General features: G+C 37.6%; 11 protein-coding genes across 14 annotated transcripts in view; 6 read left to right on the top strand and 5 right to left on the bottom strand.

Moving 5' to 3' along the window:
* Positions 1-4,520: 4,520 nt before the first annotated feature.
* On the bottom strand, positions 4,521-11,358 carry LOC125190757 (uncharacterized). The gene is made up of 13 exons (XM_048088146.2): positions 11,050-11,358; positions 10,900-10,966; positions 10,636-10,746; positions 9,913-10,108; positions 9,200-9,285; positions 8,819-9,014; positions 8,528-8,639; positions 7,438-7,565; positions 7,062-7,268; positions 6,870-6,979; positions 6,282-6,411; positions 5,829-5,978; positions 4,521-5,045 (listed from the first exon to the last, which is right to left on the bottom strand). Exons 1-13 carry the CDS (start codon positions 11,138-11,140, stop codon positions 4,824-4,826), a joined length of 1,806 nt encoding a protein of 601 aa, XP_047944103.1. The 5' UTR covers positions 11,141-11,358; the 3' UTR covers positions 4,521-4,823.
* Positions 11,359-11,727: 369 nt separating this feature from the next.
* LOC125190756 (putative alpha-mannosidase At5g13980) lies at positions 11,728-19,791 on the bottom strand. Its single transcript, XM_048088145.2, has 29 exons — positions 19,358-19,791; positions 18,772-18,855; positions 18,593-18,681; positions 18,228-18,402; positions 17,943-18,062; positions 17,757-17,843; positions 17,606-17,677; positions 17,296-17,409; positions 16,868-16,968; positions 16,695-16,788; positions 16,450-16,617; positions 16,258-16,347; positions 15,987-16,052; positions 15,824-15,880; positions 15,516-15,729; positions 15,314-15,444; positions 15,122-15,181; positions 14,973-15,032; positions 14,818-14,889; positions 14,592-14,639; positions 14,361-14,480; positions 14,178-14,243; positions 13,624-13,736; positions 13,382-13,466; positions 12,998-13,108; positions 12,824-12,916; positions 12,683-12,730; positions 12,458-12,526; positions 11,728-12,157 (listed from the first exon to the last, which is right to left on the bottom strand). The coding sequence occupies exons 1-29, from the start codon at positions 19,553-19,555 to the stop codon at positions 11,933-11,935; spliced, it is 3,030 nt and encodes a 1,009-aa protein (XP_047944102.1). The 5' UTR covers positions 19,556-19,791; the 3' UTR covers positions 11,728-11,932.
* Positions 19,792-20,053: 262 nt separating this feature from the next.
* On the top strand, positions 20,054-21,899 carry CHLM (magnesium-protoporphyrin IX methyltransferase). The gene is made up of 2 exons (XM_048087311.2): positions 20,054-20,631; positions 21,212-21,899. The coding sequence occupies exons 1-2, from the start codon at positions 20,083-20,085 to the stop codon at positions 21,617-21,619; spliced, it is 957 nt and encodes a 318-aa protein (XP_047943268.1). The 5' UTR covers positions 20,054-20,082; the 3' UTR covers positions 21,620-21,899.
* On the bottom strand, positions 21,556-23,283 carry LOC125190112 (trihelix transcription factor ASR3-like). Its single transcript, XM_048087312.2, has 2 exons — positions 22,353-23,283; positions 21,556-22,258 (listed from the first exon to the last, which is right to left on the bottom strand). Exons 1-2 carry the CDS (start codon positions 22,969-22,971, stop codon positions 21,948-21,950), a joined length of 930 nt encoding a protein of 309 aa, XP_047943269.1. The 5' UTR covers positions 22,972-23,283; the 3' UTR covers positions 21,556-21,947.
* A 4,139-nt stretch (positions 23,284-27,422) lies between these two features.
* Positions 27,423-34,883, top strand: LOC125190542 (transcription initiation factor TFIID subunit 5-like). 2 transcript variants are annotated; one of them, XM_048087871.2, is made up of 19 exons: positions 27,423-27,635; positions 27,942-28,020; positions 28,783-28,861; positions 28,933-29,030; positions 29,111-29,167; positions 29,318-29,405; positions 29,530-29,639; positions 30,277-30,384; positions 30,501-30,637; positions 31,570-31,680; positions 31,767-31,836; positions 31,918-31,957; positions 33,132-33,290; positions 33,368-33,444; positions 33,585-33,701; positions 33,802-34,067; positions 34,171-34,266; positions 34,359-34,413; positions 34,498-34,883. In XM_048087871.2, the coding sequence occupies exons 1-19, from the start codon at positions 27,460-27,462 to the stop codon at positions 34,549-34,551; spliced, it is 1,977 nt and encodes a 658-aa protein (XP_047943828.1). In that variant the 5' UTR covers positions 27,423-27,459; the 3' UTR covers positions 34,552-34,883. The 2 variants fall into 2 exon arrangements, with proteins under 2 accessions (XP_047943828.1, XP_047943827.1); XM_048087870.2 differs by having other exon boundaries at positions 27,424-27,635; positions 34,335-34,413.
* A 4,894-nt stretch (positions 34,884-39,777) lies between these two features.
* On the top strand, positions 39,778-46,957 carry LOC125187972 (protein BONZAI 1-like). The gene is made up of 16 exons (XM_089058824.1): positions 39,778-39,988; positions 41,413-41,460; positions 42,499-42,647; positions 42,732-42,780; positions 42,981-43,037; positions 43,437-43,622; positions 43,722-43,856; positions 44,146-44,207; positions 44,284-44,386; positions 44,464-44,578; positions 45,125-45,201; positions 45,280-45,417; positions 45,497-45,661; positions 45,856-45,969; positions 46,093-46,189; positions 46,283-46,957. Exons 1-16 carry the CDS (start codon positions 39,845-39,847, stop codon positions 46,375-46,377), a joined length of 1,734 nt encoding a protein of 577 aa, XP_088914950.1. The 5' UTR covers positions 39,778-39,844; the 3' UTR covers positions 46,378-46,957.
* Positions 46,958-47,609: 652 nt separating this feature from the next.
* On the top strand, positions 47,610-50,441 carry LOC148926852 (uncharacterized). Of its 2 annotated transcripts, XM_089058827.1 has the most exons (4): positions 47,745-47,873; positions 48,400-48,476; positions 48,600-48,710; positions 49,901-50,441. In XM_089058827.1, the coding sequence occupies exons 2-4, from the start codon at positions 48,423-48,425 to the stop codon at positions 50,153-50,155; spliced, it is 420 nt and encodes a 139-aa protein (XP_088914953.1). In that variant the 5' UTR covers positions 47,745-47,873; positions 48,400-48,422; the 3' UTR covers positions 50,156-50,441. The 2 variants fall into 2 exon arrangements, with proteins under 2 accessions (XP_088914952.1, XP_088914953.1); XM_089058826.1 differs by lacking the exon at positions 48,400-48,476 and having other exon boundaries at positions 47,610-47,873.
* A 290-nt stretch (positions 50,442-50,731) lies between these two features.
* On the bottom strand, positions 50,732-53,250 carry LOC125187974 (mitochondrial import inner membrane translocase subunit PAM16 like 1-like). Its single transcript, XM_048084677.2, has 5 exons — positions 53,086-53,250; positions 52,397-52,450; positions 51,821-51,908; positions 51,315-51,445; positions 50,732-51,198 (listed from the first exon to the last, which is right to left on the bottom strand). Exons 2-5 carry the CDS (start codon positions 52,397-52,399, stop codon positions 51,073-51,075), a joined length of 348 nt encoding a protein of 115 aa, XP_047940634.1. The 5' UTR covers positions 52,400-52,450; positions 53,086-53,250; the 3' UTR covers positions 50,732-51,072.
* Positions 53,251-57,006: 3,756 nt separating this feature from the next.
* Positions 57,007-61,037, top strand: LOC125187973 (glycine--tRNA ligase, mitochondrial 1-like). The gene is made up of 9 exons (XM_048084676.2): positions 57,007-57,217; positions 57,408-57,790; positions 57,906-58,023; positions 58,616-58,810; positions 58,901-59,125; positions 59,214-59,273; positions 59,563-59,643; positions 59,783-60,188; positions 60,602-61,037. Exons 1-9 carry the CDS (start codon positions 57,050-57,052, stop codon positions 60,817-60,819), a joined length of 1,854 nt encoding a protein of 617 aa, XP_047940633.1. The 5' UTR covers positions 57,007-57,049; the 3' UTR covers positions 60,820-61,037.
* Positions 61,038-61,744: 707 nt separating this feature from the next.
* Positions 61,745-66,126, top strand: LOC125188976 (glycine--tRNA ligase, mitochondrial 1-like). Of its 2 annotated transcripts, none has more exons than XM_048086113.2 (10): positions 61,745-61,968; positions 62,378-62,533; positions 63,119-63,501; positions 63,604-63,721; positions 63,925-64,119; positions 64,200-64,424; positions 64,624-64,683; positions 64,906-64,986; positions 65,124-65,529; positions 65,632-66,126. In XM_048086113.2, the coding sequence occupies exons 3-10, from the start codon at positions 63,140-63,142 to the stop codon at positions 65,847-65,849; spliced, it is 1,665 nt and encodes a 554-aa protein (XP_047942070.1). In that variant the 5' UTR covers positions 61,745-61,968; positions 62,378-62,533; positions 63,119-63,139; the 3' UTR covers positions 65,850-66,126. The 2 variants fall into 2 exon arrangements, with proteins under 2 accessions (XP_047942070.1, XP_047942068.1); XM_048086111.2 differs by having other exon boundaries at positions 62,370-62,533.
* LOC125188978 (uncharacterized) overlaps positions 66,073-67,240 on the bottom strand; it is a 1,536-nt gene continuing 368 nt past the window's right edge. Inside the window, exons 2-6 of the mRNA XM_048086116.2 lie at positions 66,930-67,188; positions 66,811-66,847; positions 66,604-66,709; positions 66,413-66,523; positions 66,073-66,324 (exon numbers count right to left, since the gene is read on the bottom strand). Coding sequence (XP_047942073.1) covers positions 66,208-66,324; positions 66,413-66,523; positions 66,604-66,709; positions 66,811-66,847; positions 66,930-67,188 — 630 coding nt within the window. The 3' untranslated portion in view covers positions 66,073-66,207. The remainder of the gene's footprint in view (positions 66,325-66,412; positions 66,524-66,603; positions 66,710-66,810; positions 66,848-66,929; positions 67,189-67,240) is intronic.

The raw sequence follows: 67,240 nt of genomic DNA, 5'->3' as shown, positions 1-67,240 counted from the left end.
GGCTTTGGGGTGGTATGGCTGTTGCCACGCAATTTGGGGTTGAGGAACTTATGCTAGACAAGGAAAAGAAATTTAACTATACCTAGATCTAGGAAACGGAAAACAAACACGTAACACAAATTGACATCATATCATCACTATCTCAAACAAACTTCCTAGATCTAGTAACATCACTACCTAATCTAGCTAGACAGACTCGATGCATGCAGTGTGGACCATTTTCCTGAAATAGAAGTGTACTACCAAAAAGCTGCAAAATAACCAACCCTAAGCCTAACTACCTACAAAACGCAGAGCATCATCGGAATTTAACTAAAACGTGATGAAAACAGAACAACGCTAGCAACTCAATGGCAACCGATCGGACGTCAGAAAAATGCCGAGAACCCAACAAAAACTCAGATCTCTATCTCCTGGATGGAGTAAAGCAAAAACGAAAGCAGAAATTCAAAATCCATGCACAACTCAGTTCCCTTGTTCAGATCCACACTTCGGATGCTAAATCCACTCCGGATCCAAGCATCCAAGACAAACTCTGATCAAAATCATCTCCATAACTATAGGATACGCCGATTCACCATAGATCAACAGCAACAACCACAAATCAACTCATATTTCCCAGATCAAGTACACAAAACATCCAAGACAGAGAATAACAACAACCTCCGAAACAACTCCTCAAAACATAAAATCAACATAAATCAACACAGAATCAACACCATCGTGACGTAAAATAAAATTCATAGATAGAAAGCAAGTAGCAAAACGGACAATCGACTTCGAAAACGGTGAAGTTCGACAGAAATCAAAACGCGAAAGCTGAAAAGTAAACAATTGTATCTTCGCCCTCCTTGAGGACGGTGTTGCAACAGAATTTCCCGAAGATGAACCACTACGCTACCCCAGAATTCTCATTTTTCCCAAGTGTGTGAGTGTGTGTGTGTGAGAGCTGAGAGCTAAATCATGTATATCTTGTGTGTTGCATGCTCCTCCTTATATAGGCGTGGAAGTGGGTCCAGCAGGGGCTCTTTTGTGTGAATAGTCTTCTTTTCCCTCAGCTTTGGACTCTCTTCGTCTAGCCATTTTCTTCCTTGATTCTGCTCACTTTTCGTCTCCTTCCTTCGCTGGCCCACTGCCTTCAGTTCTTCCTGGACCTGGCGAATTCCTTCATACACCTAGCTTAAAAATTGTGTTAGACCCAGTAAATGGTAATTTTTCATCACATAACCGATGCATGAAATTAGCCTTATCAATAAGCTAAAATCGGTTTGGAAGAAGTAAGGAAGATAGAAGATGCCTTAGCAGACCTAGTTGTGAAACCCCGTAATATCAGTAAGGTATAATCCTTAACATTGAGTGCTAACAATCTAAAAAGGGGAACTGCCACCTGATGCTTAGGGAGAAGAATATAGAAGGGGGAATAGGAGAAGAAAAAGAAAAAAATATATATTTATCTGGAGGGATATGCTGGACGAAGTCCAGAGAAAAAAAAAAAAAAAAAAAGAGAGAAAAAAAGAAGGGAGGTTAGAAGGAGAAATTCTCATAACCCGAAGCATCGATGGCAGAAAATAACTTTGAGCGTTTAATCCTAACATCCCTGGTGAGGAATGAGTGATCGAGCGAATCCAACAATTGGTGAAGCTAAAGGCTATCTGGACAAGCTGACAAACCGACTAGGTGGAAGAAGGGTAGGGGAGGATTTGGAGAGTGTAGACTATTGGATTGACCTTAAACTTGTGGGGACGGATGCTTAAAAATCTGAACTAATTCATGCCGATGTGTTTTATTTTCTTAAGTGTTTGTTTCTTTTGTGTGTCAATAGGATGTCTAGGTCTAGGAGTTTTTAGTGTGTCGGTCAGGGAATAACCATGCATTGAAATTCGCCATATTTCTTTTTTTCTTGTCTTTATACTTGAGGACAAGTATGGTTTAAGTGTGAGCAGTTTGATAAGGCTAATTTCATGCATTGGTTATGGGGATGAATTTTGTGATTTCCTGGGTCTAACAAGGTTTTATAAGCCAGGTGTGTAGAGAAATCGTCAGCCCCAGGAAAAAGACGAAGATTGCCTGGAAGAAGAAGTTGGCGGGAAAAGTGAGCGAAGAAGGAAGAGTTACTAGACTAAGGAGCATCCAAATGGAGGGCAAAATGGGAATCACAAGAACAGTCTAGAAGCTCTACATACTATAAATAAGAGCACGCGATCAACATGAAGATATCTCTTTTTCCACTTCGGCTCTTAGCTTAGCTTTTCCATTTTTCTCTACACACACTTTGAGGGGAATCATCTTGGGGAGATCACGTTTCGGATCTAGTTGTGGTGTAACACCGTCTCCACGGAGGCGAAGATACAATCGTTATTTGCTTTCTGTTTACATTCCGTATTTCCCCGAGTCTTCGCTGTTCGAAGCTCGGTTGTGTTTTGTTATTCTCTCGTTGGATACTTCGTATTTTTCTATGGAGATTGCTATTTTGGTTTCAGTTATGATATTGTCCTTTTATTTGTTTGTTTTGGTGGATATTGTTGGCTGATCTGAGTTTGGAGTTTGAATTGTATGGAAATTTGTAGTTGGTCGGTTGAATCTAGTTGAATCTGTGAAAATCGGAGATGGAAATGGTGTTTGATTGTTGCGGATGGCTTGGATTCGGAGTGGATGAAGCATCCGACGTGTAGATCTGTTCGCATTTGCATGGTTATGATAATTTGAATTCTATTTACTTGTTTGCCTCGTCTAGTAGTCATAGATCTGTGTTAGTTTCAGTAGTTCTTTGTGTCAATCGGTTTAATTTCGTTTGCCCTGTTTCGATCTTTGTTTGCTCTATTTTTTCACCGGTTGTTTCGTGATAAAAGTTAGAGAAGATGATGTCGCTGTTAGTTAGTCCTTAGTTGGTTAATCTGCAGCTTTTTTCCGTCGTACTATGCCGTTTAAGGAAATGGTCCCCATGTTTAGCTTTTCCTATGTCTAGGCTAGCTTAGGAAGTCGTTTACCCAGTCAAGTAGTTATTTCAAATACTTTTAGTTATTATGCATGTCCCTGCCTAGATCTAGCTGTTAGAGTAGAATATTTCATTTACCAAGTCTAGGAATTAAATCTCAACCCCGAAAATTGCGTGGCAGCAACCAAAAATAGCTTCCAGGTCTTTGAGCATGTTTACTTGCACATCTGTCTCTGTGGATTCGATCCCTGCTTCCATGTACTAATCTTTTTAGCAACAACGGGTTGAGGGTTTTGAAAGGCGAAGGAAGTGATTGTGTGTCCAACGACAGATAACCCAAGGATTCTCTGAGTTCATAGACCCGGTGCCTAGTGGATTCTCTGGATCGAGAGATTTAATTTCAAACACACCTCGCTGACTTATCGCACTCTTCAACGACTTTACTATAGTGGGACAAAAAGAGTCATCTTGATTAATGCCGATCAACATACAATAAGGGCTAGTATTTTGTACTCCTACTTTATAAAATCGCGTCTTGACTAAATAGTCCGGACGAGCTGGAGAAAAGGTACTACTACTACTATTTTACAAATATTACATAAATGGTTGTTTTATGCTAAAGAGCACTAGTAATTACTTTTATACTATGTGATAGTTAAATATCAAGAAAAAATCAATAACCTCTCTTGATTTTCACTCATCACATATTTTATCTTCTTCCTCTAATATACGTAGACAATAACTATTACTTTCACTTGGGTAATTTCATACTATCAATATGCTATTACTAATCCAGCTTACGCACGTTTGTTAGCTGTACTTTTCACTAATTAGTGCATTTTGCACATTTTTCTTCATGGGTTTTGCTTATTTGATTTTCTTTGGTGCTTTACCTGCATTTACAGAATTGGACTAACCTCCAAACGTAGTGTTGGTTGGTTCAAATATAGTACAAGGACGCCCAACCAATTTGCATAGTGTTGATGAAAAATGAAAAAGGAGAATAATTGAATCATGTAATGGAATTTATTATATATTGGTTGATGGTCCACAAAGGGTAATGATAATTTATCTAACTCCCACCTAATTATATTTGCCTTTTAAGGATGAAGCATCCTTACTTGTGTGGTCACTCCACATATTTATGTGGGTAAACCTTACTCTTTTAAATGGAAAAGAGGCCTCCATTCTTTATCATTTGCATGAACTAAAAGGGTATAATGGTTAATCAATATCACAGACACACAACTATCCCATCCATCTTCATTACACGCCTTACATGTAATACCAAAGTAATATATATCTCGTGAAATCGCTCTATTTAGGTCCACCCATTTTCTCCACGCACAATAAAGGTAGGAATATTTTCCTATTTCGATCCTTGTCTCTGTTTTTTTCCAATCCTCTTCAGAATATGTTTATATATATATGTATATTAGCAGCTACATTTCGATGACCAACGCATGAAAAAATGTTTGAGTTGAATTGGGAAGTCATACTAGTTTACCAAGTGCAGACACGATATTTACCTTCTCATTATTTGTAGCATATGGTAAATTTCTTGAAACTTTCCTCATCTGGCAGCTTGTAAGAAATCAAGATTTAAGCTTCCCTAATAATCCACATAAGTTTTCCCACGCAGACAGCAGGAAAGATCCACAAGCTAATAAGAAAATGGTCTTTGTTACACATTGTATATTTTGCTAAATTTCAGCCCCAACTAAAAACTCAGTTTCTTGAATGTGTTTTCGCAAATTAGCATTACCCATACACAAGTTCTTTTACAGCCTGATAAGTCAAAATTTCCAAGTTAAAGTCGAAGTAAGAAGGGCCAAAATCTAGATTTTGTCCGCAGACCTCTATAATCCAGAGGCAATGTAAATGAAGCTCATCCCCAAAGCCTACTAAGTAAACTTTTCTTGTCTTTCTTCATCCTGTTCTCCAGTGACGGGAAGTCAATTGAGTTGTAGGCGAGATCCATGATAACTGGATTGCGCGGGACTGCTTGAAAGGCAGGCGGGAAGACTGAGATATGTGGGGTTGATTTTGTGGTCGGGTCACCAACAGCAGATTCGTAATTCTCCAGGTTCTCCATGAGCAGCTTTTCAAGCTGAAGCAAACAGAGTTAAACATAGAAAAGAGTCATCTCAAGGTGGTGATAATTATAGAAAAAAAAAAAAACAACCATCCCTAAATTGTACGACAGGTCCACTCAAACATGAGAAAACCCACTTCAGTCTGGACTCAGACCCATCCCAACCCATACTAGAGACCAGCCAAAGAAATTAATCCTTAACTTTGCTCTCATAGTTAGTTATTGTTGTAGAATCACAACACAAACATTTTATTAAATAAATTTAGACAATATGAACCTAGTATATCGATACATATTTTAGATATATATGTGAGTGGAAAGATTCTTAGGCGTGTTGGATCTATCAGGTCCTATTTCCATCCCAAGTTACTTGTGGAATTGTCACAAAATTGCAGATGAAAAACTTAAGTTAAGCTAAAGACCGAGGATCACTTTTTCAGTTTTTGTTTTGTTTTGTTTTGTTTATGGACGCAACACTGATCACGATCCAAATGTGCAATTGAATATGGAATCTCATTAAATCAGGGTTGCTGGAGATAGTAGGGTTAGGCAAATAACTAGGAGAGCTTATTACAGGAAGTAATCAAAGAAACCAATATATTATGCTATATTGAAAATTCCTAGCTGCTAAAAGTTTAGTTTTCAACTAATTGATTTAACAAATTCTATCAGATAAACATAGGCCAAAAGATACTTTAAGTACTCTGACCAACAAGCTAGCGTAAAGAAGATATACCAGAATCTCAAAATCATTAACTAGTTTCCAGATTAAAAGCCAAGGAAAGTTATGCTACATACCTTCTTATAATTTCCTGTTAATGAGATACTTGAGATCTTTTCAGAGAGATTTTCTGGAGCCTTCTCCTCCTCCATAACTCCTGTTGCATGTTCTATACAAATGTTGGATCGACAATCATTGTAAAGCATCTTCAGTTCCTTGATAGCAACCTGTAATAAATTAAATTGTGCTCAAGTCAGAAATGAAGTCCCAAAGTAGGGATTCAAATATGTGTATCTTACTAGATTCAAGAAAATTGCACTGATCACATTGCAACGAAATGTTCAAATAAATTATGGACTGTAATTGGAAAACCGATATATTATCTAAGTTGGTCATCTTATGATTAAAGAACAGTGTTTCCATTTAACTGTAAGGAGTTTAGGCTACAATGGAAGCACGGCGAGTAAAGGTAACATATTGTCAGCTGGTCGTGAAAAGGAGTATACTGAGTTAGTAGAGAATGCAAGCACCTGATCAGCATTGGCCGAACTCTGAAGCTTCTTAAGAGCATCATCAGCTAAGGAACAAGCTCTGCAGAACAAAGCATATGCTTCTACCCTCTTACCAGCCAAACTATAAGATTTTGCCAGGTAAAAGCACCTACAGGAAAGTGACGAATAGATCAGTACCCAGAGGATGCCATTCACAGACAAAGTTGAGATAAGCATATACAGCAGGTTCGTTAACCAGGGATCTCGAAGATGCTATGCAAAAAGATCTAGGTATACTATTTGTACCACATAAGAAACAAGTAAATAAGAAAAGCTAAATCTGGTGAATGAGATATGACTATTATCTCATAAGCCATAAGTACCCAACTACAAATGTGAAATGGTTTCATAAACAACAAATTTCTGAACTGCTAGAGTTGAAGAGGGTAGTATAGTATTAGAATTACAATTAAGTGGTAAATCATTTTTACTTTATGAGGAGAGGCAGAAAATTTCTAGAATTAAAATTAATTTTCTGGCCACTGAAGTGGAACTAAAGCAGCATGAAACATAAGCCGTTGGGAGAAAGAAGCAAATATGGACTCCAAAACATTACAAGGTCCAAACCTTTCTGCTCGGAAAACTAAACTTTTCAGTTCACATTCTTCACTGAGAGCCACTTCTTCTGGTTTTCGGTCTCTACCCGAACTAACCAGATCAGAAAGATCAGCAGCATTCTGTTTGAAGAAGCTGGTTAGCTTTATGAAACTTAATGTTAATATTAATATGAAGATAGTGTCAGTTTCTAGGTACTCTCACCTGTAGGAGGAGATCATATAGCCGGACAAGCTCTTCAGGTTTTGTAACCTTTTCGTTTTTGTCATCACGAACCTTACTGAGCTTATTCTTTGCAATGTGCACAAGCAACTGATTACGCTCAATTGTTCTCTCTCCTAAGACAGCCCCAATAGCTTTATCAAGGCCACTCAGGTCATCCTTAATGCTCTCAGAATTACCTGTGTTAGCCTACAGCAGAAAAATACTGTCAAACTCACCATATATACCCTAATTATGTTTCCTTCTCTTTCAGGAAAAAAATGCCTTCTGCCAATATTCCGCCTCCATAATTCATAAAACTGTTCTCATAGAAAGTACATACGGTAAACAGAAACTTCATAACTAAAGCCCAACTCACCAAGTCATTCCTTATGCAGCTCCTGGCTTCACTATAAGCAGCAAATATTTTGTCAAATATGGCTAGTTTTTTCTCTGTGGGTACTGAATCTGCTCCTGGACCATTAGTATCTTTCTCCAGTTCCTGGGCTGATCAAATAAAGTCAAGCAAGAGGGTTTGAGATTTGGGTGCAAGTTTAAGAATTCACGAGTATAATCAAAGCAGTGACAGAACCAGGTAAAATCTAACTGCCACAACTGCTGCACATTCATAAACAGAGCTATACAGCAAACGCAAATACATACAAATATGCAAGTATAAGCTGAGTTTCACAAATACAAGACTAAAACTTGCACTATGAGTATTCACCTTTTAAAACCTGTGACTACCTAAGCTCAATCACAGCAGGAAATTTTAAAAAAACCTAGGCTGATAAAATGGCTACTAAAAGATGTAAAACACATTGTGAGAGCAGTACTAGGAGCATCCAGTAACTAACTAAGTTATTGAACCCCAGGAAATATGATCATCCATAATTGCACAAAATACGATTACATGAGGGCTCACCATACCAGTCCCCAGATGCATGACTTGGTCATGTTTATATAACAGCCAAACACACAACTCACTTTAGCCTTCCTATCATGCCATTATGTATCAGGCAGGAAAAGAAAGGTTGATGCAATTTGCAATTATAGCACTAGCCCAATTTCTACAATATTAAAACTACATCATCTTTTAAGCTTTTGCAATACAACATCTACAGTTTTTTCAAAAGTCATTTTCACAGTGCATGTAGTTAAAAGAAGTAAACTGCATTGTTGTAATTACAACATTTCCAAAGTCGCGTTGTAATTGGAATTCAGGGTAAAGGTTGTGTCATTTGCTGCAACTAACCCGAAAGGGAAATCAAAACATTAAGGTCAAAGGTAACATTTCCTGGACCATGGTAGAGCTAATGTACAGTGCAGTTCACCTTCCTAAGGCATTTGCTCAAGTCCACTAAGATTTTTACACATTAACAAATCCTAACCAAGTTGGGTGTGAACTTGAGGGCAGAACCACACCTAAAACACTATGAGCCACAGTCCTTATAATAAAAGGCATGTACCTTTGAGTATGGCGACCCGAATCTTTGCATTTGATATGGGAAATCTGTGACCAAGCCAATGAAATTCAGTCAACGATGCCGCCTGTTGAGATCGAGCTTCAGCCATGACCGCCTGGTGATGATGGAAAATTAAGATAAATTATCAATAACAATCCATGGAATAGGCAATGTAGCAAGGATAGAAAACTTGATAAGGACAGAACACTCTGCTTTGAGAAGATTGGGGTGTGCTTCACTAGCAGTTATCAAATATATATTGTATGCTACCTCTACTTGATGAAATAGACTCACCTCTAATTTAGCCTTAAAAAGGTCCAGAGCAGGCCCTTCCATTTCTCCTATCTGGACTAGTTCAGAAGTTTTTATATTTGACTCCCCAACTTTGTGCAGACAATATCTTATGCTAGGCTCAAGTTCCTCAACCCGCTCCCGGCATAAAACTTGGTTCTCTAGATCTCCATACTTTCCAAGTTCCTCATAAACGGCCCTGTCAAAACGTAGTACGTTAGCCATCAACAAGTACTCCTTTTCTGGGAAAGTTTAGATTTTTTAATGAAGCATTAGAAGATGATCAACTACCAAAAAACATGCCATTAAGTTCACTTATTAGTCAAAAGAAGAGCCATTAATTTATTTTCTTTATCCAGAAAATCATTAGAGATAAAAATGTACCTGGCACTTTTGAAGCACTTAAGCGCAATGTCCCAGTGTTCATCTTGCTCAAATAACAAGCTCCCTTTCATATAAGAGGCATAAGCCTGGATGATAAAGACCAAATAAAAAAGGTTCTCCATAAGAAATGTCATATTTTTGTAAAACTCTAAGCATCCACCACAGATTAACTTTGACCACTGACCGAAAAACAAAATTATACTGTAAGAAATATTGTGAAAGGATCTGTGGTCTACACTGCTTGGAAGAGAAACATAACAAGTGATTCCTAAACTCAGGACATTACTAACTGAAGACATTTCAATAATTTTCCTGCCCTTCTTTTGTAAAAAGAGAAATTTTCGGACAAGAGCTCAAACCTGATATAATAACTATCCGACCAATTTGTCTTAAAATGTTCTTGAAACGGCTCGTGGAGCCACAAAAAAAATATACTATATCATATCCCCACAGGCTTTTTCATGTTTACAGAGAGCAATCAAAAGGAGAAAGAACTACTGGCTATATTTGCTAAAAGACCGTTTTTCAATATCAACTAATCGAAAGGATGAAACATCTTTAAAGAAAACAGTCTAACTGAAGGCTAACAAGCCAAGAGTCACAGCAGTTGTACAGGATTCGTTAATGTATCATTATAGTAGGAAAAAACAAAAAATCTGAAATTTAGTGGGAAAATATAATAATAGCATCTGAGAAAAAGATCAGATTCACACCTCAGCTTCCAGAGATGTTCTCGAGTCTCCCTTGATGGCACACAGCTCTTGAAACTGGGTAGCCCATTTTACGGCCTTCCTTAGCCTGCCAATGAGGTAGATCCTCTGACGAGCATTTGGGCCATCTGGTAAAGTTTTCTTTTCCATTGCATGGCTCCATGCTCTTTCAGCAGCATATAGAACCAAATGAAGAAACCTAGAACAAATTCAAAGAGCCTCATAAACTAAGAGAATATAGGAGAAAATTAGTTTTCATTCCATGCTTGAAGATGAACAAGAAAATGAAGGAGCACAAACTTATTTCTTTCCATGTTTATGCTACTTCCGTCCCTTGTTAAGTGATTCAGATTCTTTTTTGGGACGATCCAAGATAAGTGATAATTTCCTTTTTTGAGCAACAATCAACACTTTATGCAGACCCTCAGCTTGTTTATGATCTTAACTTCATAACTATCATCAGTAATTTACTACTACTTTTATGGGCTGCATCCTATATCATGCAAGAAAAGTATCCACTTACTTCAGAATATATATTTACATCTAATGTTGAATGGAAAGTCATGAACATACACAGCAACTGGCTGAACATCATATTTTCGAAGAGAGCTTTTCTTTTCGGCCAAAAAAACAAAGAGTATGTATCACAATCAGCTCGTTAAAGAGGATCCACCGGTCGCAAGGGGATTGTCTCATTGAGAAAGGCAAGAGGACCTTCATACGTACCTGACTTCAGTCACAGTAGATGACGATATGGCTCTCTTGGTATATTTTCCACGGCCATGGGTGAATTTCAAGGACTTGTACAATCTCCGCAAACGTGCAGTGCAGTACCGCCTGAGAATTCAAAATCAATATATCTCATGATTGATGATAACATCAATTTCAATGCAAAAATGCTCAGAACCTTCTTGCCAACCAAACAGGAGACCTCGAATAGGTACATTACACAAGTAAACTGAATTCCAAACAAACACAAGTTAGCACTACCTGTAACGAGCGTAATCACCGAATCGCAATCCGTGCTGCATTTGTGCTGATTTCAGTAGCTGCAGCACTGGGAAATTCACAGCCAAAATGAGGAAACTCATCCACACACACATAAACAAAATAAGTCAATACAGAAGGAGAGGGAAGCACCATTGATAGAGAATTTAGGGTTACTAATCTGATCCAAGGCGGATGAATTCTGATCGATTTCCATCCCTGCGACGTCGTCTCCCTTCGCCATCAATTGAATTGGAGATTCGGTGGCCGACTGACACCGATTAATGGTTTATGAGAAAAGTGGGGGCAAACGGTGGAATATTCCGGCAGAAGCTACGGTGCGGTAGCAGCAGCGGATTTGGGAAAGGGTTCAGTTTTGTAACGCCGAAGATGATGACTTGATGTCTCCTTCTACTGTTGACGGGTCGGATCGGGTCGTAATTTGCTTGGATAGAGAATTTGTAAATAGGATTATTAATTTTAAGTGCATTGCCCTTTTATTAGCAATAATGAAAATGTGAGGAAAAAAAGGTCATCCAACTCAAATTTTCAGGAATTTTTTTGAACATCATTCTTTGCTTTCAAGGTAACATTTCTTAACCAAATTCAACAGAAAGAGGGCAATCACATTTATTACTACAACATTTTTCAACAGTGGGATTTCATTTTATTTTAAGTGAAAATTGCATTAAAGTACAATTAAATCTTCAATCGATCGCCAAATTTTGTGCTTCTAACTTGTTTTTTTTTTCCTTTTTTTGAGAGAGAAGAGCTCTTTTCATCCTCAATTCTTTTGTTGTTATCACTTACATTGACTGAATTAACTTACTGTTGATCTTGACGCCTTGATATATTGCATGAAAAAAGCCATGTTACACAATTTACACTTTCAGTTATTACAACACAAGAAACTTATCCATGTTTTCTCAAGGCAACAACAATAGAGAGATGGAGACAACAAAGCAACAATTATCACATCTCACCACAAAAACAGCTGAAACTTCTCAGCCTTATGATGCATCCACGTTCACTTCATTCACCTCGTGGAGTACTGGATGATATCTGAGTCTAAGTCGAGGATGAATGTCCGTACTTCCATGGGGGCAAGCTCGACTACCAACTTCACGGGATCTACAGGGGCCCCTCTGGAATCAGAGGGGTGTCCTGTGTCAGAGCCTTCTACTTTCCAAGACAGTCTTTTCCTCTCCATTTCTGCTCTTTCTTGGTTGGCAGATAGACTCATTTCCTTGATTTTATTGATCTGATGAAAAAAAATAGATCACATCATAAAAAAGAATATTGCAAGTGAGTCATGATGATAAGGGTTATTATTATCAACTTATGGTGTGAACTCTGGGGCGTTTTAAAATGCCGTGACTTCAGAATATGCCAAAAAAAAGGCTTTCGAAAATGTTAATTGCCCGAGACATGCGCATTTCCTTTTTGTTTATTTTTGTGTGTAATTTCATAGGTCAGGCACATTTCAAGGCCATGACTTGATAATAAGTGATCCAAATAATAACAGGCAATAGTATGGAATTTATATATATGTCGCTTTCACCTTCCGATGTGGAAAAACTCGCTTCAGTTCCACAGTTGCCAAGCTAGATAAGTCCTTGTCCTCTCCAACCTGATAAGTACCACACAAGAAATAGAGCAGTATATGAAGTTATACAAAGTGATGCTATTTTTCAGAAAACTAGCTGCATTTTGCAGGAAAAAGAAATGGATCCTTAGGTGCACCAAAGTGGGAAGTAACTTAGTGCATGATTTAAGAACACAGAACCTCGTATAGATGTGCCAAACGGAGGAGAACAGCGCCGTCTTGAAGCTCCTGAGGCAACAAAAGAACAATAATTAAGTATTGCATAATACTACTTCATGTTTCGGTATATATAAAGATCAAGAATCTTCAGTTATTCATTACCTGGAGTGTTATAATTGCAACGTTGTCAGGTAGGCTGTAAGAAGGATCCATGGCTGAAAAAGTTGGTGTTGGAAAATTTGTCCACTTATCATCCTGTGTGTATACGAATGCAAAATATCAGGCACAAAAATGTCGAAGAATCTGTGACAGGGACAGCTTAGCCATGGCTTTTACCTGCTCACTGAAGGCCAGAAGGAAAGGTGAGTATATCTCCTGTCCAACCGATCGACGCCACTTGGATCCCTCTCCAAGTGGATCAAATCTGAGATAGTACTTTCCTTGGACCTGTGTTGAATATTATTGATAAACCTTTAAGCATGTAAAGTGAAAACCATGCACAATATAATCATCTTCTTTTTTCTTATTGTCCACTTCTCTTTAGAACATGTTAGATGAATTTTGTCGCACATTGAAGCAGAATAATGTTCGATGTAGTATCTGAAGTAACAACTCCAACAATTTTACATAAATGGCTGCAAACATACATATTCACATAACAAGGCATCTTGAACAAGGATATGATATTAGGATAATCTGTGCAGGCATTTTTTCACTTACAGATAATCCCGTGCATGTATCAAGAGCACAGACGGTTTCATTTAGAGCCTCATCAACACCTCTACCATCATCCTTTAGCAGTCTCCTGCAAAATGATGCCTTATGTTACTATCTTAAAATTGCATGCATTTGTGGAAAAAATAACTACTATTTCTACAAAGGAAACTAAGGAATGGTGCGGCAAAAGAAAATGAGTAACTATAGAAATAAGTCTGTATAGGGGACAGGAGAAGCAGATTAACCTGTGCAGCATTATCTCGACTTCACCATCAATAATACTTGATCCCCCAACCGACCGATCCACCAAAACTGACATCTCTGTGCTATCGTCTTTGATGTAAATTCCAAGATTGATCTGAAAGAAAAATGAAAATATACATAAGATGGCCCAAGGTGAACCAAGATTAGTCTTTAAACTTGCTTTCCGGACTGGTCCACAACTTCTGATGCGGAAATTGTGCATTCAGATTGCTTGGCTGAAATGCAAGTTTTAGCAAGATAGACGTGAAATGAACCTTACGAAATCATGAGTATTCCTACCAACATCTAACAAAACTAGGACTTTTACTAGATTGGTTCATATATCTTATACGATTCCATAAATCCTTTCTCTGAGCTTAATGGATTTCATATTATCAGGCTTTAACTGAGATTACATCATCCATTCATGAATCACAACATAACATGATAAGTGCTAGTTATCATTGTAAGAAAAAATGTAGTCCTAAAAAAAAATTACTCCACATAAACAAAGGGGAAAAAGGTGTAGAGTGTGATGGCTTTAGTCTAAACATACAGGGTAGTAATTTCCAGCAATTGGCTGGTTGACTTGAAGGTCCCAGTCAGTTCTGTAGTCTCGAATCTGAGCAGAGCCAGAAAAACTTACTATGTCAGCATAAATTTTGACATTAGCAATCAGTAAGAATGTACTTAATTTACAGGGAATATTTCTTAAATCTTCAACTGCAGAAATACATACCCGCTCCAGAAAATCGCGTCCATTTGAGTCTGTATAGAATGCTTTGTTGTTTCCTATCATGGTTTTGAGTTTTGTCACAATCTCTTTTCCCTTTCCATCGTCTATGGGTATGGGTCCAACCTAATATCGAGGAAATGTAATAGAGTCTCTAATATGAGATTTCTATACTTTTTTTCTGTTCCTAGTTAGAAATATAACCAAGTTAAACAGATTGATAGCATAAGAACTTACAGTAAATTCAACCTCAGCATGTTCCTTCTCTTTGTAAACTCTTGTAGTCTATGCATAACAGTCAATCAAAAACATAAGTTGAGCTTTTGCGTAAATATTTTTGAAAGCATCATGTGTCTATAATATATAGCTACAAATTCTTACACAACATGAGGTCCCAATTCTTCATTAAAAGTTTGTCACATGTGATCTCTAAAAGTGTCAGATATTGAATCTGTAAACATACCTGATATACCCACGAACTAAATGTCTGATGAACTTCATCATAGAGTGGGCCTCTAAGTACTGTGAGAGGAATCTACAACATGAGATGAAAAGTTACAGCTTGATCATGCAAATTTAGACAGGCAAAAGCTGTAGCGCTATACGAAATACAAATACCTTTTCTTCAGACTGTATTGTGTATGTGCCATTAGGACGAAAAATATATGCTCCAGAAGCCTTCAAGCAGTAAAGAATATGACAGATTAACCTCAAGTACTCAACGCAACAACTCTACGAGGTTACTCTTAACACCACATAAGCATTACCTGAAGTTCATCAGTACTCCCAACATAATAACTATAGGATTGCTCCAGAGACACATTGACCTTCAAAAAAATTTGCACAATTTAACATTATTCACGAGAATATATCCAGTAATAGACAACAGGAATGTTTGACCTTTAGTGTATCAGACTTGATGAAAATGACAAATATAAGGCATTGTCTTAATGTCTTACCGAGTTTCTTCCATTAATGTATTTCATAAGCTTGCCATCCTTTCCAGAGTATATAAGCCTCAAATTGCCTTGCCCGACTTCAATGCCACCAGTATCAAAGGAGTTTGGTACAAATTTTGTCGAAACAGAAGCTAGATTGCAACATGTGAGTATTAGTAATGCACTATATTTCACTGCTTTAAAAATAAGAAATAAGGCTTACATTGACCACTTGAGATCACATAAGTACTGAAACCCAAAGGTGGAGCTACTGCTGTGAAAGCAAGCCAATATTTGGCAACGGACGAAGGCGATTCACCTGTATATGCACTAGCATAGAATTTTCTCATGGATAATGAAGCATTAACTATAGGAAGAAGCTGTGACAAAATCAATTTTCCAGTAGAATCTGATACGGAGAGATTCTCGTTGATGACCTGTGTGAAGTTCATCAAGAATGAAAATGAACAAGATCTTATTAAACCATACTAATGAGTTTAGTAAAAAATATAGCAAACATGAGAAGCTTACGGGAATCCTGACAACAGATGTTCTTTTCCACCCCAGAGGGTTATAAACAAGTACTGCCTGCAGTTGGATAACAGACAGCAAGTTAAATTAGAACATAGTGAAAAGTAGCCTTGTGATTAATATTTTAATTAATCGACACACGATCAGTCAATATAATACTTACTATTTTTTTCCCAACAGAAAGATCAACTTCTGTTGCAGGACAATAACTTATATTCAGCAGTGGGCACTGAAAAAACAGTAAATAAATAAATAAACATTTCATGCATATAATTAGTTCCACAAGAAAAATATCATATCCAACTAGTAACAAAAAGTAAAACAGTGACAGAAACATAATAGAAGTCGAAATAAAGACAATATTCAGTGACTCCATGTTTTTGTTAACAACAAAACATAAGGTCTGACAGAAAGGAAAGTGCATGAGTTCTTGCCTGGTTGAAGTTTGTGACAGGACTTTTGCATTCTGAAGAAAATGGTGATTGTGTTAGACAACCAAGGGAAGTCGCTACGACATCCTTGGACTGCATGGATTCAGAGACAGAAGGTAATGATTTTACTAAAAAGAAAGTGGAGGCAAGCAACTTTACTGATGAAGGATTCATAATATCAGGGGAAAGCCTTACCTCCTCATAACCTATTGAAAGCCTTTTTGCATAGTCATCAGCCACATGCTGCTTTGCAGTACCAGAAACTGCATCATGATGTTGTACTATTGCCAAAGCATCAGCTAAGGAGTCAGTTGTAGGGCCGGATTTATTTCTTCCTCGAAAGAACTCCAACTGTCTTGCTGCCTGATAAGGTATGCAAGTTTGAGATTTCATATAGATCACAATTTAATCTGACACATACATAGGAGTTTTTGGCATACCAAATAGTAGCCACTCAGCTCTCTAATAAAGCCTTTACTGGTAGGCCTACTCGTAAAATATCCAGTCCAGTAACCATCTATACGGTCAGCATACCTGATACACCGCTTAATTTTGTTACTATAAACTGAAGTAGAACAATACATAAACCGCATATATTTAATTTTGAGCTCACGGGAAGTAGTCGTCAAGTTTAGGAGGCCATGATTCATCCAGAGCATGTTTCACATCGGTGTATATGGATGGAGACGAATATAAGGCATTGACACGGCCATCCTGCAAGAAGGCTCGGAAAATACATACTATTATTGAAAACAAAGAAACACAGATCAATTTTATTCATATAGTAATTGTTGGAAATAACAATTCATTAGCAACTTTATACTTCCATAGAAAACAATATCCGGTGGTTTATTAACCATAGAGAAAAATTATGCACTCCCACGTATGTACTAGGTTTTTAGTAGAATCGAAATCTTCATGTATACAAACGATTAAGAGTGCAAAAGGGAAGGTAAGTAAGAAGTTCAAATATGGAGATTTCTGCCAATAATCATCCACCATTGAGAAGCTTATTATAGAACATGTTCTATAGATACTAACTTGATTCACATAGTGTATGAGCTTGTCCATATTCCTGAACCATGTATGTGCGTATTGATATTTGAAATCTGTTCCCATAGTCCACATTATATGATTCGAACGAGTAACATTAGCCTGCAAACAAAACCAATTGAAGTTATGAAGTAAACAAAGATGATTTGTGAAGGAATGCACTTATTTGAATAGTTTCAAATCACAATAACTAAAAATAGAAAGGAAACCAACATGGTGCAGATAACAACATAGAAACATGCATCAACAAAAAGGCCATGATAAAGATAGTTTGGTGGCCATGAAAGTTAAACCACACCTGAAAATAGGCAGCAGCTACAAAAGCATCAACACGTTCTTGAACATTGTAATCAAATAGCTCAATGTCATCCTTCAGTCATGAAAGTTGGAAAATATCAGTATCAGCATAACCCAAAAATTCAGGCGATACATGGTCCTCAAAAAGTTACCTGTACTATAGGGGAATCGTCATTGACTTCATAATAAAATCCAGTTGGAGGCTCATAATTTCCGGCATAAAAAGCACCTGTAAATATCTGAAATGATCAAAAGAAAATTAGACAGCCAAGTAAAGTCAAAAAGTTTGAGATTTTTTATCAAATTGTTAAATAACATGATGCTGAAATTATTGCAACCTGAGAGGAAGAACCACGAGTTTTGGAACCCTGCCAGATAACCTCAAGCTTCTTCTCAGCACTCCTCTTGGCTCTATCTTGGTAATCAATTCGTGCAAAGTATAGAGCGTCGAATCCCACCTAGAAGCCCAAAAAAGAAGAATACAGCTTAGATAAGAAAATAGTACCTACTACTATATAATGTTATGACACATTACATCTGTATGACTAGGGAAAAAATTAAGAGCTGGAGAACATGTAAGTCAGAACTTCAAAAACACGAGTACATAATCTAAAATATGGTACCTCTGCTCCCAAAAGATAAGCCTGTACAGCAGAATGACCAAACGGGTCAATCTGCCAACCAATTCTAGGAGTGACATTGAAGTCCCGTTTAATGTACCAGTGGCCTAGTGTTGTCTGGTCTATCATATCAATGTAATGAGCTGCAGCTTCATCGTGCATGCACATACCACCATTTCTGCAAATGCAGATTCAAGAGGACATGAGAGGTAAAACTATGAACCAAAATTCTTATTCGCTAAAGTGATATTTCTAACACCCGAAAAAACTATTCGAAAGCAAACAAACAGCGGTACATCCTACTACCTTCACAAGATTTTATTTTGGTTATTATAAGTATTCATAAGAATGTATATAAATTAGTATACATGAACTCAAGTTGACCCGAGCTAACTAGCATCTTCACCGTCTCCTTCATTTCATCGCTCTGCCATCTCCACCACCGCTGAAAAAACGCCTATCACAACATAAAAGCATCTACCATAAGCAATGCATTTCATAAAGTTGTTAACTAAATAAATCGGTTCATACTTCATGACACTGATACCTGTTCAACATAAATGAATTTCCGGTTTTTATCAGCCAACAGCGCTGGAATCAATGAATCCAACACATTCTGCACACAGGCGACCTACACACACGCACATGCTAGTATTAAAAATGGGCCACTCACCCCTTAAAAGGCCTCATAAGGGGGAGAGTTATCCACACTTATATAGATAAGCTAGGATCATCACCAGGCCGATGTGGGACAATGATTTGAAGAATTTAACACGCTCCCTCACGTGTGGGCCGGAATGACACATCGGACTTCCATCACGTGGGTAGGCAAGAGAAGAGATAAAGAGATAAACCATCATCGACTTGGGCCCTCTGATACCATATTAGAAATGGGCCACTCACCCCTTAAAAGGCCTCATAAGGGGGAGAGTTATCCACACTTATATAGATAAGCTAGGATCATCACCAAGCCGATGTGGGACAATGATTTGAAGAATTTAACAAATCAGTTAGTCCATTTCTTCAACAAAAACTATTCAGTTGGTAACAATACACAATGCTCTGACCAAAATAAGTCAACTGACATCAGGAAACTCAAAAACCCCAATTCGTGTATAGAATAATCAAACTACCTGGATGGAGTTATTCGATCCAACATAGTATTGATCAACAGTCTTCAACCACCCAACATCGTCGTGCGTGTGAGGAACCAAATGCACGTTAATCTTCCCGGGCACAACGCCTGCCGAGGTGTTGTAAACTATGTACTTCCCCTCCACCACAAAACACACACTCAAGACCATCATCGCTAAAACCCCAAAGGCTGCCATGATCGCGGCAGCTGCAATCGGCCCAGGCAGCAGCTAAATGAGCAAATAGAGCAACCCCAGAAAAGCGGACAAGAAAGACTATTGTCCCATAATCATTGTAAGCGTTGGTAACAACGGAAAAAACGTGGGTTTTATTTAATTGCGGATAAGGCTTGCCGCTTTGACATGCCAATGGTAAATAAATTGACTTCAAAATTAGATTTTTGGAGGTGGAGCGTTGGAGTGGAGTGGTGACTGTGAATGAAGACGACTCGTGGAATCTAATCAGCATCTTCTTTATAATAGTATACTAAAAATTTAATCTTTGTTGAAATTTATGATGTTTGTCACTTATTAATTATTCTCAATTAAAACATAAAGAGTTCAATCAAAATTAGAGCCAATTCAGTTGATTAGAATTCGTTTTATGTCGATTTTGAAGCCACGTCGGCACATTCTATCCTTTCCCGGGATTACATTATCCCAACTGCCACTCGACCACCGCCTCAAACGACCACAACTACTGCTCCAAATTTTGCTTATCAAAAATGGCGTTTTCTTCCATCCTCTACTCTCCAGTCCACTTCCCCCTCCGAGAGCCTCGCTCCCACTTCCCCCGCAGCCGCCAGCTCTCAGTGGCCGCCGCCCTTCCGCCCGCCGCCGACGTCGCGGCGGTGGCTGACGCCATCGACGGCACCACCATTGCCGTAATCGGGGGCGGGTCCGTCGCGGCGCTGGCGGCGGTGCTCTCCCTGTCCGACCCCGAGAAGCGGCGGCAGATGCAGGCGGAGGAGGTGGGCGGAGGCGACAAGGAGGTGGTGAGGGAGTATTTCAACAACGACGGGTTCCAGCGGTGGCGGAGGATTTACGGCGACGGCGACGATGTCAATAAGGTGCAGAGGGATATCAGGCTCGGCCACTCCATGACTGTGGAGAATGTGATGAAGATGTTGCTGGATGAAGGGCCGTTGGCTGGCGTTACGGTGTGCGACGCTGGATGTGGGACGGGCAGCTTGTCGATTCCGCTCGCCAAGGAAGGGGCGGTCGTGGCAGCTAGTGATATCTCGGCCGCTATGGTTGCTGAGGCTGAGAAACAGGTTAGTGGCGGCTGCATTCTTGATTTTAGTCATAACAAATTTTACAATGTTTCAGTCATAGTATCTGTTTCGTATTCGCTTTTGGTTTATATGAATGAAATGATTCGTGGGAGGGGAATTTTGCATTTTGGTTGATGTTTTGGAGTGTACGGAATTCTTGGTATTGCATTTTGGTTATATGTTGGATAACTCTCTCTTTATACGGTCTATGATATGATGGGCTCAATTCTAATATGGTCATATGGTATCAGAACTAGCTTAAGTCGATCGGGGTTGTTTGGTCCACAAGTAGTAGTTGAGGGTCATTACCGGCCTACACGTGATGATTTTCGAGGATTTGGAGCCATGGCCTATTAGTGCTATTTTGCACTGAAAAGAGTGTGTTTTCATGATTGTATTAAGACCAGATGATGCATATGGTCGCGTTTTAGTTAAAATATCTGGTATTTAATCAAAAAATGTTGTTGTTACTAGACCTTTGCAATATTTCTTGACGGCCATCGTGAGAAGAGGATATGTTTGGCTGAATCTCACCTTGATAATCTGCACTTCAGTTGCTTATTCATGGACTTTGGTGCAGGCCCGAAACGAGCTTTTGAAAGGCAAAGAAGAGCTGCCCACCGGACTGGTCTTGCCAAGATTTGAAGTGAGCGACTTGGAGAGCTTGAATGGGAAGTATGACACTGTTGTCTGTTTAGATGTCTTGATACACTACCCACAAAACAAGGCGGATGCTATGATTGCTCATCTCGCCTCTTTGGCTGAGAAGCGGTTGATTCTAAGTTTTGCCCCTAAAACATTCTACTATGATCTGTTGAAGAGGGTGGGGGAGTTGTTTCCCGGACCTTCAAAGGCTACGAGAGCATATCTTCACGCTGAGGCTGATGTCGAGAGCGCGCTGCAAAAAGCTGGATGGAGGATACGGAAGAGGGGGCTAACCACTACGCAGTTCTACTTTTCCAGAATTGTCGAGGCCATCCCTGCATAGCACAGAAAGTTAAGGTTAGAGACGCCCTCGACCTATTCTATTATCTCTGGCATCCAAATCGTGTATAGAGATAGATTGTGCATCTCAATCTTGTAATGTGGTGGGGAAATTTTGCTTGCTAACTTCGAGTTGTGCTTTATGTGTAAAGGGTTGCCGTTTATAACTAACTTGAGCGATGCATATTGTCTGCACTAAGTTCTTGCCTTGTGCATCGTTTCAAATGTGTATTTACAGTTTTACTCTATTCGTGCAAAATTCTAGTAAATGTTTTCTTCTTCGACTTCTGCTCTCATACTGCATTATCAGATCCATCTAAATTGTAAGTAGTTTACAGTTTATTTGCAATTTTCTCTAGAGCAGCATTGATCTTGGTAAGTGCTTCGACTATTCTTTCATGCTGTTCCTTATTCTGTTCTCGGGCTAACTGGAAACTTGACTTCTGATCTTCGAGCTGTGCACTCAGCAGTTCATTGTTTCTCTCTAGAGCTTTGATCAGTATGCTGTCGACATCAGTTTTTACACAGTCACTCGATGACCGCTTTCTCTTCTTCGCGCCTTCTTGAAACTCCTCCTCTCTCCTGAAATCCTTGTTCTTGTTTCCTGTACCTTGGTTTGTATATGATGGCTTATATCTCATCTCTGTTGTTAACAATAGGAAAATGTGAGTTCTGTGAAAAGTTTGAGTAAATTTCTTGATTAATGCAGCATTGATTTATGGGATGTTTTAGTTTACCTGATATAGGCACTGGGGATGGAATTGTGTATGTTTTGTCATTTGCTTGAACGTTTTCCTTTCCCGGGCTTGTGACGAGCACCTCCTCTGCCTCCTCCTCCGCCTCCTCACTGTCCACCATCCCATCCTCGTCGTCTAAGCCATCACCATTGACACTGTTCTCATGGGGACTCACTGCGACCAGCGCAAGCTGATATGCAGATCCTACGAAATCCTTCCCGTCCAGCACCTCATACACTTCTCGGTCGAAGAAACCAGGAAGCTTCCTCTCCCTTCTAGAATCACTCCTCATATCCCAGAAAGACTCGTCTTCTTCTTGTGGCACGCGGGAATCCCATGTCCGTATCTTCTTGAAATCGCTGAGGAGATTGCTCCATCTCTTCCGGCATTGGATCGGCCCTCTGCTCACTCCATTTCGTCTGCAGTGAGACGCGACGTAGTCCCATTTGGCCTCAACCTGGTCTGATCCGAAAACCGAACCAGATCTTCTGCCATTCTGCCCCCTCTCCTCTGCCAGCCTCTTACCTTCTATGAGCACCAGCGTCTCCTGTCGGCTCCACCTAGGATGTCGCGGTGTTTTGTTGCTGTCAGCGGGCGATTGCTGTCCTTGCGCCGCCATTCTAGAGAGTTGGATCTCTTGTGTGCTTAGCCAGACAGATCAAATGTGTGTTTGGGTGTGGTTTAGAAGGTTTCAATTGTGTCTTTATTCTGTGATGCACTTGTGATTGAGTGTCCTAAAAAGGGCAACAGTCTTTATTACAGGATCGAATGCACATGCTTACCAAATCGCTCTCTTTCAATTTATTTTATTTATGTGATGAATCCTGTTATCTTTTAAGGCATATTGATCATTTTTGCTTGCAATTATGTCACATTCTTTAAATCTTTTGTTCTGTTGATTGACTATTTTTAACGTCACTTTCTCGATCAATATTGATTCTGTCACCTTCCTAATTGATCGGCACATTCATTGACCGGATTTGTTGATTGTGTGAATGTCTCTAATCTTTTGGTAATCTTTAGATCACATATCCAACGGTTGACCTAGTTGGCGCATGATACAAACTAAAATCAGACCTAGTTGGCGCATGGTACTAAGTACTAACTAAAATCATGCGATAATAAAACGAGTTCGATTCAATAAAAGTTTGTTTGATACGAATGTGACACGATTTCATAAACATCGATATGAGATTAATACATCGACAAATATTTTTTAGTCACGAATACGACATGATTTTACAAACATTGATGTGGTACAGACGTAAAAATGATAATAATATATAACATGATATGTATCATTATGATATAACAATACAATAAATTCAAATGCTAACTATATAAAGTGTAATAATAAAAATGCACAAATATTATTGTGTGATATAGTAATTAATACTAGTATGATTATTTAGACGAAAACACTCCGCACACGATAATAAGACCCAATGCTCTCTCGCTGATTTTATGATTGTTTGCAGTACGTCAAAAATTGTTTGCTCTAGTATATAGATACTTCATCCGTTTTAAGTAGAAACTTTTAAAATGACTTAGATTTGAATACAAAATTGGTAAAGTCAAAGAGATATAGAAAGAAAAAACGTGTAGTAGAAACGAGTCATACCTCATATAGTGAAAGAAGTTTTCAAATTGGAAAATTTCTATTTTTAGGAAAATGGATAAAAAAGAAAAGAGTTTCTATTTATAGAAAACGTTACACAGTAAAATATCTTTAATTTGCTAAAAAACAAAGTATTTTATATTTCTAAATAGTTAGTTAGTTAACTATTGCTACTACTACAAAATTCTAGTACTATAGATGTTGAAAACGACAAAATGCAATTACATTGGTAAAATTATTTTCCTTTAATTAATAAATTGCGGTACGAATAATTTATCGTGTAGCCGTGTAATATCTTAAAACATTATCAATGTTCAGATTTTGTAAGTATCACAATTAGAATTATATAACTTCATTATCCATTGAATCAAACTCGTGATACCTCCAATGATCGTAGTTGGATTACCATTATAATCATATACTCTTTTACAATTTAAAATATTTGATCACGACCAGTGGCGGATCCAGGATTGATAAACGGAGGGAGCGAAATATATATTAGTAGGTTGGTTTAGGGCGAAAATTTTCGATTTTCAGAGCGACTTCGGGGCAAACGGAGGGGGCGAACATGGTAATTTTACGTCCGGATAAGAAGAAATAAGTCGCACGGAGGAGCAACCGCCCCCTCCTGCCACCCCTAATCCGCCACTGATCACGACTATCCATTGGTTTATGGAAAACAATCTCTGTCCGCGAAATAATAATACTTACACATTTTTTTCATTTTTAACGTCTACAGCATACTCCACATAATAGTAGATGTTTTTAGTTACTAGTATTATATTCCACATTATAGTATTGTTGTAACTTGTACATAATCGCAATAACTACTCAATAAAAAAATGAATTCCCACTCTTCGTACAATAAAAGAAATTATTTTGAAATTTCATGATATTTATAAAATAATGATTTTTTTATTGAAAACGATATTAATGTATAAACTGGGGTCATTACACCTTACATACAAAATGTTTCACCAATATTTTAATTGAGTACAAAATATTTTAAGTTAACAAATATCATACAAAAAGTTGATTAGCGTTTCAAATTAGTAGTATATCACGTCTAAAAATCACTAACATCATTACTTTTTTATTCTTTTTGACTCTAAAATTAGCTACAAATATTAGCTGAAAGTTAAATGTGAATTCATTGCTTGATAAAATGCCCATATGGTATTATTTAGAGAAATAATATCATGTTTTTTAGGCATAATTTTGGAGAAAAATAAGAAAAAATAATAGTGTTAGTGATGTTAGATGGAATTTACTAATTTGTAATATTAATTAAATATTTTATATGATATTTATTAACTTAAAATATTTTGTAATCAGTGAAACATTAGTGAAATATTTTGTATGTAAATCCGTGTAAACTCATAAGAGCATCCGCAACGCGGGCTCGATTTTGGCTCGGTCTCGTCTCGACGAGACGAGCCAGCATCGAGTCAGCGTTGCGAGGCTCGTCTCGTCTCGACGAGACGAGACATCTCGTCGCGCGACGCGACACGGCGAGGCCGGCCTCGAGCTGGCGAGACAACGCGCGCGCCCACGTGGCGCGCGCTGGAGCGTTGCGTGACGCCCACTCGCCGCCCCGCGAGTGGGCGTCGTATTTATGACGTAATAATTTTTTATTTTTTTTATAAATTCGAAAAAATCGAATTTAATTAAAAAAAAAAGAAAATTTCAAACGGTCAAATGACCGTTGGGGACCAAACGGTCGAATTTTTCAAATTTTTATTTATTTTTATTTTTTTTATTCTTCTATAAATATACTCCACACTCCACACTCCATTTTACACACAAACACAACTTTCATTCCTCATTCCTCTTCCATTTTACACACAAACACTACTCTCAAATTGTTGAAAAAATGTCCGGCGATGGAAACTCCAGCGGCAGCGGCTCCGGCAGGCGGCGCTCCGTCGGGTTCGACTTGAACTCATTCGACGATTAGGCGAGCATGTACAACTGTTTGGGTACTCCCGGTTCGTCGCCGGGCACCCAAGGCTCGACCACCCCGCCGGCGTACCAAACACCACATTTTGATGTGGATGCATACTATCGTCCCTCCCCCCCCCCAGAGGTACGGGCAATCGCCGGGATTATCCCAAATTCCGGAGAATTTTTTGGCGCCTGATCGCAATTTGCCCGACTGGCCAATCGGTGGAGGCTCCGGCTTCGGCAGGATCAACCTCAGTCTCGGCGTCAATGCCGAGGAGGAAGAGGAGGAAGAGGAGGCAGCGGCTGCAGAGGTTGGTGGAGACGGCACTCGGCATGCATACAGCCAAGCCGAGACGTTGGCTTTGTATGACGCTTGGATCAACGTCTCGTACGATCCTGTCGTCGGGAATCAACAAACCCACAAGTGCTTTTGGGAAAAAGTCACCGACCTTTACAACGCCCGAAGGCCGACGACTACCGTTCGCCGCAACGTGAAGATGCTCCGCAGTCATTGGGACCGAACGGACAAAGATGTCAAAAATTTTTGCGCGATATACAGGGGAGAAGAGGCGAATTATCAGAGCGGAGCCAGTGGAGCCGACATTCTGAGAGCGGCGTTGCGGGTCTTCAAAGACGACGTCGGCAAAGATTTCAAGCTTGTCGATATTTGGTCGCAAGTCCACCACCTTGACAGGTGGGCTGGCGGTGTCGAGTCGGCCTCGGGCTCGAAACGCACGAAGCGCACGGCGCGTGGCCACTACTCGTCTAGTGATGGCGGCGAAGGCAACACCTCACGTGAGGGCACGCCAACCGATGATGTAGGGGGGTCTTCTTCCGGTGCACGACGTCGGCCGCAAGGGACCAAGGCGGCGAAGGCAGCTAGAGCCAGGGGGAGAGCGAGAGCGAGAGGGATGGGACGCGGCGGACCAAGCCAGGCGGGCTCGGGCTCGGGCTCCGGCACGGGCACGGGCTCGCACACCCTAATGTCCATGTACCTAGTCGCCACGATGGCGGACCTCTCAAAAATGAATCCTGGCCAAGTTGAAGCCCATATGGCCGGAATTGAGTATATGAGACGTCAACTTGGTATAGTTGTACCGCCGACTTCGGGGGATGATGATTCGCCGGCGGAGTAGTTTTTTTATTTTTTAGGATTTTAAATTATGTACTTTTTTTATTTTTTAGGATTTTAAATTATGTATTTTTTTCTATTTTTTAGGCTTTTTTAAGTTGTAATATTTATTTTATTTTAATGAAGTGTGTTTTTATTAATTGAATTTGTTGGAATTAAAAATAAAAAATAAAATTGAATGAATAGTTAAGAGATGGTTAAGAGATGGAGGGTTGCAGGTGCTGTCTCTTAGTTAAGAGATGAGCTGAAAAGTACAGTGGGACCCATGAATAGTTAAGAGATGAGACGGTTAAGAGACGGATAAGAGATAGCGTTGCGGATGGCCTAAGCGAAATTCTAATAGGCCTATTTTTTCAGATTGAAGTATGGGGTTTTAGGGTTGTCTACCAATAACAGATTTACAATTAACACGAATGGACCAAGAAGAGATCGATAAAGTGGTTCTCGCCTACTTGGACAAGAGGGGTTTCAAGCAAGCCGGTCTCGTTCTTCAGCAAGAGAAGCAGCAAAGCAGCAGCAAAGGCAGCAATGCATCCTCCACTGCACAGATTGATCCTGATATTGCTAAACAAATCCTCTCTTTCTCTGAGTACGAACTCATATTTGCCCGCATTCTTCAATTTCCCTTACTCTTTGTTTGGTTGAGGATACAAATTCAAATGTATTTCTCTGAGCTGGTCTTCAGCTCGAATACTAGTACGGGAGTTTAACTGAGCTGCAAACTGACGATTTTCATTTAATTAGATTCATCTCCTTCCTTAGTATTATACTAACAAGTTGTGAGTGGTGATGTTTTTTTTTTTTGGAATTTATGAAAGTAAAACTGAACAAGAGTGGGCAGCCTCGTTTAAGGGTGTTTGGTATTTGACGATTTGGTGTATATCGTGACTTTCAGAGTGGATGGTCCCGCTCAGTACCAAGAAGGTTATAGCAAGCTACGGTCATGGGCTTATAGTTCGCTGGATCAGTACCAGGTGATTAGTGCTTCTGTTCTCATGCTTCTTATTGCTTTCTGCACTAGTAGAAAGAAAATTCCTTCTGCTGCCTTGTACACATTGCCAGTGTTACTATTCAGCTGCTAATGTACCTTTATTTGCGCTCGGTCCAACTAACATTGCTTCTCTTGGTACTTAAAGGTTTTAAGCTATCTTCCTATGTCTAAAAAATAGCCTTCTCATCTATGGGTTTATTTTGTGCGATACTGATTCAGTTTGTTTTTGAGATTTGTGGTTGGTATTCCTTTTCTAATACAATAATACCGAATAAAAAGCATTGTCTTGCATGAAATTGAAGAGACAGTAAAGATGGGAAGGAAGGCATCATAGCTTCAAAGGAGTAACAATGTGCTTTTAAAATTGTTTAGAATAGGATTAAGAGTTGGGAATGATCCCGAGGCTATTCGAAGGACAAGAAGTAGATATCTCAGTTTAAGATTTTCTCATCTTGAAATTGTATCATCTGCCCTTTTGAAGATTCTCCCTTATATTGATATGCGGTTGCCTTGTTAATTTTATTGCAGATAGCTTGTATTTTTTTTTTACCCTGCAGGTTGCCATTCCCCTGTTTTGCCGACATGGTTTAAATTTCCTATTCATGACTTTTGTTGTAATAAAGCTGTTGTTTGACAACAATTTTCAATTCATGCCGTTAATAACCAAAGGGTTGCGGCATGGTTATTCTGAACCCCGTAGTTGGATTAACTTTACTCTATAACAATGCTTCCTATTGCTATGCAGCATGAGTTGGTTAGAGTTTTGTATCCAGTATTTATCCATGCATTTATGGATCTTGTGGCGAAAGGTCATATTCAAGATGGTGAGATGCATATTTTTAAGTTTCTAAAACATTATCAGTGCAATCTCTTGAAATCTTCGCTTGCTTTCCAGCTCGATCTTTTTTTAATAGCTTTCGAGGAGATCATGAAGTTATGCACATACGCGACCTTCAAAAGCTAGAAGGTGTTCTTTCTCCCTCACATCTGAAGGTCCATCACTTTCCTAGAATGATGACTCTAAGTTGATGCATTCAGGCACAACAATCTTAAAAATCTCATCTTATATGTAGGAAATGGAATTTGCACATTCTCTAAGACAGAAAAAAGTGGGCATCAAGATATGCCAAGTAATCTCTCACTATCTGTTTCGCATGCGAATTCCTTTTAGTTATACATACTATAAACTAATGGATGCTCTAGCATGAGTTATGCATATTCACATAAAAACTGTACTGGGCACATAAAAACATGCTTACCTTTTCCAATTTTCATTTCAGTACTCCTATGACCTACTTCTACAATACTTGCATAAATCTCAATCAATTACAATGCTTGGAATTGTCAATGAACACATCAACTTCCAAGGTGCAGTTCCCTCTTCTTCCTGGTTATTTATTATTTTCTTGTTGCTTTTAATCTGCTTTGACTTCCCTTTTTGTGCATATCTTCTTCACGGGGAATCACAAACTACAGTTTGGTCTGTTTGCAGTTTCTCCTGGACAACCAAACTCCATTGCTGATGATGCTGAATATGTCACATTTTTCGGAGGTGACCAGGATACTGCTAATTTGTTAAACCAGAAAGAAATTCACTGGGGGGTGAGTCAGCCGTAATCATAGGACTTTGTTTTTAGCAATTTTGCACTTTGTTCCCTAGATTTGAGTATGAAATCATATTATTCACTAAGTGAATGCTATAGATCTTTATGGTTGCGTTGTTTAGAATACTAAGAGAGAGATTTGGCTCGATACAGCTTTCATTTGGACTTATTATGCAAGCGGTGTGATGCCATGATAGCTAATTATACTTCTTTATGAATAGACAAACCTCTAATTGTTTTTGGTTTTAGCATGTATTGATGATCATGGAACAAGGAGTAGTCTGTTGAGTGTTGATTCCCACTTGATACTAATTTTATTACTCACTTCACTTAATGCTATCTTAATGCATGTAGTTATAAAATTTTAAGATGCAATCAAACTAGTGGCTTGTTCTCAAGCACCTGTTTTTAGTTGTAGCACTGCCTATATGAAGTCGGGTTTGTTCATGCAGGATCTTACTTATCAATAGTTCAAGCTGTTGCTCCGTTGTGTTGGTAGTGTAGGAATGAAAACTTTACCTTTCTCTATATGCTGGACTTTCAGTTACTTCTCATTTATTGCTTATACTAGAGCATATGTTAGCTAGAAGAGTATCTTCTTATCTTGGCATTCTTATGCTATATAAATGTGATAGTTGCTTGAAGATTCTCTGGAAGAAAGGTTGGAAAAGATTGGTGCTCCTAGTATGGATTCCGAAATGGCAGATAGTGAAGCGAGAGAAGGTGAACTGGAAGAAAATAAGGTTGTTTACTTGTATAGAGATTTTCACAGTTCTCTCAAACTGTACTACTGGCGGAAGTAACCTTCTCTTTTCCTTTTTCGTCTAGCTGACCAATATTTTCTACAATTCATTTCCAGAAAAGATCTGATGTCAAGCAAGGCACTACAACAAAAAAGTTGAAAAAGGATAAGGTTGCTAGTGCTACAGCAAAAGCTCATCGTTCAGATAGTGTTACTGCACCATGTGTAAAACCTGAGCTAGCACAGCCAGTAATGTATATCTGAAATGACCTTGTCAAGTTGTGTTTTATGATTAATTCTTATATGCATTTCCTGTTTCATGGTCGATAGTAGCTTAATCATTCTAGGGAGCATATTAATTTGGACAGTTGCTACTCCTGACCTCTCAATTTGTCCATTTAATGCCAAGTTGCTAAAACAGTGTTTATAATAGTATAAATCTGGAATTCCTTGGTTCTTTGAGATACATGAGATTATTTTTTATGGATGTATATAATGTTACTTTTGATGCGAGTACTGGTGATCTATTCTGTCTCAACTCAATTAGATTATGAGATTATGCAATGCTCCAGTGACAGGCATGTGAGATAATTCTAAAACCATGTTGCAAGGTCAACTTACAGGGTTCTATAGATATCATAATACCTGTAGTTTCTTGTTGGAGAATGTGGTATATATGATCATGTTGCTTATAGAGTTTGTTTTAGTATACCCTACTTACGAAACTGATTAGCGGCTTCGGCGATTAATCAATTTACGATGTTGAATTAAAGGGTGGGGGGTGTTAGATGATCAGCTTCCAATGTTGAGTTAAAGGATAAGGAGGATGTTGTGGTATACATGCACTGGCATATTTTAAGTGTTGTGGTTCAGGGGTTAAGGTTAGATGTTTATTGCTACAGTGGTATATATATTTGCTTTTTATTTTCTTTCCCCTCTGGAAAGAAGAGGGAAGGGGCTAGATGATTGACTGGTTTTGTTGGTTTATTGTCTGCCTGGAGTTATTTTGAACTGTTTTATAATCAACTAATTGCTTCCACTATTGAAATGATCGTGAAGTTGTGCATATTCCTATCGCTTTCTGTAAATGATTCATGTGATGGAATGATATTAACTTATTTTAACTGAATCTGCTAGCTAATTTGGGTAAATAATTTGGACTAATACTTGTTTTCTGTACATTTAGACCACTAGAGGTGGAACATTCTATTCTTGAAGATTTGAGGAACCGTGTGCAGTTGAGTAGCATGGCGTTGCCTTCCATTAGCTTATACACTTTTATCAACACTCATGACAGGTATGCTTTTCATAAAGAAATAACTATTAATTGTCTGGCAGTCTATGCATATCAGAATCATGGTGATAAATGGAACTGTTCTGCAGCTTGAATTGTGCTTCAATATCTCATGATGGGTCAATGGTAGCCGGTGGATTTTCAGACTCATCGTTGAAGGTTTCTTATTGTTCTATGTACTCTATTTTCATAATTAATTGTCTTTGCTCATTGATGTGCTAATCAAAGTTCAGTGGACAGGTTTGGGACATGGCAAAGCTTGGGCAACAGAATGTAACCTGTAAGTTGATTTTTTTTTATCTCCACCTTTAACTAAGGGTCAATTACACTTTCACACCCAAAGTATGTCTCAGTTTTTCAGAAATGGAACACACTTTAGACTTTGACGTATTAGCACAATCCATTACATGTATCGTGTTTTCAAATCTAGACCGGGTTGAATTTTCCAGTACCGTATACTAGCATTGGCAGTCTGAACTTCATGTGGAATATATTATTATATATAATATGTGGAAGGATCCTTACTATCTAGATCCAAGTCACTATTTTCTATCTTGTTCAAATATCTCAAGGGTGTCAAACTGCCAAAGCAACTATCCGGTATTGGAAAAGTTCACCCACTCTAGATGTGAATGCGGAATACATGTAATGGGTACTAATATGTTAAAGTCGAGAGTATGTTATACTCCCTCCAGCCAATAACAATGTGCTCACTGTTTATGTGCAAGAGGTTTATAATAAAAGTTGGGTGGTGTTGATTTTAAGCGAACCCGTTCCCATTTTTTATTATAGGGGTAAGTGGAGAAGGGTCCCACTTATGTATTTAAAGGATAAAGGATGTGGGCCATTCTTGGTTTTGTTGTACATAAGTGTAAAAAATAGAGTAAAAATATAAGGGGAGTTTCTAACAAAGGAATGAGCAGGCTCCTGCGCGGCGGACTAAAATGGAAAATGAGCACTCTTATGGTACTGAGGTAGTACTTTCTTAAATTAGCCAAATTGGGTTGTAAAATTCTGTCAACGCATTAAAATTCTTGTGTTTTATGTTCTAGTTTTAATATCTGATGAATTTATCGTAGGCAAGATTTTGTTTCAGTGTAGGTCCTCCTGTAGGAGGACTTCCATTCATAAAGTCAAGCTATAATTAGGTGATTAGTGTGTCTTATCCCCTGTCAAATTTCAGCCTTTTAGTTGCTTATGTTAATCTTATCCCCACTCAATCTTTATATGCAGTTTTTGTCATGCATATGGATAAGTTTGATCTGAACAGTCTTGTCATTCTGATTCTAAAGAAACTTTTGGCAAGATTCTTGATGTTATCTTGAAGTAATGTATGTGATTTTCATCATGCCCTTTTTTACCAAGTGGTTTGTATATAGGAGTCCTTTTTTTGGCGGCCAAAACATAATTTTTGTGTTTATCAATGTATGCTGATGTTGACTCTAGAATGCCAGCTCCCTCGCAGGGTGAAAATGATTTGGCTGCCAATGAGCCTAGCTCAACTGCTGGGGGAAGAAATTACACATTATTCCGAGGTCATGCGGGACCAGTGCATTCTGCCACTTTTAGTCCGTTTGGGGATTTCATTCTGTCTTCTTCATCAGATTCTACAAGTAAGTTATAGTTCACAATTATTCTTTTTTTGCTCCTCTGCTGGTTTCCTTAAGCAATCAATGGCATGTGATTGCAGTTCGACTATGGAGCTCAAAACTGAATGCAAATCTTGTCTGCTACAAGGGTCATAATTACCCTGTATGGGATGTACAGGTAGGAGTAACAGCTTATAGCTCTAATTATTATGAACCTGCTCTTTATTATTGGATAAACAGAAAAGAAGATATTCACCTTTTATATAAATTTTGCTATGTGCATGCCTGGACTAATGTATCTGTGATAATCTCATGCAGTTTAGTCCACTTGGCCACTATTTTGCTAGTGCTTCACATGATCGCACAGCAAGGATCTGGTCGATGGACAGAATACAGCCTCTAAGGATTATGGCAGGTCATTTATCTGATGTAGATGTAAGTATTTTATTTGGGTGGCTATTAATGCTTTTTCTACAAGTATGATCTTCAGTAACTTAAAGAAGTTTTATTACCTTCTTTGGTTTCCATCTTCCAGTGTGTGCAATGGCATGCAAATTGCAACTATCTCGCTACCGGATCTAGTGACAAAACAGTGCGCCTATGGGATGTCCAGAGTGGCGAGTGTGTTAGAATATTCATAGGTCACAGAAGTATGATCTTAAGTTTGGCAATGTCACCTGATGGTCGCTATATGGCATCTGGCGATGAAGATGGTACAATAATGATGTGGGATCTTGCATCCGGACGCTGCCTTGCCCCATTCGTCGGCCATGGCTCTTGCATTTGGTCACTGGCTTTCAGGTAGACTGCGCTTCTCCTGCATTTTCTACTCAAATCTTCAAGGTATTGTGTCGACTAGAAGACGGCTTTTCAGTCTTTCAATTGTGAACTACTTTCCTTTCAGCTGTGAAGGTTCGCTTCTAGCTTCCGGTTCTGCTGACTGCACTGTGAAGATATGGGATGTAGCTACAAGCTCAAGAGTGCCAAAATCAGATGAGAAGTAAGTTTAACTAGAAGATGTGTACTTTTTTCATCATTATCGTTTCATAATTGGGTCTTCATCCTCAGCGGCAAAATGGGGAACACAAGCAGACCGAGATCGCTGAAAACCTTGCTCACCAAATCTACTCCTGTCTACGCTCTGCAGGTAAACCCATCACTTCACCTTTAATCCTTCACTCCGTTTAACTGAATCACGTCTATTGCTTTTGGTGACTGCTTGCTTTAACAGTTCTCCAGAAGAAACCTTTTATTTGCTGCCGGCTCTCTCTCAAAGCAGTTGTAGATCAATTATGTGGTGCCTCGAGTTTGGAAGCTAAGCTGTGAAACGACATTTTCTCCATATTGCTTTTGCCTGAGTATCAGTTTTGATAACTGAGCTATTTCATTCGTCCAATCTTTTTTCTATATGGTGTAGAACTAGTTTTATGAGGTATATTGGTTGTATTCTTATTTCTTAGCTCGTTTTATGATATGTAGCTTTATTTTGTTGCCTGAACCTATATTTGGAGGAAGGGCTTTGTCAAATAGAAATGCTAGTGCCATATAGTTCAAGCTTCCATAAAATCTAAACTATGTAAACTAATTAAATAAGACTTCCTTATTTTTCTTCCTTCATCTTCCTCTTTCTTTCATTGCCTATTTTTATTTCTTCCTTATTTCTTTTTTTGGTACAATGTAAAATTAAAATAAGAGGAAAAAACTAATGGTAATGTCTAAGATAATTAACAGATTAAAATTGACTAAGTGGGACTATTCAATTTTAATCAAAATGATACTTTGTCTTGTTTATTACTAGTACACAAGGAGTCCAAGAAGATGGAAGCAAACACCATGGTTAACACAAAAAAGAGTAACAAATACACACCAACAAAATTAAATTATTCTTTTAAATCAAATAAGCTGATCAAATTGGTTTATAAATTATAATGCACTTACCAACTTCATCCAAAAGTAGTTGAAAGAAGATTAGGAACGACTCAATATAGCATGGAATTCATAACATTAGATGAGAAAATGTAGCTTACTCCGTGAAAACTCGTTTGAGACGCCGCATGCAAAACATGTTGAATAAGTCGTATGCCACTATATAGAGTAGGGAGGGACTACGAAGATCATCAAAAGCTAACGAAGAAGTTCCTTGCAATCTTAAAATCCTATAACACAAGCCACAATATTCAATTTAAAGATCAAAAGCTTTTTCATTTCTCTCTTTGTGGTGCTAAAGAAAAAATTCACATGCGCGCGCGCGCACACACACAATGAGAAAAACATGATGTTAATAGAAGCTACGTTCATGATTTAGTATGTATCGTCCATCAGCAAAATGCCACGAGCGAACTCCAATCCAGCGATCACCACACCACCATTTTACTTGTATCGAGAAAGTTTATAGGACTTTGAGTAAATTAATGATTTCCAACCACATCACATGCGCGTTAAATAATTTCCAGAAATTTCTTTATTGCTTTTGGTAAACGAGATATGTTAGGAAGAAAGAGTTATCATGGTAAATATTTGTCACTTTCAAGTAAAGCCCCATATTTCATTTAGTTCACACACAATATTTTCTATTTTTCTAATACATTAAACAATATTCAATTTGTTATATGGTCTCGCATATTTTTTTAATACTATTATTTTATATTTATAGGAGTATATGAAACATGAGCAGTAAACACAAATGAAGATGTCTATGTATATCCAGTCCACTAGTCAAATAAAATAAGATTCACTTCATGGTTTCATCTCTAAATCTAATTTTGGACTAAAAATCGATCCTACAAAACTTCTAGGTGGACATGATTAGCCAAAAAAGGAAATAGGCACATTCTTGATCGTGCCATATTGCCCACTACAACATTTTTATTCTTTTGCCTTAAGTGGTTGACTCCTTGACCTTGACCTTGACCTTGACTTTGATTAATAATATATTATATATACCTCTCCACCAAATTTCATACGTGTATCCATGTCATCAGTTGTAAGAGTATCCACTTTCCATGATATTACATATATACTTGTATTATTGCAAGTTGCAACATCGTATCAACATTCAAATTACCAAATATTCGATTTCGAGCCACTACCCTCCATTATAGTAGGTACACGTCTTTCCTAATAATGTTAATTATTGCTACGAAGTTTGATACATGAATTAATATGAGATTAATTCTTATTCGAGAAATTATTTGAAGAGAGTAGGAGAAAGATGTGAATAAGATAGAAAATCTCTAGTTGAGGTGCTAGAGAGGCATTACACATAGAGAGAGGGAATGAAATTAATATTAATTCTTCATTTGTTTTAATAATATTAAAAAAACTCCAGTATATTAATATTTATGAAATGTATAATACCAAAAGATTTCATATAAACTAAGAAAACAAATCAAATCACAAGATTAACACCAGAAAACCAAGCAAAATGAGGGAAACCCGACAGCATGACAGACATGGTGGAATAAAAATAAATCAATTGGAGATAAGAACTTAATGAAAGCACCAATTTGATATTAATTCTCATATTAATTCCTATCGAGAAATTATTTGAAGAAAGTAGGAGAAAAGACATGAACAAGATAGAAAATCCTTGCTCGAGGTGCTAGGGAGGCATTTCGCACAAGAGAAAGAATGAGATTAATAATTTAATTTTTCATTCTTCATTCTTCATTCTTCTTAATAATATTTAAAAACTTCACACATATTTATATGTAATACAAAAAATCTCCTAAAATTAGAAAAGCAAATAAAATTCTAACCTAAGTACATGAAGCAATCAATCATAACAAGTAAACACTAAAACATAAAATAAGCTAAATAAATATACCGAGAGGTTATCAATTTCCTTTTAATATAATGTAAAAGTCTAGGTCTCTGTCAAGTTAGACTTATTTTAACTAAAGCAAACATCGCTAATAACTTTTCATAGTTTATGATTATTTTCAGGTTAATAGTGTATAAAGTTGGTGAAAGTACAGTGGCAATGCTAAAGTAATCTCAACCAAAAGTGACCGAAAAGTGATGTCTCCTAAAGCATTTGCGATGTCACTAATTTGATCTAATTATTATTTCTCCTCTTATCACGTAAAAATTACTTAGCCGCCGGCCCTAAAATTAATTGCTTTGCGTCTAAACTAAGACAATATTTCTCGCGCTAAGATTATGGAATGGTTACAAAAAAACTTGGTGGTTCCGGTTCCGGAAAAGTAAAACTCGGAAAGAAATTTCGAGGTTATAGTGTTGAACTTAATTGATGGTGTATGTACAAAAGCGACATTTTTTTCTCGACTTTTTACCAATTTTCAGTGTTTCCTTTCTTGTTTTTGCGATTTGGGCCAAAATTAGTGGTTAAGCATTGGTTGATGTTTCGAAAACATTGGAACTGTAGAATTGATAAGTTGGATTTGATTGTGCAGCCAAGACCAGTTACGAGTAAAAAAAATGGAACACGCGGTCAGATATATTTCACATAAACCGACAATTCTAATCTACCATGCATCACTAGCTAGTTTGTGATAGGTAGACATTGTGTGATAATGAGAATGTCGCAAGATCCCTGCCTTGATGGTCGGGAAGTTTGTCATTACTTACTAGGGTCGTTTTCCGTTACGAAATCTGGGAATATTGTTGTAATATAGTACTCCAGTAAGTACTCTATTAATAGACAAAGATGTAATAAACTTACTTAGAAGGTTATAATATAAATTATTTTGGTATATAAAGACTTGGAAATTGGAATTACCGTCGTGCCACATTATTAATTTAGAGTTGCTACTTAATTTAAAGTTATACTACTCTCAAACAATATAGTGTAGCAAATAAAAAGTTAATGTATTTCTAGAGATAATATAATAAAAAGGTGTACATACGAAAGGTTTTGAAGTTAAAGTTAAAAATGATCATTTCCTTTACATCTTAAGTTTTCGTATTTTGAAGTTAAAGTTAAAAATGATCATTTCCTTTACATCTTAAGTTAACATTAGTATAATTTATACTCCATTCATGGCTGTATGCGATGACATAGCATGTGATAAATTGAACATCCATCACCTGTACACATGTTTAAGATCATTATCCTATTAATCATCAAAATAATAAAGTAAAAAGGTTTACTGGTAAAACCCCATTGTCGTGTTACAGGTAATTGCTCACATACTCATATTTTTCGATGATCCGTTTTGATTGATTTTAGCTGGGTAATCCAATTTTAAGCATAATGACTGTTGTTTGTCAGGAAATTAGTATTGTTGGTAAATGGTATAATTATAATTCACGGAAATATAATATAAATATAGTACTAGTACTTCATATTCTTCTTATTCTCATGATTATAAAGTTTGATTGCCAAATTTTGATTTCAGACAATTGGTAGTTAGCTGAAGAGAGTGGCAGATCCAGTAATTTTAATTTGGGGTACATAAATATAGAAATACACAATAAATTACGTCACTTCCACATTTATCTCTTTTCTTTAATTCTAAAATCAACTTTATTATTAGCTGAAGGGATGGAGAAAATAAACCACATCTACTGAGAATCGAACTTGAGACCCTATATTAGTATAACTACTACTCATCTGCTGCACCACGACCACTCATTGATATCTTTGTATCAATATATGCTTAAGGAGTCAATGTTTGGGGGTACATTTGTACGGTTGTACCCCCATATTCTATATTGGCTCCGCCACAGCACGTAGATGATACCCTTTTAATCTAGTATTCTTTCGTAGTCCTATTTGAATTTTAATTTGAATAATGTGTTAATGTTTATCAACGTAATACAATCATAGTATTATTTGTGAGTGTATAAATGTGCAAACGAATGTGTATTTTTTTGTTTACTCCATTTATCCGCGATTAAGAGTTCCGTTTTTCCACTTTGGTTCGTCCATAAACACAATTCCCAATTCATTTTTAATATAAATAATAATATATCTCACACTCCATTAATTCATTTCACTCACATTTCATTTAGAACTAATAATACTCTCTTTGCTACACAATAAATATTACTCCTATCTGGCAAATAATATTAATTAGATGAATGAATATGATATTTGGATTTGAAATCTTACGTTAAAACTCATAAAATATTTGCTTACAAATATTCAACATAACAAGAAAATTAATTAAGAATTAAACAGTATTTAAAATAAGAAAATTTATACTATATATATGATAAATTCTAAATTAGGCTATTGATCCTTAAAATCATATATTTTGGTCTACTTATTTTTTATATATTTAAAATTTAATCAAGAAAATTATGAACTTATTCCTTAAAATGAATTTTCCAATGAGATGTAACAAAAACTAATTTTATTGGAATGACAATCAAATTTCAACTTATTAAAAATGAAAGATTACTAATTTTGGAATGAGTACTATCATTGTATTACCGCGTGGACATTCAAAGAACAGATGGGCCCCGCCTCACAGCTGCTCTGACTCTTTTCTCTCTCTTTGGTCTCTTTATATAATTGGCAACGCCTCAGTAAAATATCTTTACGTAATTTTAGCTGCTACTAGTGTACATCTTTTTTCTATTTATCTCCCAATAATTAGGCGACGCCGGCGATGGGGAATTGCTGCTCCGACGTGGCCGGCGGCCAGACGGCGGTCGGAGGCACCAACTCTACCGATGCAGCTAACGCTTCTAACGAAGCAGTTGATGCCTTCTTCAAGTCTCGCGGCTACAATGGTCTCTACTCTCAGATCGAGGTCCGTGCCAAATGTTTGCACACTGGATATGTGTATTCAATCGGTTATGTGTTCGGCATTTGCTTGCTGAACTGTATTTTTGACTTTTTTTTTGGTGGAGTTTGCTATTTTTATTTATGTGTGTGTTTGTTTAGGTATTGATGTTGCATAGGTAATTGGAATTGGATTACTGCAATTGGAAATGTTTGCTAACTTATTTTCCGCGTTGTGATTTCTTACGAAGACAATTAGTTTGGTATTCGCGTATTAGGGAAAATTATTGGGGAGATTGAGTAATTGAACGTGTTTGTAGTTCTACCCTAATACGAGGAATGAAGTATGAATTTGTAAAAATAGCCAAAATGGATGAGTATTACCATGTATTTGGCGCTATGTTAGATTACATGATGGGGTTGTATGATTATCAGGAACTCTGGCATAGCAATTAGTACCTGAAGGTGGATTTTAGGTGTTGTTGGTAACATATGCATAATACATACCTCGACTGATCCCTATTTTCCTTGGAGGCACTGGAGAGTTTGCAATGCTCAAGTATCATAGGACATGTTTCTGCACAAATTCCTAAGATAAGTAATGCTACAAACTACTACTACAAGGTATTAGTAGAGGAAATTAGTTAGGTTAGTCCATAATGGAGGTATTAGTTTGGGGGTGAGGGATTGGCAAGACCAATAGGGAACCTGCTGGAAAAATGGTGCTTCAATATGAAATGTGTTTTATTAGGTCCACACCATACGTTGAAATATTCGGTAGTAGATATTGTAATCGGATTCCCATACGCATAAGAGTTTTAATCAAATTGGGCCCGGAAAGGCATCTGAGCTCTTCTCTAGGGCTGTCTCTCAGAATAAATCTGCATAAAGTTTGCATGTGGCTACAATGAATAAAATCTCACTATCAACTGATTAGAAAGTGATCAGGGTTTTAAATAGCCACTCTTGCAGTCTTGCTTGCTGTTAATGTATGCAAAATTGTACTCCGTAGGATGTAAACATATATTTTCCATGCACATACTGCAATCTTCTTGTGATCCGAGTACAATTAACCCACTACTTTGGATTTTACTTTCTTAAACACGCTGTCCCTAGGTTGTTCATAGACATGTGATATACTAGGATGGTTTGTAGTCTACTGTTCATCTCAAGTTATTGGTTCAAAGTTGGACTATAACAAATTAAATAGCGACAATTATAACTGCCTGTCCTTAGGTAATCTGGAACCTGGATCAGCTTCATGGCTTGTTGCCTTTTCATTTAGCAATTTTGTTAACATGTCCTGTTTACCGCTGTTGATGCACCATATGTTGCAACGCATGACTTCTTGGCTGAATCATCTTAATGACTTCTTGCCTTTTCACTTGTATTGCTGTAATATGTTTCATTGGTGATTTATCAAGCTTTTGATCAAACTTAAATATTTTGCAGCTATCTCTCTCTGCAACAGACTTACGTGATCGGGATGTGCTCTCCAAGGTTTGTTTTTTACTTTATCAGAAAAAAGAACTATCTCAGCTATATTAATTTCTTGGTTTAGAATACCATATCATTTTCTGAATGCTTCTTCTTTTCTTTTCTTGCTGGTGTGTTCACAGTCTATGCATGTCTGTTTACCTTTATAAGCTTCAATGTGTTGATTTTGATTTTAGAATTGCCATGTTTTTCTAGTATTGTAACTAAAGGACTCATTTGGTTTTATAGATGGGAATAAACAAGATAATATGAGATAGAATTTTTGGGCCAGAATGTAGATAATGTAAATTTTTAAGGCATATAAAGTATTGTTTGGTTATGAGATATTATCCAAGTTTGTGTTCCCATTTTAGTTTTCCCTAGTGTTGCCCTTCCACTTTTGGTTACTACCCACCACTAACCCTTTATATTATACTCTGGCTATATCAACTTATTCAGAACAAACCATGCATGGCCCACAATGCCACAACTCATCTACACACTAAACTAAAATATACTACAATACAGTGCACTACCCTAAAATAAATGAGGGCCCCCTTTTCCACTCATCCACACACTTACCTAATATTTAGTAAAACCCGTACTGAAAATTTATGGGAACACTTATAAGGGACTGAGGGAGCATTTTCTCATATATTACATGTTGATGAACATTTTTACACTACACCAGACCTTAACTACTGAGATTGGTCACTGCAATGATATACTACTACTTGTTTATGTTATATTATTTCATTTGTATTATAAAATTACACTCACATAGGCATGCAATGTACAAAATTAATTTAAAGGTAAAATTGTAGATATATACAAGGAAAATTCTATCACATCTTGTTACAAAAGAAAAGCATGAGCTTTTTCTAGACTTCTTTGTTTGTTGTATCCAGTTTCTTTGGATAACGATGTACCTCTTTTCTTTTACACCTGTTATTCTTGAATTTGGTTACTAGAGTTGGTGAGGGGTATGATGCTGTTTGGATAAATTTAATGGATTCACCTTGACACCCTCACCCTCCACTGACTATCATTGTATAATTTTAGAGTGATCCTATGGCGGTTCTGTATATCAAAGGAAGTGATGGTTCGCTACGAGAGCTTGGTCGGACAGAAGTTGTTCTGAATTCATTGTGCCCCAAATGGATTAACAAATTTACTGTTACCTACCAATTCGAAATGGTGCAGAATTTGGTGTGAGTTTTATTGTGAATTAGTTTTTATACCCAATAATTTTTATGATTTGGTATTATGCATCTCAAGAGCTTCCTCTGCTGCAGGTTACGTGTCTATGATGTTGACACTCAGTTTCATGGCATGGATGTGAAGGTAGAATGAATTCCTTAATTAACTTTTTTCTGTTACGAAGAGTAGAAATTTAACTGAATGCCCAACAATACTTTATTATCTTTCATTAACGTCACATCATACTTTGATGTCCCTCGCTATGTTATCTTCATTGCCTATTTCATAAGAACAAGATATACCTGATTGATTTTATTCGGTTTTGTTTTCTTTTCTTGCTATAGGCAATTAAGCTGGAGGAGCAGCAGCTTCTTGGTGAGGCTACTTGCACATTATCTGAGGTATGCTTATTCTTCATCTCTGTTTTCTGCATTTAATAATGTGTGCATGTGTAGAGAAAATAAAATCTACAACTTTGTTACAGTTACACACATACTCCTTTTCCCATCTCTCCTGTGATTACTCTAGGAACTAATTTTTAAAATTGTATTTAATGGTTGATTGATAATATCTTCCCCATGAAGCCGTATAGCGGTACTTGTGCAGCCCTTTGACTTTTAGGTGGGACAATGGGCAATCCTTGACTCTATAGCTGTAACCTCTATCTGGTTTAGGCTTCTGACCTTTTAATCATTTTCCAATGGATATATAGCATTCGAAAGAGTTTTTTTTTTCTTTTGGGGGGGGGGGGGGGGTTATCACTGTATTTTCACTCATCTTCCCCCATTTCCTCTTTGTAGATTGCCACAAAACTATACAGAACCATAACTGTAGATCTAGCACGTGAAGAAGTTTCTGCTCCAGGCCATACTCGAAAATGTGGCCAGCTTACAGTTTACGCTGAAGAAAGTGTTGCGTCAAAGACTACAGTAGAGTTGATATTGCGATGTTCAGACTTGGAATCCAAGGATTTGTTCTCAAAAAGTGTAAGAGAGTTCTTTCTCCTGGTTTATCTCATAATCAGAATATCAGATTCTTTATGAAGTCAGAAAAACTCATTAAAATCTTTGTCCCCTTTTTTTCAGGACCCATTTCTTGTAATATCAAAAGCTACAGAGCATGGAATATTAGTTCCAATTTGTAAAACTGAAGCCCTGGAAAATGATCATGAACCAACATGGAAGCCAATTTTCCTGAGCATTCAGCAAGTAGGAAGCAAGGTACCAATGATGGTTCTAGAAAGTTCACTATGTCACTTGAGTAGCATGAAACATTTCATTCAGATAAATATTTAGTAGATGGAGTTGCTACCCAAGCTTGATACAGAATATACAGTTTTTTAGATTGTAGATTTGCTTTCAGATGTTAAATTCTGTGTGGATCATTTCTATAATAAATCATGAATAATAATGTTGGATTGTGATATTGTTAGTTCGCCATTTAGATGTTCTTTATTCTTTTTCAGTAATTACTTGGAGATTTCTACCTAACGAGGTTTATCTAATGCAGGACAGCCCACTACTTATTGAATGTTTTGACTTCAACAGCAATGGAAAGCATGCTTTATTGGGGTAAGCAGCTATCTTTATTTAACCAGCTCTTTAACAGTTTTCTAGCTGAGCCTGACCCTGAACTATAACTGTTCAGAAAAGTTCAGAAGTCACTGGCAGATTTGGAAAGGCTGCACTCTACTGGCGCCGTAGAAAATTTGTTTATCCCAACGTCAGTTGGGCAAAATCACCAACGCAAGGTAAGAAACAGACTGTTTAGAAAGAGTATTTTCAGTATATATGTACCTATTTAAAAGTTGCATTTTTCTTCCTGTAGGATTTAAAGAGCCAGTTGATTGTGGATAAGTATTCAGAGAACATCAAGCACACATTCCTCGATTACTTGGCTGGAGGATATGAGCTGAATTTTATGGTTGCTATTGATTTCACTGGTATACCTTCAGTCTATGCTAAACATGCTTTCTTTGGACTTGATTGTTGAGTGCCTCTTGATATTCAACTTACATATTTTTTAACTTTTCTTTCCTTCTGTTTGGTTGTGTCAATGTATGATTAAAGCCTTAAAGGAGTGGCTTTTACTAACTGAGTTGGTTTCTCTTTGATTGAGTGGTCAGATCATTAGATATCAAATATGCTACTATGATTGTGTAGTATCCCTTGGTGCTGTGTGCGGACAATTTTTTGTTGTGTCATAAGATCTTTATACAATGAACAGAAAATGTCCTCCTTACCTTACTAGGTCATCCGGTTTCTGCTGCCGCAATATTTTATATAGCATGTGCCAAGAAGTATAGTAAAAGAGACTCTGCTGTCATAAGCGACTCGTTAACATGTGAAGAGTTCTTTGTTTCTCTTGCACACTTGTGGCTGTCCTAAGTTTGCGTGCAATGTATGGACGTCCATATGCACAGTACTATAATTTCTTTTATCCTAGTGTTTGATGAGGTTATTGCTAACTCTCAATATCTTTAAATCAGCTTCAAATGGTAATCCACGCTTACCTGATTCCTTGCACTATATCGATCCATCAGGGAGGCCAAATGCATATCAGAGAGTGAGATGCATTCAGCATTACCATTTCAGTTTCTGGGTTTGAAGAATGCAAAAGCTAATATGCTCTCTCTTAGTTTAGGCAATTTTGGAAGTTGGAGGAGTTCTGCAGTTCTACGATTATGATAAAAAGTTTCCTGCTTGGGGGTTCGGAGCCCGGCCAATTGATGGTCCCGTATCTCACTGCTTTAACTTAAATGGCAGCAGTACCTATTGTGAGGTGAAACTGGGGCTACATACTGATTAAGCATTCTTTTTAAGGTTCCATTTTCATTGTTAAGCATTCCATTTCCTTCCAGGTTGATGGAATCCATGGAATTATGACAGCATATGCAAGCGCTCTTCCTAATGTCTCATTAGCAGGACCAACATTGTTTGGACATGTAGTTATGCAGGCAGCACAGATAGCCAGTGGATCTGTTGCAAGAAATGAAAGAAAGTATTTTGTGCTGTTGATTATCACGGTATGTTAATAGCATTGAACTTATACTTTTTTCTGTATGCTCTATAGTCTAGACTTCTAGCATACCTATTCATATGCTGTATAGAGAAACTGAGTGAAGTTTGCATTTTTAGAATCACTGATATCATAAGTTAATCTGATTGTATCCTCACAGACCTCACTTTTCACTAATTCATTTACCATACTAATTCTCAGGATGGAGTTATAACAGACCTCCAGGAAACAAAGGATGCATTTGTTATGGCATCTGATCTGCCATTGTCAATACTTATTGTTGGGGTTGGGGGAGCTGATTTTAAAGAAATGGAGGTATATGCCTTTCTTTTTGTATGGTTTGTACTTGATTGGGTTATTCCCTTAACCAATGTAGCGATATCTTCTATTCATTTCCCACACCACTTATTGAATAGTATTTTGTCATTCATTTATCAGATATTGGACGCCGACAAAGGGGAGAGACTCGAAAGTTCATCTGGAAGGGTTGCATCACGCGACATTGTCCAGTTTGTTCCTTTCAGAGATGCACAAAGTAAGGAGCAAATTTATTGAATTCCAGTAATATACTGTTCATATATGACCATATTCAGTAGTCTGAACTGGTCGGGGAATTATTGAAATGCAGATGGAGAAGGCTCTGTCGTTCAATCACTTCTAGCAGAATTACCGACACAGTTTTTAACTTATGTGCGAGCTCGAGGTATTGGCCCAACTGCATAATCAAATCTACAATTGTAAATACAAAATTACTCTCTGGATATTTTGTGCCTAGCTTGCTTCCAGAGCCTATGACCGGGTTCATAAACACCGGAATGATCTACGTCCAGTTCCTGGTTAGGTTTTTTTATCTCACCACGGAACGTGCCCAACTTTGTCAGGGTTCATAAATCTGGAAATGGCTAAAAGAAACCATTCTTGTTCATTGTGTAGCATGAAGTTTCATTTTTTAAAATCTGAGAACGGTTCTCACGTAGACATGAATTGTTGCAAATTTTGATACAATCACAACATTTTGCATTGGTTCTTGAAATCTGAAATCTTCGACTCGTCTTTGCAAAGGACACTGTTTCTTTTCGACTTGTGATTGGAGTAGAAATCATACTTCATTCATGGGTAGATGCAGTAATTATTGATGCATGGTTGTAAGAGGGAGCTGTATGCCCGAGAATTCATTTTGGCGGTGTATGTAAATTCTGACCACAATTTGAGGTTTGATCTACATTTTCATGGATGATTTTACTGTTTTATGCGTTGTATAAAATAAATCAATGTTTTAGATTATACTACTGGATTTGATGAAGTTTTTTGCCAAGTAGTATTGTAATATGCGTTGCAATTTCTCATGATTTTGATGGATGCTAGTTATTACATGTGACAAAGTACTTCCAGTCTTCCACAATACTTTGTTTCATCCACAGGTAACTGTAGATCTAGAATGTGAATCGAGTCGCATATAAACTTCATTATATATTTTGATCATATCCACAACTTATCCTATATTAGGGGAAAGTTTACTCCCACTCTTTACTTTGATGGTATAGTTAATGTTGCAATGGTTTGATCAATTTCTCATTCGATGATCTAATCCAATCAATTAAAATTACAGTTACTAGTCTCTAAAATCAACTATGAAATTGGATACTAGTCCTTAAAACTATCAATTTGGTTTGAATTGTGCAAATTTTTTTTATGAACTTAAAAAGCAATATATCAAAATATCAAATTTTATGAATGGTGTTATTATCCCATCTGAACCAATTTTTTTGTCATAATTTGAGTCAGCGTGTCATGAAATATACAGTTGCTTGCTTGAATAGTACTATGCTTTTTAAATCAAAATTGTTATAGTCCTAAATCGGTTAACCTAGTACAATCTTAATTACAAATTTAATTGCATTTCCAAATTCCTCTATCGAGTTAATAATAAACTTATTTGATCGAATTCGTTTCTCCATAAAATAAAAAATTAAAAAAAAAAACTTTGCGCAATCCGGGAGACGCCCAAAATCCCATCTCAGTATCAAACGACTTGTTTGAAGCTGTGTAATCCTGATTTCTGATACGTCAAAGAAAAACGAAGAAAGAGTGATTAGAATAAAATGGATAAACTAAGGGAATTCTTCAAGAAAACTATGTTCTACGCTCGGGTTCTTTCCGGATACGAAGAGCGCAGAATCCGATCTTACAGATTGCAGCTTCAAAAACGTCTCCAGGAGGTTTCAATTTGCTCTGACTTCAATTCATTTTTTTAATTTCATTATACTTATGCACTCATCTATTGCTTAATTACATTCCTCGATGACATGAAATGGGTTTTTAGTAGTAGGTATTTTCTCTTATCATTATTGAAATTGAAATAAACTGCTGGAGTGGAGTTGTTGGATCATTGTCATTAATGCAGCTACTTTGATTTAAAAGAACAAAAATAATTGAATTGGACAAAGTGGAGTATGAAAATGAAGAATTTCTTGGTATGAATGATTGAAGAGTAGGGTATCCAGCTCATGTAATTCTTCGTAATTTGCTTTGATTGAGCTGGCGGTAGGACCTAATCTTGATAGGCATTGATAATATAGGCTGCAAATATCTGTTGAGATACCACCACTGTATTTAAAAACAAGACTTCTAATTTGATTTGGTTGTCTAAGTTCCGTGGGATCAGAAATTATTCATAATATGATTTGTCTTGCCAAATGAAATTTGCGAGTGATATACAGATTTTAACAATTGTTCATTCTGAAGATGTAGTTGCGTCGATATTTGTCATGGACTGTGAGCCACTGAGTTATGTATATGCACATCTAGTTACAAATGAAAAGGTGGGAACAATTATATTTCATGTGTCATTACATTTACATGCCTATATATCTTATGTATCTACCAGTTAATGTATTCATTAAGTTCGTCCCGTTTCTTACTTTGTTGTTCTTGTCATTTGACAGGCAGAATTAAGGAAAGCTGCTCTTAATAAGGTACCCGAACAGATTATTTTGTCAGAGGTGCGGAAGATGGTTCAGGAAATGCAGTCCTTGAATAAGAAGTTAGAGGACACGGTAAGTATCTAAACTCTTCAGTTTTGTTGCCTGATTTTACAGTTATAGGGCTATATGTTATGAAATTTTGAGGATAACATTTTCCTCTACACCAATATTACTCATTCATGGATATGGATTTTCTTGAACTGCGGTTCTTAAAATTTGATATCTCATAATTTGGTCCAGAGAGGAATTTAATTTGGGATTTACATTAAAATTACTGTTTGTGAGACTATTTCTGTATCAGTACACTGCACAGACAGTTGTGGCGCATTTCCAAGATTTATGTCAAGATAAAATTGAAATCTACACTAGATAATTTATTCAGGACAAATGGGATAAGGCACATGGTCCTCATTCAATCAGCAGGCCAATTCAAATTTCGTTCTTTGTCCATTCATTAGATTCAGAATATTGTTTTCCCCCTATGTTCTTTATGGTTCTTGTTACTGTTAATTTAATTCGTGGTTGGCAGATGCTGGTGTGAAGCTCTCTGTCACTCTTATTGAAGACTAAGAGATTTATAGGGATTAGCAGAGAACTATCCATGTCAGTGTACAATGTGTCGTGAGTCATGATCTATAGACATTAATAAACCACAAAGAAAATCTGATTAATTAATCAGTAACCACCGACCTTCCTATAGAGAGCAAATGATTGAAAGCTACCCCCCATATACCATTAGAATCTTGATAGATTTTCATCTTCGTCTGGTCAGGGAAGAAATTAGGCAATCTCTTGTTTTTGCACATTGGTACTGGAACCAGGCAATTGATAGCTAGCTGGACGCTTAATTCTCTCTGCCTTCCTGTATATGCTGTCTAGACAGCTTCGTGGTCTATGTCAAGGGAGAGTTTCAATATTTTTTAAATCAAGAATCTATTTCCATTTATAGCTTCAAATACAAAGATATCAATACAAATTTTCAACTTGCTTCTGACCTTCCCTTTTTAAACTAACGATTGGTGTCCATTAATTGGATAGAATAACATCTTGCATCCTTTCACACTTGATACTGAAGACAAGTGTTTTCGCACCTTTGGTTCACACTGAAAAATACAAATCATGTAGTGCTCCTCTTTTTCCCCTGTTTATTCTCTTAATATGTTTTCACTATTCATCTAGAGGCATGATGAAATTATGTTGTGTATCTCTTGCCAGCAATATTTGGTTATCTAGTCCACTTGTATAAGGTGAAAAAATTGCAGGAGGCAGCCATAGAGGATTACTTCAAGCCGATTGACAAGGAAGCAGAAATGATTATGAAGGCTCAGCTTGAAGGAGAAGAGAAGACAATGAGAGAGATGGTTGCAACCATGCAAAGACAGGCTCTACTTGAGAAAGCTGAAGCAGAAGCAGATGCACAAGCACTTGCAAATTCAAAGAATGCAAAAGCAGACCAAGAAGTTGAGGAGGCAGAACCTGAACCAGAACGTGTTGACAAGAGGTCTGGAATGCGATGAATCCTCAAAACAATTTTCGCACTTGTTTGAATTACAAGGCATTGCCCAATTTTCAAAGGCTTAGTTAGGTTTGCCATTACCGTGATGGGACGTGAGTAGGTGTTGCGGGCAGCAGTACAGCCACACAAATCTGTTGTATGTCAGGCTGAAATAAAAACACTTTGTTGATTGTTCTACTAAGTAGCAATGATCTCTCTGAGCTGCATTTTCTGTATGGTGATTTCGTGTATCATATTTTTATACTCCATGTTCAGTGAACATCTGACCTTTCAGGTTAAGGCGGAAACATTCTTTTGAGGCGATAGAACTATAGGCTATAGCCATATTTTAGTCAATTTCAAAAAATCTTGATTAGGTTTGGGTAAGGCTACTCCCAACATTATAAATTAGCAGGCTTATTATCTGAAATGTATACCAAAGCGTTCAATAGTGACGAACTAAGTATCCAATTTTTGCAAGATTTTTTTAATTTAGTAGTTGCTATTTCGACAAAAACTGTCATACGGCCGTTTAGAGTGCCAGATAAGTCACTTCATGAGTGTCTCATTAGACCATGTTCCACACCAAATACAGCACTTCCAAACCAAGATCATCAAATCAATAGCTATGAGAACATAGGCCATCTTCTGAATAGACAGCCAAGCTCGTGCAAAACAGTTACAAGGGTTATTCGTTGGCCGCGCATATATAATGATATAGCTAGGATACGAAGTTGCGTTTACAAACAGCAGTAGGATAGCACATTCCGATCCTCAACTAATATATGACATTCAAGCCACTTGAAACTTTTCGTACCATATTCCAGGTGTCAAAACCCAAAGAATTATGTGAGAAACAACGATCTTCTCAGAGAGTGATATAACTACCTATATTTCACAACTCGGTAAAAGATTTCTCACGAACCACGAGAAAATGATTTAACTCGGGTTCTGCTGCTGCTTTGGTTTCTCAACACTTTCCAGGCATTCTTTCGCTCTAACCACCTTCGATTGGAGATAGAAACTGCCACTCTGAGTATTCCTCTCAAACAACTTGTCATACCTCTGATAAAATTAAGGGAGATTTTTAATCATTGAATTACTATCAATATATATATATGAAAACCCAACTTTTATCTAAAAAGCAAGCAAAAAGAGAAAAGAAATCAGAGAAAGGAGACCTTCACAATCTCTTCCCATGGTGTATTCTCAGTGACACCAAGTATTTGCCTAGCCTCCGCCTCAGTCATCATTTTACTACCTCTTTTGATAGTTTCCACTGCTTCTTGCGCAGCACCAGTCTTTGAGGCGTCTGCAATACACCATGAGAATATAGCGTCAGATGGTTGAGGGAGATCGGTTCACTTTTTTAAATGCCAATGCATAAAATGCATTCATTTCAATTCATGCACAAGCACTAAAGACTTATTTATTACTCCCCATGAATACCATAGTATTGGCACACATTTCAATAGCTTCAAAACATTTTATGTACGTGTGCTAAGTCTCACATCCTTCCACCAAAAAAATAGTCAAATTGGGCACTAACAGGAATAATTAGTCAGGAGAGGGAGCCAATGCTAGAAGCCTAGAATACATAATTAGAGGATCAACTACTTCCCAAAACAGTCTTGTGTCATTCTCCCAAAAGTCAAAAATCGAATAACAACCCAGAGAAAAAACTTACTTGCAAGTGCCTGACGATATGCCTGAGCAAACGCTCTGATCATTATTCCAGAACCCATGACAATCAAGTTAGCAAGAATTCTGGCTGCCTGCAGCCACACAAAACTATAAAGTTACAAATTTGCAATGAAAATGATACCACGTATTATATCATGGATGGCGGAGAGTATGTTTTGAGTATGTGATCCAACTATAATATCATTACAATGCCTCAACAGAATAGAATGTTGCAAATAAAATTTCTGGATTGTAAAATGTGAGGCTCTAGGAAATTAAACACACAACTGCTGTAAACCAGAAGTGCAAGACAATCATCAGAAAGAATTTTCCTCAGCTATATTCAAGAAACAGCATGTGAAATTGTTGTGGTGAAAACTTAAAAAATACTACAATTAATCAATTAACCACACTTCCTAATCCTGGAAAGTTTAGAAAACCACTTTGAGATACTTTTCCATCATATATTAATATATAAGCTAGAATAAATCATTCTAATAGTACTACATTGTCTAGAACTATGCTTGCAGCAAATCTATGCCCAATTTTAGAGAAAACAAGGTCAGGCCCAGATACATACCATGGCTAGAAGTGCAAAACACAATCACCAATCGATTAACGAACTCCGAATAACCTGCATCAAAACAAGAATCGATAAGATTCAACAATTTAAATTTTACAAACGTGGCTAAAACGAGTAAGACCCAATTCATATCTATGTACATAATCCATTACTAAAACAAAACAGTAAATCTGGATCCAGCACGAATCACCGATTGACCACAGAACTCAACCAATTATATTAACGAGGTGAACCCTGAGGACACGTGAATTTATTTTTTCACAATCAAAATTTGCATCACGCCATCACTTCAAACATCATTTATCATTAGAGCTCCCCAAGAATTAATCTTTTTCTCCAGAGAACAAGCTATAATCAGATAACCTAAGGCCGCCGTTCATCATAATCGTCAAGGGGAAAAGCAAACGGCAAAAAACATAGCAAACTTTTGCACAAAATAGTTTAAATTACCGATGAAAAAACAATAACCACCGTTTTTTCTGTACGCGTATATCAAAAAAATCAATTAATCAGATAAAAAGTTACATAATCGGGTCAATCAATCTTTTTAGAGCTTTCATATGAAAACAGTCAAAAGGGAAATTATATCAGAAAACCAAATTCGCAAGGACCAATCCCAACAAAAGAGGAAGAAAAAAAAAAGAGACCTCCAATACGTTCAAGAAAAGATCGAGCAGAATCCGTACCTTAAAATACAGAAAACAAAATAATCAGAGGAGAATAAGAGGAAGTTTTTCTGTGATTAGGATTCGCGAAAGGGTTCGACCTAAACTAAATGAGGTTGGATTCGTTTCGTTTTATTTCTTGGGAAAGAGTTAATCTCGTGTGAGGGTTGATGATGAAGAAGGCGGCATCTGCGTATACTATTTTGCTTTTATATGAAAAGTTCTCGAAACTTCCAGCCTATTTTAAATAAAAACACCATTTTTTCTCGATTCATTAAAATTATTCTTTATTTATTGATTTCTTAAAATGAATACTTCCTCCATGTGCTAACTGATTCCCAATCCAGAACCAGAACTTCAACATTACGTTGGAAATTTCTCAACATGTAGATATAACTTTATCAACATAACATATAAATTTAAATCTCAACACAAAAATATAATTTTATCAACACAAATCTATTGAGAAAGTTTTGTCTTTGTGTTGATAATTTTAATACATAATATTGAGATAGTTCTGGGTTCTGGATTAGGAGGTTGGTTTTATTTTAACGCGACCCCTTCCTCCATTACACATGATTTAAAAAAAATTGTGTTAAGTGAATTAATTAAGAATAATAAAGTATGAAATAGAAAAGGTAGATAGTAAGAGAGAATAGAGTAAGAGTGTCCGCAATAGTCTGGAAAAAAAAATAAAAATAACTTGTCCGTTTAGTCATCACAGCCATGCCCACATAAAATTTGTCTAGCCACGTCACAGTCACGCCTCATATCTTTTTTAATTGTTGGTGTATTTTAATTGGATTAGAACAAAATTAATTGGACAAAAATAAATAGAAATTAATGGAATGAAAAAAATGAATTGAAAATATATATTTTATAGATAAAATTTTTTTAAAAATAAAGAAAATATCGCCCCGGCGGTTGCGCGGCTCGCAATAGACCGCCGCAGCACTGCCGTCTCGCCGGCTGCCCGCCACACGGCTCAGTCGGGTACCCGACAGTCCTCCATGCGCCACGACTCCTCTCCGACTTGCAATAGACTGCCGCGGTTGGTTTATTGTGGTTACTCTATGAGAGACTAAAATAAGTGAAAAAAAGTATATTGACTTTTATTAAAGAGAGAACTGACCTTATTATTATGGAAAATATTGAAACGGCAAAACGATTTTCCACTATTATAGAACGGAGAGTACTCTCACTATCCCGCTCAGAATTAGACATCATTACTTATGAATTTTAAAATTGAAAGAGTTCGGTGAAGAAAGTAAAGAGCACTAGTATATTTTAATAAAGAAAGTTAAAATTTGTAAATGAGATTTATAATGAGATGGAGAACGTATTTTACTTTCTGATTCTCGAAAAGTCCATATGCTACAAAACATAGACGAGGTATGCCGAGTAATTTTGACATTTTCTTTCCACAGTGCTTTAGCATTTAGTATTTTAGTTATTAGCTTAATAATCAATGTGATATTTAAAGTCAAGACAATTGACTTTATAATTGAACATTTACATAAATAGGAGCAAAAGAGATCACAACTGGAAAATATCTCACAGATGTCCATATCTCACAACTGGAAAATATCCCCTAACCCTACACAATAGAATATCCTGATTGAGATAAATTTTTATAGGTTCCAATAAATCTGGAGCTATTTATTTCTAGCCCCTCCCCAACTCAATTGCTACATATTCGCGCCCCCAACTTTAGCCTTGCCTATCTCTTAATATAACAATTGAATTATAATTGGAACTCTTAGTTTTATCATACGAGGAACTCGAATTCATTAGAGCATTAAAAAACTACAAATTATTAATGGCGGTTATGCTTTCAAACTTCTTAAATCATGTCGTTCATAAGCTGAGCATTGTCTTGTTGACTGCGCATTGAAGTCTGTCTAGATAGAACTTCATTGAAGCCCATCGGTAATCCTCGAACGTGAGGCAGAGTCGCCGTGCTGCAGCTAGATCCACCTTTCATCTTCTTGTTCGACTATCATGTTATGCAAAATGATGCACGCATACATGACATCGGCGATGACTTCCTTGAACCAGAAACACGTCAGACCTTTCACAATTGTCCACCTCCATTGGAGCCCAAAAGCCCGCTCCATACCATTCCGCGTAGCCTCCTGCTTTGCAGCAAATAACACTCTTCTGCCACCCATTAGGCAGCGTCACAAAAACAGGCTACCTTGGGTATATGCCATCAGCCAAGTAGTACCCCATATGATATTGGCGTCCGTTGGCAGTGAACTCGATGGCCGGGCCGCGACCCCTGCATTGATTGGCGAAGAGGTTGGATGAGTTGAGGACGTTGATGTCGTTGTTCGATCCCGCTACACTGAAGTAAGCATGTCAGATCCAGAGCTGATGGTCAGTGACGGCTTCGAGGATCATCGTCGGGTGGCTACCCTTGTATCCACTAGTACATTAGCCTCTCCACACCGTCTGACAATTCTTCCACTCCCAGTGCATACAGTCAATGCTCCCTAGCATTCCAAGAAAGCCGTGCGCCGTCTCGTGCATCTTCATCAGGGCCTGGCAATCCTCAGCAGTCGGCCTTTTGCAAATATGTGTTGTTACAAGACTCCACAACTCCCCTACAAAAATTCTTGAGGCAATCGCGGCCAGTTGTCTTCTCGGTGTGAAGGTACTCGTCGAACATATCTGTCGTGGTGTCGTAGGCCAACTGCCGGAGCGCAACCGTGCACTTCTGCAACGCCGTAAGTCCAGGTCTGCCAATGCCATCTTCCCAATACTGGAAGTATTCATCACGTGTCTCCAACGTCTGGACAATGCTGACAAAAAGATCTCGCCGCATTCTAAAACGGCGGTGAAAAACCGTCGGGCCCCACCGTGGTTGCTAGGCAAAATAGTCTGGCCAACAGACGCTAGTGAGCTACGTCGTGCTCGCGGTGGACATATGTCCGACGTTGAATCGGCCGAGGAATCTGCGCTGCCGCCACCGCCTGCTCTGCCGCTTCACACTCACGCTCCATTTCCGCCGCAACCTCATGAACGCAATTGAATAAGGCCCGAGTAGTGCCTTCCGATGTACTCCAGTCCTCGCTGGGGTTCATTTTTTTAGTAAGAAAGTTGGAAAGTTTTGAGAGACGGGAGAGAATAAATTGGGAGATGGGATAAATTTGTATGGGAATCGAGTATTTAAATAGAATAAAAATTCAAAAAAAATAAAAAATAATTCGAAAACGCGTTGCATCATTCGCGTCGCCCACAGTGGAGCGGACGATGCGACGTAGATGCATATCATCCGCGGATGATCTATCGGGCGCGAACGATGGATTACCCATCGTCATAGCTACAGTGGCGGACGATAGTCCGCCCGATGCATCAGACAGACGATAATTGTGATGCCCTTAGAAAAGACCATCTCAGCGTTGAAAAGAAATAAAAAAGTTTTGTGATGGTAGGAGTATTAAATTAGAGAAATCAATAGAGCAAAATGAATAATATCTTGAAAATAAAAAAGTTTTGCGACTGTAGGAGTATTAAATTAGAGAAATCAATAAAGCAAAATGAATAATATCTTGCAATTTCACTATGGACAAATAATAGATTCAGACTCCAAGTTCATAACATAAAATAAAGTCCGATTGACATGATTATGAATTAAAAACACTTGAAGTCCAATAAAAATAATTTAAAAATTGAGTTTATAAAATCAAGTTATCGGTGTTGAAGTTACTATGATATTTATGTTTTATAGGAGTAGATTAATTGTTTTAGTCGAGAAAATCACTGCATAATTTTTGTCAAAAAAAGAGTATGATATAAATTTTGAGTGAAAAAAAATCCAATCAGTAAATTTGTAGAAAGAAGTCGAGCTAAGTTCAGGACTAAAGTAGTAATTTATCAAACTATAGGGGCTACATCGCAATTTGAAGGAGTATATATTTGTGAAATTGGGGGTTCCTGCCTTCAAGGCTTCAACCCAAAACCTTCTTCACTCACTCAGAAAATGGACGCTGCGCAGCGGGAGGCATTCCGGCACCTCGTTCTCAACGCGCTCGAACGCCGCCTCTTCTTCATCCCTTCCTTCAAGATCTACCGCGGCGTCGCCGGACTTTACGATTATGGTCCACCTGGTTGCGCCGTCAAGGCCAACGTCCTTGCCTTCTGGCGTCAGGTCGGCAGAATTTCCTTCCCTTAGTCTATTTTGGATTTTGGATTTTGGAATCTCTGTTTTTTTATAGTTGCTCGAATTGTTTCCTTTTAATTTAGTTATCGGTATGCGTTATTTATTTCCAATTAGTCTATTTTATAACTGCACTATGCTTCCTTGATTTTACTTGATTGAACTTGTTTTGATGTTTCAGCACTTTGTTCTGGAAGAGAACATGTTGGAAGTTGATTGCCCGTGTGTTACCCCGGAGGTTGTGCTGAAGGCGTCTGGCCATGTTGACAAGTTCACTGACCTTATGGTCAAAGATGAAAAGACTGGAACTTGTTACCGGGCAGATCATTTGCTCAAGGACTATTGCAAAGAAAAGCTTGAGAAAGATCCGAAGCTGAGCGAAGAGAAGGCAGCTGAGCTGAAGCATGTACTTGCCATGCTGGATGACCTCTCTTCTGAAGAACTTGGTGCAAAGATCAAAGAATATGGAATCACTGCTCCAGATACGAAAAACAGTCTCTCGGACCCCTATCCTTTTAACCTAATGTTTCAGACATCAATTGGGCCATCTGGGGCAAGCACTGGGTGAGAATCCAATATATTTACCTTTTCAAGCCTAAAAGTTCTTTAGGCAGTGGAAACACGATTTCTTGGTTGTTTCCTTTTTTGCTTCGGTGTTTTAATGCTCAGGTTGATACAGGTACATGCGTCCTGAAACAGCCCAAGGTATTTTTGTGAACTTTAAGGACTTATATTACTACAATGGCAACAAGCTTCCGTTTGCAGCGGCACAAATTGGTCAAGCTTTTAGGAATGAGGTTTGTACATTTTCTGAATTATTTTCAGATAGGCTCTGTTGCTTCCTGTAAAATGATAAACATGATATTAGGTGATTGTATATGTATCTGGTAATTAAAGAGTGCAGTCACTGCAGCACATCTCAGAGAAATGCCTGTTAAAATTTAACATGTCCCACCTAATCCAACACTTTATACATAGTTTGATGTTATTTAGCATTAGCACATATTTGTCTAGTTGGCTGGGTCTGTGTGGCAGGCTGGCAGCATGCTTACCACCTTTTGGGATTATTGAGTACAAGTTCTTGAAGCATTCTAACAATGGATCTACTTTTAAAAATGGCATCACTTAAACTGGCGCTTAGGTATTTTAAGAAATGTCCAGCAGGAAGGACAGAACAGATTATAAGTAGCTTTGGGCTTTTTTGCTCTGTTAAATTTTGTTTTATTGGAGCTCTATTGAGCATGCACATTTTGAAAATCCTATTTACTAAGTATTTTTTTATGTTAACCTATATTTGTGCCAGCATAGCTGCAGACACATGAGATCTTTTGTATCTGTGTCACTGTCACTGCATGACATTAATGCTTGACATTTACTCATGGTCTGCAGATTTCTCCGCGACAAGGTCTCTTAAGGGTTCGTGAATTTACACTGGCTGAGATTGAGCACTTCGTGGATCCTGATGACAAGTCGCACCCTAAATTTGCTGAAGTATCCAAGTTGGAATTTTTAATGTTCCCAAGAGAAGACCAGGTGTCTGGACGGCAAGCTAGGAGAATAGTAATTGGTGAAGCAGTTTCTCAGGTCCATGGCACTCATTTTGCTTTTTAATCTCTACTGTGGCATATAATTTTCTCTTTGCTAACATCAACTTATCACATCCTGTATGCTCAGGGTATTGTCAATAATGAAACTCTCGGCTATTTTATTGGAAGAGTGTACTTGTTCCTCACCTTACTTGGAATCGATAAAGACCGCCTACGGTTTCGCCAACATCTGGCAAATGAGATGGCACATTATGCTGCCGATTGTTGGGATGCTGAAATTGAATGCTCATATGGGTGGATTGAGTGTGTTGGTATTGCCGACAGATCAGCATATGATTTACATGCTCACACGGTACGAGTTCATCAAGTTTGCTCATCTACATTGTATTTTTTAATTTTAAATCTTGTGATATCTAAGTGCTCAACCTATGTTTTTGCAGGATAAAAGCGGTGTAGAACTAGTGGCACATGAGAAGTATGCTGAACCTAAAGAAGTGGAGGTCTCTACTCCGTCTTTCCTTAGCTCCTTCCCTAGTTTGTTACATCACTCTGAGCATACCCCATATTACTGAAATCAGGATTCTAGTATGTTGATTTAGCATGCAATATATATAAATGCTCTTTTAGAGTCTGAGGAGAGATTTATCCTTACACTTTCTGTTACACTCATAACATGATATCTTGACCTTGCCGACCTTTCTCCTCAGTTTCGTCTCTTTGACTGTCTGACTATGTCCTTTATAGTGGTTTTTTCATCTTGCTTTCTGACGTCTTTGCTTTATTCTGCAGAAACTTGTCATAACACCTATCAAGAAGGACCTGGGTCTTGCTTTCAAGGGAAACCAAAAGATGGTAGTTGAAGCATTACTGGTATGCAGTACTTCATTCTTTTTGTTATCATGCTTTACATTCCCTTTCGAAGTTACTACTAGAAGTCCATATGGTGTACTATATTACTCTTGTTTATGAGATTTTGTAAAGATTTTCTCATTTTGCTACTTCTGATTAGTCTATGGAAGAAAAGGAGGCTATGGAGTTGAAAGCAACTTTGGAAGAAAAATTAGAGGCTGAGTTCCGTGTTTGTACTCTTGACAAAGTTGTGACTATAAAGAAGAACATGGTGTCTATCTCCAAAGAAATTAAAAAGGAACACCAGAGGACTTTCACACCGTCTGTGATTGAACCTTCTTTTGGCATTGGGAGAATCATATACTGTCTCTATGAGCATTCTTTTTACACGAGAGCTAGTAAAGATGGGGATGAACTGTTGAATGTCTTCCGTTTCCCTCCATTGGTAGCTCCAATCAAATGTACAGTATTTCCCCTTGTCCAAAACCAACAATACGAGGAAGTTGCCAAAAGCATTGCCAGGTCATTGACTGCTGTTGGGATTTCTTACAAGATTGATATAACAGGTAACACCTTGGCATATGACATTTACCATAAATCTGTTTATACGTTAAACATGCTTATGTACGGTTATACCAATCTGTGTGTATGCCTTTTCTCTCTCGTTTTTTATTTCTCTTATTCTTTCTATCTGTTTCAGCAATTTTTTTTTGTAAACCTATAGGAGGTGCACAGTTTAGTTTGACCATTGGCTTACTCTGTGATTTACTCCCATTATGAACTCAGGCTTCTAGTCTGTACTTGATAGGTACCTTGGGCTTATGTTGGTTCTATCAATTTGAACCAAATGTCATTCAAGCTAGCGCAGTTCCCTAGTCCTTTATTAACTTAATTGGCTTTATTATCTAAAAATCATACACATCTTGGGAGCTTAATTTGACATGTAGTTCCAGCTATTCATGTAAGCTTTACTTTGCAGGTACCTCGATAGGAAAGAGATATGCAAGGACTGATGAACTCGGAGTTCCTTTTGCCATCACAGTTGATTCTACAACCTCAGTGACGGTGCGTGAAAGAGATAGCAAGCAGCAAATTCGTGTGGATGTGGATAAGGTGGCATCTCTGATGAAAGAGGTAACTGATGGTGTGAGCACATGGCCGGATGTATTGTGGAAATACCCAACTCATTCATCCTGAGTCGAGCCTCCGTCGTCTCACAATACAATACGGAGTTGGTAAAATTATCTTCACTAAAATTTGAATTTATTTACATCTAGGCTGACTTGTCGCTAAGAATTACTTGATGACTTCTTGTCAATTTTGTTTTATATACTCATATCGAGATGTTGTACGACCATGTTATGTTATTCAAACTCTACTCTTCAAGACATTGTTGATGGTTTGTTTGCTGCAAAGACTTGTACGATCAAAATTTGTTTCTGTTGTAGTGTTTTTAAGTTGGCATCTCATGAATTAGATGGTTTCCGATTGCATAAAATTTTCTGAAGGGTGCTTGAAATAATAGCCTCCGTCCACAATGAGTATATAATAACATAAGTTGGCACTCGATTAGTAAGTTAGGATACTAGTAAGGAAAATGATCAAAACAAAAGTGCATCTTAGTATATAAATGAGCTCAAATTGTGGTCTTAGGATTAGACAATCGAATGGTCAATAATTAATCAAAAATATGAAAGGTTATTGTTAATCAGTCTCATTTAACAAAATTCCGGTTTAATGTCATTTTTAGATCAAAATGACCTAAAAATAAACTAACAATAACTTAAATATGCTCTCCGTATTGTATTACTCCATATTTAGTTTTTCATAGATCACAACCCCCTATAAGTAATAAACAAAGAACGATTGCAAATACATCTGGTATTTGTTCGGGAAATTATACTATGTACATCCTCTCCCGGAATCAACAAAAATTAAGACAGATCTATCTATTGTGTTATTTTACAATATAATGTACAAATAAAAATAAAATAAACAGAAACCACTTTATTAGTCGATTTTCATTTGCTTCTATTATTTTCAATTTTTGTAGGGTAAAATTAATTGTATTTGTAATTTTGCACATGCGGAAATATAAATATTTTGGGCCAAAAACTAAAACTTTCTCCTTGCCAAAAATAAAATTCAGTGATACAGCAGAAAAAAAAATCAGCTTCGACCCCTGCTATGCTAGTGCAAAGTGTTGTGAAAATCCGTCGTTAATGGAAGTCTTGAAGAGGAGAGCATTTTGTCTGTGGCCGCCATCTGGTCGGAGTGGTGCTGTTTGTTTCACCTCCAAGGCTTATTCAACCGTGTTTTCACCTCAACCCCCCTGTTCTAGAACAGGTTATTTGCCTCCCATTTTACTCAATTTGTAATTTTTGGTGGGGTTTAAGGTTAATTGTAGTTTTGGGAATGATTTAGCCCTTTTCTTGCTTATGTACACTTTCTAGTGGAGTATGGGAAAAAGGAGACTGTTTTGCTGATCAAGACTCAATTTTTATAGCTTGTCAAATGCGATGTTGATTTATCATGAATTACATGATTAATTAGTAATCCTCTGCGACTTCAGCTGTTATGTTTTGAGGTTGATATGTCTGTCTTAGTTTGGTTAGAATTTGAATAATGATTGCATAACTCGGTATAATCCTATTCTTGTGAAGAACTACTATCTTTCTTGATGGAAACTGGTGGATTCAGATCTTATTCTTATTATTGTATGCTGAAAATCTAAAATGCCGTGCAAGAATCCCAGAACCGAGAGGCATTCAGGCAAGCTGTTGTTAACACACTAGAGCGCCGTTTGTTTTATATCCCTTCCTTCAAAATCTACGGTGGTGTTGCTGGACTTTACGATTATGGCCCACCTGGTTGCGCTGTCAAGGCCAACATCCTTGCCTTTTGGCGCCAGGTTAGCACACTTCCCATTTTTCCATATACTTTGGTTTGTGTCATAGTCGAAGGATAGGAAGTTTGATATGGTTTGATTTGATGGTTTAAGATTGTTTCAGTTTTCCTTCCATGACCACGTGATTGTCATTTTATGTTGGTTTAGTATGGACAATGGAGATGTTACAACCAATTCCTTTGCAATGTTGATTAGGATTTCACTTCAGTTGAGATAAATCATTTCCTACAGTAGTTATTTTATTGACTAAAAGATGTTAACCGTGTATATGATGACTGCAAGGACTGACGGTGAAAAATCGAGATATAATGAGATTCTTTGGTATTAACTTTTTGTATGTTTGTTAGATTACTGGTTGCATTTGTATATTAAGGTTTTCTATTTCCACGCTTTACGTCTTTGTATTTGAAACAGAATACTAGATTTCATGGATATACACTCTTTGAAATTTCGTTCTTCCCTGACATAGTAAAACTCTTACTTGCAAACTGCAATTCATCTCTGAGTTCACTTAATTCTGTCACGTTATTTGTTCACAAACAAAAAATATAAATGATGTTTTTGTTCATAACTATTTGAATTTCACAGCATTTTGTACTTGAAGAGAAGATGTTAGAAGTTGATTGCCCATGTGTCACGCCAGGCATTGTACTGGAGGCATCCGGTCATGTCGATAAGTTCACTGACCTTATGGTCAAAGATGAAAAGACAGGAGCCTGTCACCGAGCAGATCATTTGCTCAAGGATTTCTGCAAAGACAAGCTAGAGAAAGACCATGAACTTAGCGCTGAGGAGGCAGCTGAACTGAGACACATTCTCGCTGTTTTGGATGATTTCTCTGCAGAGGAGATCTGTGCGAAGATTAAGGAGTACCGCATTACTGCTCCAGATACTAAAAACTCTCTCTCAAACCCGTATCCTTTCAATCTTATGTTTCAGACATCAATTGGGCCATCTGGATCCAGCTCTGGGTGAGAATCTACAAGTCTGATTTTTATTTTCCACCAATACGTAAACATACAAAATGGATATGCACACTCTTCGATTAACTTAGCTAGTCGAATTTGCTGCAGATACATGCGTCCGGAGACGGCTCAAGGTATATTTGTGAACTTTAAGGACTTATACTACTATAATGGCAACAAGCTTCCTTTTGCAGCTGCACAGATTGGTCAAGCTTTCAGAAATGAGGTCTAGTATGCAATCTTACTATTAGTGCACAACACACGACCCACAAAGTCCAATATACAATTTTATGTCCAAAAAGACAAAGAAAGTCTTGCGACTATTTCTAATTATATGGATAGCTATTCCTTTTTTCCGTCTTAGTTTCTCTTCTTTTTCTTAGTTGCTTTTAATACGATTCAGCATATACCAACATGTGAACTTTGCAGATCTCTCCAAGGCAAGGCCTTTTAAGGGTCCGTGAATTTACGCTTGCTGAGATTGAACATTTTGTGGATCCTAAAGACAAGTCCTTTCCTAAATTTTCCGAGGTTTCAGACTTGGAATTATTTATATTCCCAAGAGAAGACCAGATGTCTGGACAACCAACAAGAAGGTTGACTATTGGCGAAGCAGTTTCTCAGGTTTCTATATCTTCTTGCTGAGACTCTCTCTCTCTCTCTCTCTCACTCCTAATATCACCAGTGTGCTTTCCGTGTCTCAGGGGATCATTGATAATGAAACACTTGGTTATTATATAGGGAGAGTATACTTATTTTTAACTCAACTTGGAATTGCAAAAGATCGTCTGCATTTCCGCCAGCATCTGGGAAATGAGATGGCACACTATTCCGTAGACTGTTGGGATGCTGAAATAGAAAGCTCTTATGGTTGGGTCGAGTGTGTTGGAATTGCCGATAGATCAGCATATGATCTGCAGGCTCATGCGGTAAGTGTTCGCCTCATTTACTAATCTTCTTTGTGCCTGTGCTATTTATTGGGGGCAGATATGTCTTGTGTGAGAGAGCGTTTCTCAAGCAATTTCTAGAAGAAAACATTTGCATTTCGTCAAGTGATAATTGTGAGAGGCAGAAATATTTCTCTTTATGCTACAGAGAGATATGATGTTTATAGTTCTACTTTTGCAGGATCGAAGCAGTGTACCTTTGGTGGCATACGAAAAGTATGAACAGCCTAGAGAAGTCGAGGTCTGTCTTCGCTCTTAGTTCACTCTACACCACACATTCTTATAGAGATCATGATTAAAGTGTCAAAAGGCCCGTCTTTTTCTATAATCGGAGGGTGTCAGGCATTTCATATTTCACTATCATAACTTCATAACTGGGAGAAATTGCATTGATTTGCCCTATCTTCAGAAACATATGTTTGTTTTTCAAGCTTTCTTTCTGATACTTTTTCATCTTCTTCAGAAACTTACCATAGTTCCAGTTAAAAAGGAGCTCGGTCTTGCTTTCAAAGGTGATCATAAGATGGTGGTGGAAGCATTAGAGGTATTCTGTTATATATGTAGTATTATCTCATGTTTCAACATTATTTATTTACTCAATGAGGCATCACATTTATGTTTGCTTTATCTTTTTACTCATGATTTACCACTTCTGCAAAAACTGATTCAACTTGAAATCAGGTGATGGGCGAGAAAGAAGCATTGAAGATGAAAGCGAGTTTGGAAGATAAGGGAGAGGCCACCTTCCGTGTTTGCGCTCTTAACAAAGTTGTCACTATAAAGAATAGTATGGTGTCCATTTCCAAAGAGAAGAGAAAGGAACATCAAAGGGTTTTCACACCATCGGTCATCGAGCCATCATTTGGAATTGGAAGGATCATATACTGTCTTTATGAGCACTCTTTTTACACGAGGCCTAGTAAATGCGGTGATGAGCAAGTGAACGTCTTCCGTTTCTCTCCACTGGTAGCTCCCATCAAATGCACAGTGTTTCCCCTCGTTCAGAACCAAGAATATGAGGAGGTTGCTAAGCAGATTGCCAAGTCACTGACGGCTTCTGGAATTTCGTACAAGATTGATGTAACAGGTACTCTCTTGTGGAGAGTTATCTTTATCTTGAAGATTGTGCACACTCCATTATCCATAGTTGATCAATAAACCCTAATTACAGCGAACCTAAAATATGCAGGGACCTCTATAGGAAAGAGATATGCTAGGACCGATGAGCTTGGAGTTCCTTTTGCCATTACAGTTGATTCTACGTCCTCTGTGACTGTTCGAGAGAGAGATAGCAAGCAGCAGATTCGTGTGAAGGTTGATGAGGTGGTGTCTGTGGTCAAGCAACTGACAGATGGCTCAGTCAGTTGGGGTGGTGTTTTGTTGAGGTATCCAACTCATTTGCCGTGACCAACACTGAGTTGGTTCGTTAGGTAGGCCTATCATACAATCCTCGCTAAATGTTATCATTCTTTTACCTCTTTCACACAATAATAGTGACATTCTTTATCTAATCACACAATCTCTCTTTCAGCCAAAGTGGTTGAGCTACTTTGATTTGTTTTTTTGGGTCACTACACATTTTGTGCCAATTCCATTCCTGTCTTAAACTTTGTATATTAGTCATGCAAGATTGATGAATTCAATTCCTTAATGTGGGATGATGTTATCTGTCATCAATATCTTACCCCTTTTACAAGTTACTATTACAAATATGTAGCATGCTATACCAATTACACAATTCTAATAAATATATGCCTTTCTTGATTTAGGCATCATGAATTGGGATTAATTCCAGTTTGCCTCCATAAATCTGTGGAAGCTGATCTACATCTATCTCTTCCAGCAGAGCACTTTGTAGTTTCTTGTTGTCAACAAATGTGATCTGCATAGCACTAAAATATCAGATATATTTCTTCAAAAAAGAAGCATAGTATAATTCCAATCAAAGCTTATGTGAAGCCGAAATTGACCTTTTTTCTGGTATTTTTGTCAACAAATGGGTACACAATCTTCCATGCCGTCATGAATACATACGATACATGAACAAAGAATAGTTTCTTGAGTCTTTCCGGGTAATAATCCTATCACATACGGATTGAAACAGTTAGTAGGGACGTCAATGCAATCTAAACTTATTTTGATGACGATTGTTATCTCGCACCTGTAAAATGGAAAGAACTGCAATGTACCCTCGAACATCGCTGTTGGAGTAGCCAAATCCTTCAAGATCCACAATTATTGTGAACTTCTCCTCCCCATAAGGAATTCTTGCATAAAAAAACCCAAACCAAATTAGTACTTAATTAGAAAATGCTCATAGAAATTTCTAAATGTCAGAAATATGTAGCATGACTAGATTCATTATTACCTCGAGCATATCTTATCCAAAGCATAAACTGCATAACCTGAAAAAACAATTAAAATAATACAGTAATTCATAAACTGTTGTTGCAAAAAATAGAATATATATGTAAGTATAGTACTAACGTTTGAGTTCTTCATATGTTCCTTTGCTGGGAAAATGCTTAGCACCGAAAACGAGTGCAACGGGACAGCCTCTCTTATCCGTGCCTTGCATAAACACCTTGTTGTGTGCTATGTGATTGGGAGCCTCAGATGCTGAAATCGAGCCCCTTGGGACGAATTTTCGCCTCCATGCCATGTACTTGATCAGCATCGCGGAAGCCTTCCCGATGTCAAGATCACGAGCACGAAGAAATCTTCTCAATGTCGCTTCATCTACTTCCTGCATAATTTCCAGTTTTCATTATCTCATGCTCTGTGTGTGTGTGTTTGGA

This window comes from Salvia hispanica, chromosome 5 (genome assembly GCF_029641045.1).
Source record: "Salvia hispanica isolate PSC_SH4W2 chromosome 5, Shi_PSC_v1, whole genome shotgun sequence".
NCBI classification, from domain to species: domain Eukaryota; kingdom Viridiplantae; phylum Streptophyta; class Magnoliopsida; order Lamiales; family Lamiaceae; genus Salvia; species Salvia hispanica.
The sequence above is the reverse complement of the archived record's forward strand: the minus strand, read 5'-3'. Positions and strand labels throughout refer to the sequence as shown.

Coding starts and splice junctions, on each gene's coding strand:
- LOC125190112 (XM_048087312.2), bottom strand. CDS start 22,971: ATGGCGGCGCAAGGACAGCAATCGCCCGCTGACAGCAACAAAACACCG. Junction 22,259..22,352: donor ATCCCCAGTGCCTATATCAG/GTAAACTAAAAC, acceptor TGTTAACAACAG/AGATGAGATATAAGCCATCA.
- CHLM (XM_048087311.2), top strand. CDS start 20,083: ATGGCGTTTTCTTCCATCCTCTACTCTCCAGTCCACTTCCCCCTCCGA. Junction 20,632..21,211: donor TTGCTGAGGCTGAGAAACAG/GTTAGTGGCGGC, acceptor ACTTTGGTGCAG/GCCCGAAACGAGCTTTTGAA.
- LOC125187972 (XM_089058824.1), top strand. CDS start 39,845: ATGGGGAATTGCTGCTCCGACGTGGCCGGCGGCCAGACGGCGGTCGGA. Junction 39,989..41,412: donor GTCTCTACTCTCAGATCGAG/GTCCGTGCCAAA, acceptor AATATTTTGCAG/CTATCTCTCTCTGCAACAGA. Junction 43,857..44,145: donor TTCAGCAAGTAGGAAGCAAG/GTACCAATGATG, acceptor TATCTAATGCAG/GACAGCCCACTACTTATTGA.
- LOC125188976 (XM_048086111.2), top strand. CDS start 61,845: ATGGAAGTCTTGAAGAGGAGAGCATTTTGTCTGTGGCCGCCATCTGGT. Junction 62,534..63,118: donor TCCTTGCCTTTTGGCGCCAG/GTTAGCACACTT, acceptor TGAATTTCACAG/CATTTTGTACTTGAAGAGAA. Junction 63,502..63,603: donor CCATCTGGATCCAGCTCTGG/GTGAGAATCTAC, acceptor AATTTGCTGCAG/ATACATGCGTCCGGAGACGG.
- LOC125187973 (XM_048084676.2), top strand. CDS start 57,050: ATGGACGCTGCGCAGCGGGAGGCATTCCGGCACCTCGTTCTCAACGCG. Junction 57,218..57,407: donor TCCTTGCCTTCTGGCGTCAG/GTCGGCAGAATT, acceptor TTGATGTTTCAG/CACTTTGTTCTGGAAGAGAA. Junction 60,189..60,601: donor TTACAAGATTGATATAACAG/GTAACACCTTGG, acceptor TTTACTTTGCAG/GTACCTCGATAGGAAAGAGA.
- LOC125187974 (XM_048084677.2), bottom strand. Junction 51,446..51,820: donor ATATCGTCAGGCACTTGCAA/GTAAGTTTTTTC, acceptor GGTGTATTGCAG/ACGCCTCAAAGACTGGTGCT. Junction 51,199..51,314: donor CATGGGAAGAGATTGTGAAG/GTCTCCTTTCTC, acceptor TAATTTTATCAG/AGGTATGACAAGTTGTTTGA.
- LOC125190757 (XM_048088146.2), bottom strand. CDS start 11,140: ATGGCGAAGGGAGACGACGTCGCAGGGATGGAAATCGATCAGAATTCA. Junction 7,269..7,437: donor GCTGCATAAGGAATGACTTG/GTGAGTTGGGCT, acceptor TTTCTGCTGTAG/GCTAACACAGGTAATTCTGA. Junction 6,980..7,061: donor TATATGATCTCCTCCTACAG/GTGAGAGTACCT, acceptor TTCTTCAAACAG/AATGCTGCTGATCTTTCTGA.
- LOC125190756 (XM_048088145.2), bottom strand. CDS start 19,555: ATGGCAGCCTTTGGGGTTTTAGCGATGATGGTCTTGAGTGTGTGTTTT. Junction 15,182..15,313: donor ACATTAATGGAAGAAACTCG/GTAAGACATTAA, acceptor ATTTTTTTGAAG/GTCAATGTGTCTCTGGAGCA. Junction 14,890..14,972: donor CAATACAGTCTGAAGAAAAG/GTATTTGTATTT, acceptor CTCATGTTGTAG/ATTCCTCTCACAGTACTTAG.
- LOC125190542 (XM_048087870.2), top strand. CDS start 27,460: ATGGACCAAGAAGAGATCGATAAAGTGGTTCTCGCCTACTTGGACAAG. Junction 29,168..29,317: donor TGGGCATCAAGATATGCCAA/GTAATCTCTCAC, acceptor TTTTCATTTCAG/TACTCCTATGACCTACTTCT. Junction 33,291..33,367: donor TTCTTCATCAGATTCTACAA/GTAAGTTATAGT, acceptor ATGTGATTGCAG/TTCGACTATGGAGCTCAAAA.
- LOC148926852 (XM_089058826.1), top strand. CDS start 47,757: ATGGATAAACTAAGGGAATTCTTCAAGAAAACTATGTTCTACGCTCGG. Junction 47,874..48,599: donor TTCAAAAACGTCTCCAGGAG/GTTTCAATTTGC, acceptor GTCATTTGACAG/GCAGAATTAAGGAAAGCTGC. Junction 48,711..49,900: donor ATAAGAAGTTAGAGGACACG/GTAAGTATCTAA, acceptor AAAAAATTGCAG/GAGGCAGCCATAGAGGATTA.